The sequence below is a fragment of the Clytia hemisphaerica genome, unplaced genomic scaffold (assembly GCF_902728285.1).
Source record: "Clytia hemisphaerica strain Z4C2 unplaced genomic scaffold, Clytia hemisphaerica genome assembly, whole genome shotgun sequence".
NCBI classification, from domain to species: Eukaryota; Metazoa; Cnidaria; class Hydrozoa; order Leptothecata; family Clytiidae; genus Clytia; species Clytia hemisphaerica.
This window is the reverse complement of record NW_027104321.1, coordinates 189093-261181: the sequence shown is the minus strand read 5'-3', so window position 1 is coordinate 261181 and position 72089 is coordinate 189093. Positions and strand designations below refer to the sequence as shown.

Here is a 72089-nt window from a genome sequence, read left to right as displayed (position 1 = left end):
TTTGCCAAAAAGTGTTCGGTCAAGCGCAAATCTTTGTCATTAGCCCCTCTGGTTCACCCGTGGTCAAGAAACGCCGCCTGGACAAAAGTCAAGTTGCGGAAATCATTTTGGCTGAAGGCCTAAAAGATGAGAGGGCCGTACAAAACTTTTCCAAGCAGCGTAAGTTGGGCGGAGAGCCTGATTTGTACAATTTTGTAGTCAGTTCAAATCCTAAGTCTTTGGCCGACCTTGTGAAAACCACTTGGGACATTGAAAAAGCAGAGGCTGCCGTCAACAGGGCCGCAAAAGACCGCCTCACCATTTTGCGTGACAGACTCCGCTCGCCTGATCCTTGCGAAAGACAGGATGCTTGCACTTGGTATGCTTGTGCCCGTGAAATATTGTCGTCAAATGATATTTGCCACCTTGAATTTGCGCGAATCATGAGAAAGGCATTGAAAGATGGCCGCCGCAAAGGAACGAATGTGATGATTTGTGGCCCTACCCATTGTGGGAAATCCTTCCTCCTTGACCCTCTTGAAATTTCCTTTCATGCCTTTGTAAATCCCGCGAATAATAGATATTGCTGGGTGGGTCTTGAAGAAGCAGAAGTGGTGTACCTAAATGACTTTCGTTGGTCGCCTGAAATGATCTCGTGGAGTGACTTTCTTTTATTGCTTGAGGGTTCGACCGTCCATCTGCCCCGCCCAGAAATGTCTTTACAACCGATCTTAGGATTGACCGCAAGAATAATGTGCCCTTCTTCGCTACAAGCAAAACACCAATTGAATTTAGAAAGTTTAACCTTCTTGACGAAGTGAAACAAAGATGATGGATTCTCGCTGGCATTTGTTTAAAGTAACAAGAAACATTACTAACCCTATCTACATGCCACCCTGTTCGAGATGCTTTGCGCGCCTTGTGCTATCAGGAATTTACGATGAAAATGGACACTTCAACGGGCGCTTCAATTAAACGCTCTCAACATCCTATGCTGTTCTATAGTTGATATTTGTTTTTCTTTAAAGACTTTGTGTTGAAATTTTGTTTTTGAAATGATCACGACACAGTCAAAATACAATCAAACCATTGTAGTCCGCAGACATTTTCAACCCGACACACACGACACGGCAATTTTTTTAATAATAAATATATTATTTATTATTAAAAAGTGCCGTGTCGTGTGTGTCGGGTTGAATGTCACCACTGAACGCAGTAAAATTTTAAAATTTTCACCGTGTCGTGTCTGTCTCTTGTTCAAAATCTCCATTCAGACTCAGCTAAACCTAAGACCTTAACCTAAGTACAAAAGTTTTATAATAAACAATGTTACCACTTTGTTCGATAACCATGCGACTTGATCACTGATGCCATCCGACGTGGCATCGTAGCAATAGTCTTATCAATGATATCTGTTGGGTACGCCTGGAATGTTCTTTTTATATACGTGCCACAAACTCTTCATAAGTCTCGTGCATGATCTGTTGGTTGAAGGATCTTCGCTTAGCTGAGTCCGAATGTTGTGGAAAAGATTTTCTATAGGATTCATGTCTGGTGACCGCGGTGGAATTGAAAACTTTCACATCCAAGCTTCTCCCACTCTTTTCGTGCAGCCTTTGAATTTTGACGCGGGTCTCCGTCTTGTAGCCACAGCTTTCCGGAAGGGCCATCTCCACATGCCCTTTGAAATACTCCTAAAGAAATAAATAATCTTTTGAGTTAAGATTTTCAGAGTTTGATTATACAAGAAGGCTTTTATTCTACATGTGATAAGAATGTGCAAGTTAGAATGTTTTTGTTTATATTTGCATCAGATTTTTTAGTGTTTTCAAGTTTTTGATAGATTTTTTTTTAAAGTTTCAACTTGTGTGGGTACCTGGAAAAGTTTCTTTGATGAATTGTCCAAACTTCTCGCCGGTAACAGTCCAGTCGTGCAGCTCAAGGCAAACCACGCCACGGCCATGGGTAATTGCCACAAAAAAGCGTGCCATCCTTCCTCCCGAACCTTCTTTCCGTCCTTTCGTAGTGATTTGTAAGCCTTCTCCAGGTTTCCTCCAAGCCATTGAGCTTGTCGACATTGCTTCGGCATATGGATTCCCTCTGTGGGCAAAACCAACGCCGTCAAAGTAAAAATGTCTTCAGTCCAAAAACTAAGCGGTTTCTTAACATTCTCTCTTGCGTAGGCGACACGTGTTATCCTGTCTTTCTTGCTAAGGAGTCCCTTCTTTCGGGACTGACGATAGCAATATCCTTTCTTCTTCAAGGTACGACGAATATCATTGACATTAAGGTGTGTTAGGCCTGTCGCCTGATGAACATGCTTAGCCGTAAACGAAGCCGCCATTTGCGCAATCTTAACAAAGTCCGAATGATACTGCGCTCTTCTCTCTGGTTTACTTTACAAGGTCTTCCGCGATTAAATTTCCTTCTGTCAACTGCATCTCCGGTGGCAGTGGCATGTCGATAGATTGTTCGTTCTGCGTGACAGCGAAACCTTTTGATCAGCTCTGGGCACGAGATGCCACACTCCTGGTGAAGCGTCCGCAGCAAAATGGATCGGGCCAGATCAACTTTTTGATACCGCTTCTTCTTTACGGTCATTTTGTTTTTGTTTTTATTTTTATTCTCTAAAGAAACAAAAGTAAATAGATGTTATATCAATTTATCTTAGTACGAAAAACTTATATATTATATATTATATCAAGACAAGACAAACTTTCCTTTTGTTTATATTTAGGTTACATAGAGCTATATCAGCAAAGTGTCGGCTAAATACACCGTAGGCATCTCAAAAGTTATGAGTTTTCAAAAACATTATGATCCGTTTCCACGGTTTGTTTTGATTATATAAACTACCCGCCAATGCTCCGTAGACTTTTTAAACTGAAAAACCATACCTCACGACAAGCCGTGTTTGATTTTTTGTTTGTTTACATGTTTGTTTTTATCAAAGTTGTATATCCTGAAAACCATAATGTGGACCATAGGCTGGCCACCTTTCATAAGAGATAATCTTTTGAGTCTGTATTCAAAAAAGTTTTCTATTTTTTTCCAAAAAATATTCTAAGTCCAAAATCCTCTCAGACAATCTGTCAGTTAATATGTTGGCAGTGGAGTCAAAAGTGAGATCTTTTCATAGTTCTGAATCCCTCCCCCCTTAAATCAATGTTATAGACTGACTCATGCCCCCTCTACCAGCTCAGAACTCCCCAACATTGATATTTGGGGGAAGGGGATCATTAGAAAGAGTTTTCTGCCACTATTTTCCTGACCGATTGTCTGAATTTTTAGAAAAAGAATTGAAAAGGAATTACCCTACCTGCTGAAATCAGACCCACGAAAAAAGGCTTCTGGAAGCCATGTGCGCGCCAAAAAAAACTTTTTTCTAATAGTCATTGCTTAAAACCACTGTACCAACACTTTGCTATAGCTCAAAACAACTGTAAACAAACAGGCTCGCGGGCGCCGGCGCGTCGCGCCAACTTTTTAGCGCCGCTCCTCGGGTCCTATCCTTCTATCGAAAAAAGCGGGAATTTTGAACTTCCAAATATGGTAACTCGAACAGGATTGTGGGACCTGTGAGACTTGGGCAAAAACAAGCAGAGACCAGCTGGCCCGACTATTAGCGAGCCAGTGGAAATGCAGTCAGCCACTAAAAATTTCCAAGTAAAATAAAAATGAAACATAAGATAAATAACTAAACTATTTACATTGTTTACATATTTACAGAGTACAAATAAAAAGCAAAAGATAAACAATGAGTGCTGAAATGGAAGACGACACTACCAGTTCCAGTCGCAGAACTTATTTGCTAACCTATTCACAAGCGGACCGACAAAAATATCCAACTGTTAGAACATTTGTAGATGTTGTTTTGAAAGCGTTCGCTGAAGTTAAGAGCTCGAAGGAGATCAGGGAATGGGCCGCCTGCGAAGATAAGCACCAAGACTCCGGAACCCACTTTCACATGTCGATAAACTTAACGGGTTCCAGGCGATGGAAACCAGTTCACAATTACATCCTTGAAAATGAAGGTATCTCTGTTAATTTTTCTACAAAGTTATGTGGGTATGTTGCCGCTTACCATTATGTCTCCAAGGGTAAACCCATCCATGCAGTAATAAGGAGTCCAGGTCACACCACCCTACATTCGACACCAAAGACCGCAAGGGCAATGAACAGCTTTGCCAAAAAGTGTTCGGTCAAGCGCAAATCTTTGTCATTTAGCCCTCTGGTTCACCCGTGGTCAAGAAACGCCGCCTGGACAAAAGTCAAGTTGCGGAAATCATTTTGGCTGAAGGCCTAAAAGATGAGAGGGCCGTACAAAACTTTTCCAAGCAGCGTAAGTTGGGCGGAGAGCCTGATTTGTACAATTTTGTAGTCAGTTCAAATCCTAAGTCTTTGGCCGACCTTGTGAAAACCACTTGGGACATTGAAAAAGCAGAGGCTGCCGTCAACAGGGCCGCAAAAGACCGCCTCACCATTTTGCGTGACAGACTCCGCTCGCCTGATCCTTGCGAAAGACAGGATGCTTGCACTTGGTATGCTTGTGCCCGTGAAATATTGTCGTCAAATGATATTTGCCACCTTGAATTTGCGCGAATCATGAGAAAGGCATTGAAAGATGGCCGCCGCAAAGGAACGAATGTGATGATTTGTGGCCCTACCCATTGTGGGAAATCCTTCCTCCTTGACCCTCTTGAAATTTCCTTTCATGCCTTTGTAAATCCCGCGAATAATAGATATTGCTGGGTGGGTCTTGAAGAAGCAGAAGTGGTGTACCTAAATGACTTTCGTTGGTCGCCTGAAATGATCTCGTGGAGTGACTTTCTTTTATTGCTTGAGGGTTCGACCGTCCATCTGCCCCGCCCAAGAAATGTCTTTACAACCGATCTTAGGATTGACCGCAAGAATAATGTGCCCTTCTTCGCTACAAGCAAAACACCAATTGAATTTAGAAAGTTTAACCTTCTTGACGAAGTTGAAACAAAGATGATGGATTCTCGCTGGCATTTGTTTAAAGTAACAAGAAACATTACTAACCCTATCTACATGCCACCCTGTTCGAGATGCTTTGCGCGCCTTGTGCTATCAGGAATTTACGATGAAAATGGACACTTCAACGGGCGCTTCAATTAAACGCTCTCAACATCCTATGCTGTTCTATAGTTGATATTTGTTTTTCTTTAAAGACTTTGTGTTGAAATTTTGTTTTTGAAATGATCACGACACAGTCAAAATACAATCAAACCATTGTAGTCCGCAGACATTTTCAACCCGACACACACGACACGGCAATTTTTTTAATAATAAATATATTATTTATTATTAAAAAAGTTGCCGTGTCGTGTGTGTCGGGTTGAATGTCACCACTGAACGCAGTAAAATTTTAAAATTTTCACCGTGTCGTGTCTGTCTCTTGTTCAAAATCTCCATTCAGACTCAGCTAAACCTAAGACCTTAACCTAAGTACAAAAGTTTTATAATAAACAATGTTACCACTTTGTTCGATAACCATGCGACTTGATCACTGATGCCATCCGACGTGGCATCGTAGCAATAGTCTTATCAATGATATCTGTTGGGTACGCCTGGAATGTTCTTTTTATACGTGCCACAAACTCTTCATAAGTCTCGTGCATGATCTGTTGGTTGAAGGATCTTCGCTTAGCTGAGTCCGAATGTTGTGGAAAAGATTTTCTATAGGATTCATGTCTGGTGACCGCGGTGGAATTGAAAACATTTCACATCCAAGCTTCTCCCACTCTTTTCGTGCAGCCTTTGAATTTTGACGCGGGTCTCCGTCTTGTAGCCACAGCTTTCCGGAAGGGCCATCTCCACATGCCCTTTGAAATACTCCTAAAGAAATAAATAATCTTTTGAGTTAAGATTTTCAGAGTTTGATTATACAAGAAGGCTTTTATTCTACATGTGATAAGAATGTGCAAGTTAGAATGTTTTTGTTTATATTTGCATCAGATTTTTTAGTGTTTTCAAGTTTTTGATAGATTTTTTTTAAAGTTTCAACTTGTGTGGGTACCTGGAAAAGTTTCTTTGATGAATTGTCCAAACTTCTCGCCGGTAACAGTCCAGTCGTGCAGCTCAAGGCAAACCACGCCACTGCCATGGGTAATTGCCACAAAAAAGCGTGCCATCCTTCCTCCCGAACCTTCTTTCCGTCCTTTCGTAGTGATTTGTAAGCCTTCTCCAGGTTTCCTCCAAGCCATTGAGCTTGTCGACATTGCTTCGGCATATGGATTCCCTCTGTGGGCAAAACCAACGCCGTCAAAGTAAAAATGTCTTCAGTCCAAAAACTAAGCGGTTTCTTAACATTCTCTCTTGCGTAGGCGACACGTGTTATCCTGTCTTTCTTGCTAAGGAGTCCCTTCTTTCGGGACTGACGATAGCAATATCCTTTCTTCTTCAAGGTACGACGAATATCATTGACATTAAGGTGTGTTAGGCCTGTCGCCTGATGAACATGCTTAGCCGTAAACGAAGCCCGCCATTTGCGCAATCTTAACAAAGTCCGAATGATACTGCGCTCTTCTCTCTGGTTTACTTTACAAGGTCTTCCGCGATTAAATTTCCTTCTGTCAACTGCATCTCCGGTGGCAGTGGCATGTCGATAGATTGTTCGTTCTGCGTGACAGCGAAACCTTTTGATCAGCTCTGGGCACGAGATGCCACACTCCTGGTGAAGCGTCCGCAGCAAAATGGATCGGGCCAGATCAACTTTTTGATACCGCTTCTTCTTTACGGTCATTTTGTTTTTGTTTTTATTTTTTTTCTCTAAAGAAACAAAAGTAAATAGATGTTATATCAATTTATCTTAGTACGAAAAACTTATATATTATATATTATATCAAGACAAGACAAACTTTCCTTTTGTTTATATTTAGGTTTAGAGCTATATCAGCAAAGTGTCGGCTAAATACACCGTAGGCATCTCAAAAGTTATGAGTTTTCAAAAACATTATGATCCGTTTCCACGGTTTGTTTTGATTATATAAACTCCCCGCCAATGCTCCGTAGACTTTTTAAACTGAAAAACCATACCTCACGACAAGCCGTGTTTGATTTTTGTTTGTTTACATGTTTGTTTTTATCAAAGTTGTATATCCTGAAAACCATAATGTGGACCATAGGCTGGCCACCTTTCATAAGAGATAATCTTTTGAGTCTGTATTCAAAAAAGTTTTCTATTTTTTTCCAAAAAATATTCTAAGTCCAAAATCCTCTCAGACAATCTGTCAGTTAATATGTTGGCAGTGGAGTCAAAAGTGAGATCTTTTCATAGTTCTGAATCCCTCCCCCCTTAAATCAATGTTATAGACTGACTCATGCCCCCTCTACCAGCTCAGAACTCCCCAACATTGATATTTGGGGGAAGGGGATCATTAGAAAGAGTTTTCTGCCACTATTTTCCTGACCGATTGTAGTAATCGTCAGTAAATAATCATTAGTAAATCATAGTTTTTTGTTTAAAAAGAAAACATTGCAGTGTAATTTTTCTTTGTTTTCAATTAAAAGAAGCTATTGTAACGTAAAATTTCTTTGTTCTTTTTTATATTGAAGGAAAAAAATGTCTTTGTTTTTTATTATACAGTAAAAAAAAGTCTCTGACACAAATCGTGGGAGAGAAAAGAATAAGGGGACAAAAGTGTCCCCCGCCGAAGAGTGCAAAAAGTGGTAATAGTGCAATTAACGATTAATGGCACTCCTCTAAACCAATCAGATTCGAGTAATTTTGCACGGCTGACGATTACTGATGTAATCAAGATGTAAAAAAAAGCTTTGGGTATACGGCTACGGGCAGCATATTCTATACATGTCATTTCCGATACATTTTAGAATTTTTATTTAAAGCAGATTACATTATAGTCATTTTTCATGTCTCATCATCATTCAATTGCGAATAAAAGAGGTTCAGGGGAGAAAAAAAGAGAAAAACCTGGGTAATCTAGTTAAAAAAACAAAAGTAAATGGTTGACAAAGTAGTGAGCCTAGGCAAAACGAGATTAGCGTACCACTATGAAAAAACCCGCCTCCGGCGGTCGACAAAATCAAATTTAAGTTCATGTTTGCACAAAATTCATAAATCTTTCCAATTTTTGATATTTAAACAACTAAACTTTAGGTTCTAACTTTGACAAACTTAGTCAATTTCTTTAGGCCTTTTTCAGTATTCTTATGAATTTTTAGGCCTTTTTTTCTTTTCAGCCCTTTGCTAGTTCGCTAAACCTCCTTTCAAATTCTTGGTCTATTGTGTAGTTCAGGCTCTTTTAATCTCCCAACTTCAACTAAATTCCTTCTGTATCTTTTATTGTTTCAACCAGGGGCCGTCTCATAACGGGAGAAAAATTTCGTATATTTAAACAGACCATTTACGGTGACAGTTTTTTAAATGTATATACGGTTTTGTAGATATTTTTAGATATACCTCAAAAAAGTTTTTTCTTGACAAAAAGGAATGATATGAATAAAAACTGCCTTATATTTCTTTTTCATAGGAAAAACTTAAACAAAAATAATGGAGTACAGTTCCTCGTCTTCAAGTGAATCCGACACGACCTTGTTCGAAAAACTAAGTAAGGCCAAAGAAAATTTAGAAATGCCACATTAAAGCGAAATCCTCGAGAGGGTATGTGTTTGCTTTCTGATGACGAAAAGTCAAGCAACGAAGATGAGAACATTGTTGCTATTGTTACAGATGATGAGTTAGAAAATATTTCCATTGAAATTTTGTCAAACTCCACGCTTAATTTCTTTGGATGATGGTGAAAACGAGCTTGAAAGATCGATGATGGAAATAGATATGTAAAATTTTGAAAGTACTTGTCTAAAAATCACAAATAATGAGAAAAAAGGAACGATTGCTTTTATTTGAATTTCTGTCCTTTTATAAATAGTGGCACACTTCCTAATCATGTATAACATGTTCGTTATCTCATCACATTTTTTAAATAGCCGTTGTTGCAAAACTTTTGATTTCTTGAAAAAAAGTCTAAGTCCAAATTTGCGTCTTGTTACCCGTTGTCACCCATTGTCACCCGTTGTCATCCGTTGTCACTCGTTGTTACCCTTGTCACACTTTTTACAAAACTTTCGAAAAAGTCAAAAAATATTCTAAGTCCAAATTTGAGTCTTGTTACCCGTTGTCACCCGTTGTCACCCGTCGTTACCCTTGTCACACTTTTTACAAAACTTTTGAAATCTTGAAAAAAGTCTAAGTCTAAATTTGAGTCTTGTTACCTGTTGTCACCCGTTGTCATCCGTTGTCACTCGTTGTTACCCTTGTCACACTTTTTACAAAACTTTCGAAAAAGTCAAAAAATATTCTAAGTCCAAATTTGAGTCTTGTTACCCGTTGTCACCCGTTGTCACCCGTCGTTACCCTTGTCACACTTTTTACAAAACTTTTGAAATCTTGAAAAAAGTCTAAGTCTAAATTGAGTCTTGTTACCCGTTGTCACCCGTTGTCACCCGTTGTTACCCTTGACAAATCAAGATCCTTTAGAAAAAAATTTAAGTGGCTTTTTTATAGTCGTTCAAAATAAGTACGGAGTAAAAGACCAAGGGGTATATGAGATAGATAAATGACGAAATATATTTTTTTTAAACGTGTTCTTCATCAGAGGATGATATAATTAGTGCTTCTTCGTATGGTACACATATGTTTGTTTTGAATAAACTTTTCTGCAATGCAGCCTTATCATCTTCCTCGTCCGTAGAAATTTGTATGGCAGTGGTTGAGTTGAATGTAGGTTGGAAAAGAGTTTCAGGTTTTATATCTCCTGTTTCACGACTATCTAGAGTTTTTGATTTTTTCGGGGCTGAGACCGTTAAAGCTTGCTCTAGTTCATTCTCAGTATCGGTTGAGCTAACGATTCTTGACAATCGCCTTTTAACTGATTTCGAAGTTGAATTTTCTTGATTGTTATTTCTCAGTTTAAGGAATTGAGTTATGTGATTGTCCGAATCACTTTTCGAGCTGCTGTTACCAGTGACTTCTTTTGAAGGGGTGGAGGTGCTCGTTGAAGATCTCTGAACGGGTGGTGTCAATAACTCGTCTAAATCACATTCGCTTTCATTTGCATCACAAATGTTGGAGATACGCTGAGTCAGGGTTGTTGATTGTGATTCCTGTGATTCTTTTCTTTTGAGCCATGCCTCGTAGAAGCTGTCCACACCAGTCCAACTGTTTGCTTTTCTAATATTGTAACTAAAAATAAAGGTTGTAATGGTTACATTTTGACAGGAATAAAAACTTTGATTAATCATTGAGTTCCAGCTTGAGTTCTGAACAGATATTCATTTCTAGAAAGAACGAATTCATAGCTTCTTGATTCTTTAAAGGATATGCGTGCGTGCACAAGTGCAAAACGTTTCTCTTTACAGTTGAGCCTGTTGATCTCAATCACTTGTCAAACAGTTTACTAGATCAAAAATGGATTATAGAGGCACTAACCGTTTCAAATCTTCTTTGTTGATGGGTAGTTTGGACCAATCTTCCTCCGTTAGCATTGTTAGCTTTCTCACAAGGGGGTCGACTTTACATCAGTCTTGAAGTACTCGTGGTCCTTCTTCCATCTCTTTGGGTCACTCTCATCCGCACCGAGAAAATACAAATCCATGTCTTCTGAAGTAAAGTTTAATGTTTCCTCTTCTGATTCAGACGATGTTTCTTCTGCGTCCTCTGAAGAATCTGTTTCGAAATCTGAATCGGCAAGCAGGCTTTCAGCTAAACCATCATAATTATTGTATGCAGCGTCCATCCTTTCTTCATTCCTCTTTAATTTAAAAACTTCTTGGTTCGAGCAACTTTCAAATAAAGGCGTGGTCTGTAACACTTCCGAAAAATAATGAAATACCTCCATGCAGTGGTTACGAAGCCAATCTACAGAGGAAAAAATATATTTTTCTGACTAAAGATGTTGGTACTCAAGGAATAACTTTGTAAAAATGGCTTAATACATTGTTGTTTTGAAAGCGTTCGCTGAAGTTAAGAGCTCGAAGGAGATCAGGGAATGGGCCGCCTGCGAAGATAAGCACCAAGACTCCGGAACCCACTTTCACATGTCGATAAACTTAACGGGTTCCAGGCGATGGAAACCAGTTCACAATTACATCCTTGAAAATGAAGGTATCTCTGTTAATTTTTCTACAAAGTTATGTGGGTATGTTGCCGCTTACCATTATGTCTCCAAGGGTAAACCCATCCATGCAGTAATAAGGAGTCCAGGTCACACCACCCTACATTCGACACCAAAGACCGCAAGGGCAATGAACAGCTTTGCCAAAAAGTGTTCGGTCAAGCGCAAATCTTTGTCATTTAGCCCCTCTGGTTCACCCGTGGTCAAGAAACGCCGCCTGGACAAAAGTCAAGTTGCGGAAATCATTTTGGCTGAAGGCCTAAAAGATGAGAGGGCCGTACAAAACTTTTCCAAGCAGCGTAAGTTGGGCGGAGAGCCTGATTTGTACAATTTTGTAGTCAGTTCAAATCCTAAGTCTTTGGCCGACCTTGTGAAAACCACTTGGGACATTGAAAAAGCAGAGGCTGCCGTCAACAGGGCCGCAAAAGACCGCCTCACCATTTTGCGTGACAGACTCCGCTCGCCTGATCCTTGCGAAAGACAGGATGCTTGCACTTGGTATGCTTGTGCCCGTGAAATATTGTCGTCAAATGATATTTGCCACCTTGAATTTGCGCGAATCATGAGAAAGGCATTGAAAGATGGCCGCCGCAAAGGAACGAATGTGATGATTTGTGGCCCTACCCATTGTGGGAAATCCTTCCTCCTTGACCCTCTTGAAATTTCCTTTCATGCCTTTGTAAATCCCGCGAATAATAGATATTGCTGGGTGGGTCTTGAAGAAGCAGAAGTGGTGTACCTAAATGACTTTCGTTGGTCGCCTGAAATGATCTCGTGGAGTGACTTTCTTTTATTGCTTGAGGGTTCGACCGTCCATCTGCCCCGCCCAAGAAATGTCTTTACAACCGATCTTAGGATTGACCGCAAGAATAATGTGCCCTTCTTCGCTACAAGCAAAACACCAATTGAATTTAGAAAGTTTAACCTTCTTGACGAAGTTGAAACAAAGATGATGGATTCTCGCTGGCATTTGTTTAAAGTAACAAGAAACATTACTAACCCTATCTACATGCCACCCTGTTCGAGATGCTTTGCGCGCCTTGTGCTATCAGGAATTTACGATGAAAATGGACACTTCAACGGGCGCTTCAATTAAACGCTCTCAACATCCTATGCTGTTCTATAGTTGATATTTGTTTTTCTTTAAAGACTTTGTGTTGAAATGATCACGACACAGTCAAAATACAATCAAACCATTGTAGTCCGCAGACATTTTCAACCCGACACACACGACACGGCAATTTTTTTAATAATAAATATATTATTTATTATTAAAAAAGTTGCCGTGTCGTGTGTGTCGGGTTGAATGTCACCACTGAACGCAGTAAAATTTTAAAATTTTCACCGTGTCGTGTCTGTCTCTTGTTCAAAATCTCCATTCAGACTCAGCTAAACCTAAGACCTTAACCTAAGTACAAAAGTTTTATAATAAACAATGTTACCACTTTGTTCGATAACCATGCGACTTGATCACTGATGCCATCCGACGTGGCATCGTAGCAATAGTCTTATCAATGATATCTGTTGGGTACGCCTGGAATGTTCTTTTTATACGTGCCACAAACTCTTCATAAGTCTCGTGCATGATCTGTTGGTTGAAGGATCTTCGCTTAGCTGAGTCCGAATGTTGTGGAAAAGATTTTCTATAGGATTCATGTCTGGTGACCGCGGTGGAATTGAAAACATTTCACATCCAAGCTTCTCCCACTCTTTTCGTGCAGCCTTTGAATTTTGACGCGGGTCTCCGTCTTGTAGCCACAGCTTTCCGGAAGGGCCATCTCCACATGCCCTTTGAAATACTCCTAAAGAAATAAATAATCTTTTGAGTTAAGATTTTCAGAGTTTGATTATACAAGAAGGCTTTTATTCTACATGTGATAAGAATGTGCAAGTTAGAATGTTTTTGTTTATATTTGCATCAGATTTTTTAGTGTTTTCAAGTTTTTGATAGATTTTTTTTAAAGTTTCAACTTGTGTGGGTACCTGGAAAAGTTTCTTTGATGAATTGTCCAAACTTCTCGCCGGTAACAGTCCAGTCGTGCAGCTCAAGGCAAACCACGCCACTGCCATGGGTAATTGCCACAAAAAAGCGTGCCATCCTTCCTCCCGAACCTTCTTTCCGTCCTTTCGTAGTGATTTGTAAGCCTTCTCCAGGTTTCCTCCAAGCCATTGAGCTTGTCGACATTGCTTCGGCATATGGATTCCCTCTGTGGGCAAAACCAACGCCGTCAAAGTAAAAATGTCTTCAGTCCAAAAACTAAGCGGTTTCTTAACATTCTCTCTTGCGTAGGCGACACGTGTTATCCTGTCTTTCTTGCTAAGGAGTCCCTTCTTTCGGGACTGACGATAGCAATATCCTTTCTTCTTCAAGGTACGACGAATATCATTGACATTAAGGTGTGTTAGGCCTGTCGCCTGATGAACATGCTTAGCCGTAAACGAAGCCCGCCATTTGCGCAATCTTAACAAAGTCCGAATGATACTGCGCTCTTCTCTCTGGTTTACTTTACAAGGTCTTCCGCGATTAAATTTCCTTCTGTCAACTGCATCTCCGGTGGCAGTGGCATGTCGATAGATTGTTCGTTCTGCGTGACAGCGAAACCTTTTGATCAGCTCTGGGCACGAGATGCCACACTCCTGGTGAAGCGTCCGCAGCAAAATGGATCGGGCCAGATCAACTTTTTGATACCGCTTCTTCTTTACGGTCATTTTGTTTTTGTTTTTATTTTTATTCTCTAAAGAAACAAAAGTAAATAGATGTTATATCAATTTATCTTAGTACGAAAAACTTATATATTATATATTATATCAAGACAAGACAAACTTTCCTTTTGTTTATATTTAGGTTTAGAGCTATATCAGCAAAGTGTCGGCTAAATACACCGTAGGCATCTCAAAAGTTATGAGTTTTCAAAAACATTATGATCCGTTTCCACGGTTTGTTTTGATTATATAAACTCCCCGCCAATGCTCCGTAGACTTTTTAAACTGAAAAACCATACCTCACGACAAGCCGTGTTTGATTTTTTGTTTGTTTACATGTTTGTTTTTATCAAAGTTGTATATCCTGAAAACCATAATGTGGACCATAGGCTGGCCACCTTTCATAAGAGATAATCTTTTGAGTCTGTATTCAAAAAAGTTTTCTATTTTTTTCCAAAAAATATTCTAAGTCCAAAATCCTCTCAGACAATCTGTCAGTTAATATGTTGGCAGTGGAGTCAAAAGTGAGATCTTTTCATAGTTCTGAATCCCTCCCCCCTTAAATCAATGTTATAGACTGACTCATGCCCCCTCTACCAGCTCAGAACTCCCCAACATTTTTGGGGGAAGGGGATCATTAGAAAGAGTTTTCTGCCACTATTTTCCTGACCGATTGTAGTAATCGTCAGTAAATAATCATTAGTAAATCATAGTTTTTTGTTTAAAAAGAAAACATTGCAGTGTAATTTTTCTTTGTTTTCAATTAAAAGAAGCTATTGTAACGTAAAATTTCTTTGTTCTTTTTTATATTGAAGGAAAAAAATGTCTTTGTTTTTTATTATACAGTAAAAAAAAGTCTCTGACACAAATCGTGGGAGAGAAAAGAATAAGGGGACAAAAGTGTCCCCCGCCGAAGAGTGCAAAAAGTGGTAATAGTGCAATTAACGATTAATGGCACTCCTCTAAACCAATCAGATTCGAGTAATTTTGCACGGCTGACGATTACTGATGTAATCAAGATGTAAAAAAAAGCTTTGGGTATACGGCTACGGGCAGCATATTCTATACATGTCATTTCCGATACATTTTAGAATTTTTATTTAAAGCAGATTACATTATAGTCATTTTTCATGTCTCATCATCATTCAATTGCGAATAAAAGAGGTTCAGGGGAGAAAAAAAGAGAAAAACCTGGGTAATCTAGTTAAAAAAACAAAAGTAAATGGTTGACAAAGTAGTGAGCCTAGGCAAAACGAGATTAGCGTACCACTATGAAAAAACCCGCCTCCGGCGGTCGACAAAATCAAATTTAAGTTCATGTTTGCACAAAATTCATAAATCTTTCCAATTTTTGATATTTAAACAACTAAACTTTAGGTTCTAACTTTGACAAACTTAGTCAATTTCTTTAGGCCTTTTTCAGTATTCTTATGAATTTTTAGGCCTTTTTTTCTTTTCAGCCCTTTGCTAGTTCGCTAAACCTCCTTTCAAATTCTTGGTCTATTGTGTAGTTCAGGCTCTTTTAATCTCCCAACTTCAACTAAATTCCTTCTGTATCTTTTATTGTTTCAACCAGGGGCCGTCTCATAACGGGAGAAAAATTTCGTATATTTAAACAGACCATTTACGGTGACAGTTTTTTAAATGTATATACGGTTTTGTAGATATTTTTAGATATACCTCAAAAAAGTTTTTTCTTGACAAAAAGGAATGATATGAATAAAAACTGCCTTATATTTCTTTTTCATAGGAAAAACTTAAACAAAAATAATGGAGTACAGTTCCTCGTCTTCAAGTGAATCCGACACGACCTTGTTCGAAAAACTAAGTAAGGCCAAAGAAAATTTAGAAATGCCACATTAAAGCGAAATCCTCGAGAGGGTATGTGTTTGCTTTCTGATGACGAAAAGTCAAGCAACGAAGATGAGAACATTGTTGCTATTGTTACAGATGATGAGTTAGAAAATATTTCCATTGAAATTTTGTCAAACTCCACGCTTAATTTCTTTGGATGATGGTGAAAACGAGCTTGAAAGATCGATGATGGAAATAGATATGTAAAATTTTGAAAGTACTTGTCTAAAAATCACAAATAATGAGAAAAAAGGAACGATTGCTTTTATTTGAATTTCTGTCCTTTTATAAATAGTGGCACACTTCCTAATCATGTATAACATGTTCGTTATCTCATCACATTTTTTAAATAGCCGTTGTTGCAAAACTTTTGATTTCTTGAAAAAAAGTCTAAGTCCAAATTTGCGTCTTGTTACCCGTTGTCACCCATTGTCACCCGTTGTCATCCGTTGTCACTCGTTGTTACCCTTGTCACACTTTTTACAAAACTTTCGAAAAAGTCAAAAAATATTCTAAGTCCAAATTTGAGTCTTGTTACCCGTTGTCACCCGTTGTCACCCGTCGTTACCCTTGTCACACTTTTTACAAAACTTTTGAAATCTTGAAAAAAGTCTAAGTCTAAATTTGAGTCTTGTTACCTGTTGTCACCCGTTGTCATCCGTTGTCACTCGTTGTTACCCTTGTCACACTTTTTACAAAACTTTCGAAAAAGTCAAAAAATATTCTAAGTCCAAATTTGAGTCTTGTTACCCGTTGTCACCCGTTGTCACCCGTCGTTACCCTTGTCACACTTTTTACAAAACTTTTGAAATCTTGAAAAAAGTCTAAGTCTAAATTTGAGTCTTGTTACCCGTTGTCACCCGTTGTCACCCGTTGTTACCCTTGACAAATCAAGATCCTTTAGAAAAAAATTTAAGTGGCTTTTTTATAGTCGTTCAAAATAAGTACGGAGTAAAAGACCAAGGGGTATATGAGATAGATAAATGACGAAATATATTTTTTTTAAACGTGTTCTTCATCAGAGGATGATATAATTAGTGCTTCTTCGTATGGTACACATATGTTTGTTTTGAATAAACTTTTCTGCAATGCAGCCTTATCATCTTCCTCGTCCGTAGAAATTTGTATGGCAGTGGTTGAGTTGAATGTAGGTTGGAAAAGAGTTTCAGGTTTTATATCTCCTGTTTCACGACTATCTAGAGTTTTTGATTTTTTCGGGGCTGAGACCGTTAAAGCTTGCTCTAGTTCATTCTCAGTATCGGTTGAGCTAACGATTCTTGACAATCGCCTTTTAACTGATTTCGAAGTTGAATTTTCTTGATTGTTATTTCTCAGTTTAAGGAATTGAGTTATGTGATTGTCCGAATCACTTTTCGAGCTGCTGTTACCAGTGACTTCTTTTGAAGGGGTGGAGGTGCTCGTTGAAGATCTCTGAACGGGTGGTGTCAATAACTCGTCTAAATCACATTCGCTTTCATTTGCATCACAAATGTTGGAGATACGCTGAGTCAGGGTTGTTGATTGTGATTCCTGTGATTCTTTTCTTTTGAGCCATGCCTCGTAGAAGCTGTCCACACCAGTCCAACTGTTTGCTTTTCTAATATTGTAACTAAAAATAAAGGTTGTAATGGTTACATTTTGACAGGAATAAAAACTTTGATTAATCATTGAGTTCCAGCTTGAGTTCTGAACAGATATTCATTTCTAGAAAGAACGAATTCATAGCTTCTTGATTCTTTAAAGGATATGCGTGCGTGCACAAGTGCAAAACGTTTCTCTTTACAGTTGAGCCTGTTGATCTCAATCACTTGTCAAACAGTTTACTAGATCAAAAATGGATTATAGAGGCACTAACCGTTTCAAATCTTCTTTGTTGATGGGTAGTTTGGACCAATCTTCCTCCGTTAGCATTGTTAGCTTTCTCACAAGGGGGTCGACTTTACATCAGTCTTGAAGTACTCGTGGTCCTTCTTCCATCTCTTTGGGTCACTCTCATCCGCACCGAGAAAATACAAATCCATGTCTTCTGAAGTAAAGTTTAATGTTTCCTCTTCTGATTCAGACGATGTTTCTTCTGCGTCCTCTGAAGAATCTGTTTCGAAATCTGAATCGGCAAGCAGGCTTTCAGCTAAACCATCATAATTATTGTATGCAGCGTCCATCCTTTCTTCATTCCTCTTTAATTTAAAAACTTCTTGGTTCGAGCAACTTTCAAATAAAGGCGTGGTCTGTAACACTTCCGAAAAATAATGAAATACCTCCATGCAGTGGTTACGAAGCCAATCTACAGAGGAAAAATATATTTTTCTGACTAAAGATGTTGGTACTCAAGGAATAACTTTGTAAAAATGGCTTAATACATCGTAAAATTTACCCAATAAGATTTAATTTGTTTACCTCCAACACTGGAATTTACATTTGGAAGAGATTTTGACCTGAAACACCTCAGCCGTTTATATACAGCCCTGTTGTCTTTGTCTCCTGGAATATTTTCGTCGTCTTCGCTGTCCATATCATTTGATTCCCATTCGGATTCGATTGACTCTTCCGTCTTTTTACCAAATTTAGGTTTCTTGTTTGTGGTAATGAAAAAAACAGACTTGTACTTGATTTCCTTGGCCGACTTATGTTTTTGTGAGAGCATTATTGAGCCACCTTAAAAAGTGTAGTAATAGTATAAATTTAAGATATACAAAACAATTTCAGTGAACATTTCAAGCCAGCCTCAGACCAGATGTGCAGTGTTTCATAACTATAACGAATTTGAAAAAAACTCCCAGAAAGTTAGACATTAGTGTTTTTATACCTTGAAGGACACGTTTAGCGTCTTCACTGCTCAAGCTATTTGATGACCATTCGTCCATAAAAAACTATTTCTGTGGATTCGTCTATCATGTGACCAGCAAATTGACTCTCCTGTGTCACACCAGTAATGTGGTCTGTTCCAATGATTCCTATAAAAAATATAATGTCAGCTTTAAATCATATTGCACTGTTAATGTTTGATTACCAGCCGAGCCTAATTTTTCATGAGGACAACGAGTAAAGCAGATAAAAATAGTTACCTTGAAAGACGTAAAACCAGCTGGTTTTACCGGAATTTGAATCTCCATAGACAAGAAGTTTTCGTTCTTTTATTGGAAACATTTGATGGAACAGCAGTTGGTGAAACTTTTGTAGAAATTTCAATCTTTTTCGCTTTCCCGGAAAACTGTTGAAAATTCCTATGAATAAAAATAAAAGATAACTCGTTTTAAGAACATCCAACATTTTTGAAGCCTTACCCAGCTGGCACACAACGTTGCTTCAACGTTTATCTAATGTTCAAAACGTCCATATAACGTTTGATGAACGTTAAAACAACGTTATGTGCCGGTTGGGTAGGATGCTGTTAGCATTTTGAGCTTCAAGTCTAACAATGTTCTTTAGGTGTTCTCATTTTCACTATTTTTGAATAGTTCTCTTCATTTTCCTAAAAGAAATTCGGTACTTTAGAGTCCGCAAAGCCTTGAAATGTTCTTAACTTATTTTACATGTTGACAATTACAGCCTCATGTTCTTATATAGTTTGTTCTTATAAAAACGTGTAATAGACTTCCGAAATGTTTTTATTTAGTCCATAACTTTGATGAGCAAAGCTTTATTCATTATTAAATTTTCTAATCCTAGAGAGGGGAGAACAAATTTGATGTAATTCTTACAAAAAATATTCATAAACAAACCTTAAGGGTAAAGGTAAGGGATATGGAACACGGTCTGATTCGTAAACATACTTCACGAAGGCTCTTGGAGAGTGATGCTTGTCAAGGGATTTCATCCTAACGAATCTTTTTTCAGCTATCAGAAAAAGGGTTCCTGGTGGTAAAACTTCCACAGCATTGAAAAGGCGAGTGATTGGCCTGATAAGACCACATGCCGGATCCGACAACAACTCATTTACTTTCTCGAGACAGGTTGTCAATAAATCGGCTATTTTATGTTTCTTCAAGCACTTCATCAGAAATTTCTTCACTGTAGTGCACAAAACATATGTGAACTTTGCCTTTGGAGGTTTTTTGTACACCATTCCATCACATAAAGCATAACCTTTTTTGACCATATGCCTCTCCACTTCGTGAATGGCAAGAAGTGTCTTATTGGTGGGCTTCGGTCTGGACACCACAGCAACTGAAATAAGAAGATTGTTTTAAAATTGCTAAAAATTATATAAGGCATCTAACAATCTACAAAGTATTTTTAAAACCTATAAACTTTATTTACAAGTTCTTTGTGCCACACAATTTCAAAAATAAAACTTTCAATACACACCCTCGTGCCACAGCTGTATTTGAACCAGATAGGACATAAATAAAAACTAGAACAATGAGGGCATAATTTACCTTTATCTGAAGATTCGTCAATTATGTCGATGGATAGTCTTGTGAACTCTATGTCACGGATGCCCTTTAGTAGTTTTGTTTTAACCGAGATTGGTATTGTTGGTCTAATGCACAACGACGCCGGTATCGTTTCGTCACCAACAAGATGAACGTCCACTGGCAGGGAAACCTAAAAGAAAATTTTGAGTGGTTCGCCATGAGTACCCAGCTGACGCACAACGTTGTTTTAACGTTCATCTAACGTTATATGAACGTTGTGAATATAAGAAACGTTAAAACAACGTTGTGTGCCAACTGGGTAAGTTTTATTTTCATTCAAATAAACATAAGCTAAGTAACTTACTATACTACTTAGTACTTTAAAAAAGTGACGTGGCTTCCAAGCAGTGATTCCAAAGATTTAGATACATTTTTTATATAAGAATAAACTATATACAAGAACATAAAGCTTCGATGGCCAAAATGTCAAGCACAATATTTAAGAACATTCCAAGGCTTCCAAATTTTCTGATGTTTTTATAAAAAACCTTTAATTAGAAAAGACTTCGTAAACTAATTATCGTCTTGGTATGCACTCGAGTGATAAAAAATTACCTTGTGATGTTTCATTGCAGCTTTGGCGAGTTCTTGGTTGTAAAAGGTAATGGCATGCTCAATCATCTCTCTCCTGTCGTGATCTTTTAGTGTCTGTACAAGCAGTGCTGTGTATTTTTCTTTTCTATGAAATAGTGAATTAATGTGAAAGTTTTTTCCGGGAGGTGACATAACATACCGTCATAACAAATTCTATTTCGCTATTTTACGATTCCATTATGTAATTCATTTTGGCATATATTACTAAAGACTTTATTCTCTATTTTGATCTAATAAATTTTTGAAGGTTGTGAACCATTAGGTTAAAAAAAGTGAGAATTTGGTTCTTACTTCTTGGTACAATTGGTTTACAAGTCGTCACGTCTAAACCGGCTTTCATTATTGATTTTCGAAGGGAGTTTTCTATTACGTCCAGCTTGCTCACTGAACACACCAACCCAATCCAGAAAGAAATACCTGAAAAATGAAAATTGGGATTATAAAAGTTTCGAAAAAATATTTAAAAATCCTTAATATGCCGTTGAAATGAAGAACAAAAATCTAACAAATACAACGTAAGTTTGAACAAAACTTTTTCCAATGACGTATTTTGATATTCTTTCTCGTAAAATTAAGTTAGAAATAAAAGAGTAACACTCCTTCAACACGGAGCTAAAAGTAGAAATGTTGTAGAAAATGGAAGACAAAAAAGTCAGTAAAATGACTCACGAAAGTTTCATCATCATCTTTGTAATCGTCATCACTGACGTCAGGATTATTCTTAAGAAGCTCTGCTCTTAAAAATGTTAACTTCATAGCACACAAGCAAGAAAAATAAAAAGTAACATTCTCCATCTCTTTGATCTTCCTCTCGATGGATTGCTTTTTAGAGAGGATGTTCAGACTAGCTTTGGGAAGATCATCAGGGTCTACATCCCAAATACAACGAAATGAAATTATGTGGCAATATTCTGGTACTCGTTTTACAATGAATTCTCTGAGCGCATCTTTCATAGTCTTACCACGTATAGTTCTTTGATATCCTTTTGAAGCCATGATCTCTCACTCAACGCGTAAAGAACACTATTTGATGATATGCCTTAATGTAGTTGATTTTATACCATCTCGTCAGACAAAAACCCAAGTTATGTAACAATTAGCAATTGTTATAACAAAGGATTTTTATCACTCTTGAAAGGATTACTAACAAAGGCGCTATTCTTTTTTCGGTTTCTAGGGATTTTTCTATAAAGAAAGATTCTCAAATTGATACATTAAATGTCGCGCTGCGATGTACAGTGAAGGAACATCAATTAAGTCTCTTTTTTGTTCCTTATGGAACATTCTAAGAATTTCTACTCTTGAGAATTCCATTTTGTTCCCTTTTGTTCTCTTTGCAGAGAATAAATTGTTTTGTTTGAACATAGAGGTATAAAGAAAGACAGGAGATGAATTTGTCGGTAATTGGTCGTTAAAGTCTTTTGATTTCTTTTATGTAATAAATCAAAAGAAATTCTAGGCTCGCCCGACGAAATACGACTTTTTAGTAGAACTCAAGTCTGTTCTGAACATTCTTACTATCAGCATCGAAGATTTCTAGCCTTCTAATATACGAGAATAAAGTAAAATTTAGCTCCACGAAATAAGTTTGCGTTCACTTTTGGCATCCATTAAATTTTGTTTTGAAAAGATATTTTCTCTAGCCAGAAAATAAAAAGTTCTTTATAAGCACACACAATTTCAGACCCAATTTGTAGACAAAAAGTCGCTGGAGAATTTTGGAGGAAAGTATTAAGCAATAGGGTTCACCTTGAAGAAAATGTTGATTGAAAAATCTTGTCATTTGATGAAGGATCGCAAAGTTTACAGGCCCTTTTTTAGTCCAAATATTTTCTTACACCAATGTCAGAGACAATGAATCTCGTCTCATCTTATTTCCAACACTTAAGTTAGCCAATAAGACTTCACCTATCAACAAAAGAGCTCATTAAAAATGCACGATATATGAGATTATGAGCATGTATACCTCGTAATTTTTTTAATCGTAGGGCGAGTATGGTTACGACAGCATACTTCTCCTGTTTCTTTATACCTCCATGGTTTGAATAGAACAAATCGGGTCACAACAATGACCCTTTTTTGTTCTTTTCTTGTTGACTCAAAGATGTTCCATTATATGAAAGAACAATTTTAATAAACTGCGGGGAATTATTTGTTCTTTGATATAATGGAACAAATTTAATATACTGCGGGGAATTATTTATTCCTCCATTTAATGGAACAATTTCGATATACCGCGGGGAATTATTTGTTCCTTTATATGAAGGAACAATTTCAATATACCGCCAAGAATAATTTGTTCCATTCATTGGAGGAATATTCTATTCCCTTGTGATATGGGAACAATATAGATGCTCATTTAATTATTCAAATAAACGAAAAAAATGTTCTCTAATCACTAAGAACAGTAAAATCCGTTTTCAAGGGAACAATTAATCTTTGTCATAATAGTGCTGATTATTGTTCACTTTCTCATAATTGATAAGAAGAATCTGTACCTGTCAAATGACCAAAGAAAGTCATCACATTTATGATATATTATAATATGGTAGTATAGTATAGATACCTTATTAACCATATTATGATATATTCATGATAATATGATAGATATAAATATAATATTATAATTATATTATCATATTATTCCAAACTATCATAAATATTATACTATATTTTGATTTTAATAGGTTATGATAAAACAATCATAATATTTTGACCATATTATTATTATAAGTTTATGATAACATATAAAACAATGAATACATTATCATCTTATTCAAATCCTATCATAAATATCATATATAATATAAAATAGTATGATATGATTGTATGTTATAATAAAATAAGTAAATCATTATAATATTTAAATCATATTATTTGTAATAAATGATAGAAGAAGAATGGTCCATCCTAATCACGAGGAACTGGCCTAAAAATATATAATAAATATAATCCTAGGAAATCACTACGCTAAGGACAATAAAAAGTCACTAAATTAAATTCAGATGTGAAAACATTAAGAAGAAAAATCTAGCATTTTGAAATATACTACACATTTATCAATTTTCTCCAATTACCACGATCATTAATCAAATCAAACCAAATAGATTTCTCAATATCAAACCACTTCAAGGCTTTATAAACACTTCTACCATAAGTGAACTCAGGCGAACCAACCAAACGAGCATTACATACCCAACATGATAATAACTTTCTCGGTAATCTATCAAACGACATACGCGATACATGACCCAACCAGGATAATTGACGATTGAAGATATAAAATTCAATTGGTTGGATATTCAACCTTGTCAACAACGATTCCGTACTTATTCGGTACAGAAAGACATGGGAACGATTTATACGACACATTGAACGCATACATGCATGGTGAAAGTTACGCAGAAGACGAAGTAGGTGCTCAGTGAGGGGCCACGACTCAGCGCCATAAAGCAATATCGGTAGAATGAGACATATGTAAACTACACTTTTAGCCTCATCAGAAATGACACGAGAGGAAAATATTGACGTTCGTAGGGCTCCGAAAGCATTGCTAGCCTTTTTGATACGATTGGTAATATCAACATAATCCTTACAGTCCCTTGATATAAAGCAACCAAGGTAGCAAAACTTGTCAACGATGGGGAAGTAAGTGTGCGCACAGAGCTTTATGGGCGAGAGATCGATTCCGTCATAAGATTCAGGATCAGAATACGATTTCGGTGGTTTCGAAACAAAAAGGATTTCCGTCTTTGAGGGTTTATCCGGAGTACGAATATCACCAACATGAATTCCCATCCCAAATTTCAAGAAGTGAGTGATCAACAGGGGAGAGTAAGTTTCTGTATCCGATCTACTTTCAAAAAGCACAGCAGTATCGTCTGCATATTCAGAGTCGTCTACGGAAAAATCAGATCCTTTGGTGTTGTATCTTCGTCCTGTTAGCGTGAAATCTTCCTTGGTGCGGTACATGCATAGCGGTCGATCGTGCATTTTCCGCCATGTTTGCATTATTGCGGCAATGTAGATGACAAATAACACGGGCCCGAGGATGTCACCTTGTTTAACTCCGATTGTGCAGGGCATAGTGTTATCAACCGAATCAACTTGAAAATTTACGTGTAGAACTTTCAAAATAGAAATAAGTTTGTCTGACAAGCCGAACTTTTGTAGGACTTGCCAAAGCAATGATCTGGGCACCCTGTCAAATGCCTTGACAAGGTCAAGAAAGAGTACCCATGTTTCTAAATTGTGTTCTCTGCGTTTTTTAAGAGCAAGTTTGATCGCGAATACAGCATCGATGCAACCTCTACCTTGATGGAAACCACATTGTGCCTCATGATCAAGATTTTCAACGAAAGGTTGGAGTCTGTTGTGTATTATGATAGCCAGAACTTTGTATGCTGTCTCCAGAAGCATGATTCCCCGATAGTTGCCTGGCTTCGATAGGTCACCCTTTTTCGGTAAGATGACAAGTTTTCCGAGATCCCATTGGGAGGGGTAAGTTTCATTTTCCCAGATATCAACAATAATCTTGACAAAATAATCGAAGCAAAGTTCGTCTTCCGTCAACGATTTGAACATGGGAGCAGTTAAGCCAGATGCCCCTGGTGCTTTATTTTTCAGTCTCAATACTGCCTTTCTGATTTCTTCAACGCTTGGAGTATGACTGAAATCGTCATTCAAGATGCGCGGTGTTATGGACGATAGGACGGAAGGGTCATAAACTTCTTCACGATTATAAAGTTTTGAAAAATGGATTCGAAAAACTTCAGCATTTTCCTCTGACGAAACGCACTTACTTCCGTCCTCTTTTTTCATCATGACTTGTTTTGGTGGAGGGGGTTTACTCAAGCCATTTTTTAGGAGTTTCACATTTTCCCAAAACGATTTTGTACCAAGATTCAATGCATTTGGACCTTTATTCAAGCGGTTACATGAGTTCATAATCCAAGTGCTTTTGGCAACATTAATAGCGTTTTTGAGTTCCTTTCGAGCACGTATTGCAGCTGCAGTTGTGCGACGTGTGATGCGTTTTGTTTTGTTATAAACTGCGATATTACGTTTCTCAATTAAATTCAACAGTTCTGATTCATTTGCTGAGAACCAGTCGGGTGGTTGACGAGTGATTTTTGGTAGGACTGAGGATGCAGTATCATGAAGTGATTTCTCCAAGGATTCGTACTCTACGCGATCAAGAGATTGTAATTTTGAAGATAGGGAGTCGATAAATGTATTACGTAATTCACGATCAACAAGCAGTTTATTAGAGTCAATATTGGAAAGTGGACGCTTTGTTGGTGATTTTTTGATGAAACGAGCTGCTATTCGTAATTTCATCCTCACAGAGAGGTGATCTGAATCAAGTAATGGTTTTGAAGCAAACACATCAACAACACGTCGAAAATCAGTTTTTAGTACAAGTAGATGATCAATCTGATGCGGTCGTTTAGATCGAGGGTGTCTCCACGTTGCGTAGTTCTTTTTACGGAAATAGGTACTACAAGCGACGAGACGATTGATTTCAAGGAAGGTAGTAAGTCTTGTACCAGCATAATTACTATGAGGTAGACGAAATTTGCCTACTGAAGATATTCCAATCCCACTTCTCTCATAACTAATTCCGAGGGAGGAATTGGTATCACAACCAACGATTAAAATATCTTTCGGACGTTTCGAGTTTATACAGTTCTCAAGATTCTGAAGAAAAGTGTCCCACAAAAGTGCGTCTGCAACTCCTATAGGGGCGTAAGCTGAGACGAGAAAGATATCGATATTCTTGTCACGATTGTCTTTTAACGAAAGTCTGGTCGCAATTATTCGATTTCCAAATTCGGTGAAAATGGGTGAGCCTGCTTCTTTCCAAGCTTGGGTTGCAGTTTTGTTAAGTACGATACCGACGCCACCTTGTCCTCGTTTGCTTTTGTTTTCGGATGCATTTAACCCATTCAAAATAAAGGTACAGTCATTTACGATCTCGACCGATTTACTGCTTTTCCATGTTTCTTGTAGACAAAGTGCAAATGTATTTTGTCGTTTAATTTGGGTAGAAAGTTCATAAACCCTTTCCGTAGTTTTAATTCCTCTAGCATTTTGTGTAATAAAGTTCAGTTGCTTGAAATTCTTCGCTTTCTTTGGCATGACAAAACTGGGGCTCGCGACACCACCAATATTGGTACTACGATGATAATAAATGATATGATGATATTATCATTACCTTCAGATCGTAAATATTTTCATATTATATATTTGAGTAAATTTGAACGATGAACATCTCAAAAAAGAATAAAAAATTAACAATTCCCATGGGAATATTTAGTCAATTGATAATTAATAAACCAGCTGCGCTGGAAGGTCAGCCCTAAAGGATAAGATAGTTCAAAGGATAAGCTGGATCAAGAGAGAGTAGAAAAAAGGATGTGATCACAAGATAACGATAAACTACTCTTGGAGGTGGCTTAGACAAAATGGGTGCAAAAATCGTCAACATTTTGTCAGGGTCGATTACACATTTTTTTATAAGCAACCGAGTTGCTAAGGGCTCAGGCCTCAATATGGCCCAAAAATAAGGACCTTGCTTAGCAACCCTGAGGCCTCAAATCCAAATTAGTAACTTTTCTCCTCAGCAATAAAAAATAACTTTGACAAAACTTGAAAATCTTCGAAGAATGCAAAAATGTGCTTGAAAAATTTTAAGCAACCTTACAAGCAACTTTGAGCCTGGATTTCGAAAAACCCTTAGCGACTCCAGGCCTGACCCGAAAAATGGAGTTTCTTATAAAAAAAATGAGTAACAAGGTTTGATAAAATTTCATTTTTAACATAAATTTTTAACAATGTTGTTTTAGATAATCATATAATTGTCTATAAATATTAACAATATTACTATTGTACAATTAATTACTTCTTTGCAATACATTTAAAATATGTAATACTCTCTAGTTGAAATAAAGTCTTTAATTATTGTCCAATACCAACGTCATTCCAACAGCAATAATTCCAATAACAAGACATTGAATTAGATACAGGATAGGTATACTGAACCAAAAATTCATTGCAGCATCATAATAGTCCAAAAACGAATAAGCTTTGAAAAAACATTGGTCAATCTAATCGTGAAACGTGATAGTGTTTAGTAGGATACGTGAACGTGTGTAATTTTTTCAATTATACCAGCATAATAGTGGCGTTAAAATTTTGCAAATACATGGTCGCCTATTGAATTTCTGTAAAAAAAAGATATTTTAAAATATTTTCTTCAAATTAAAAACAAGAGTTGACTTTATTGAAAGGGTAGCATGTATAAAGTAATCATTGTAGTAAACATTCACTTTTTGACATTATATTATTCATCAAAATATCAATTGACCACTATACAAACTTTTAATGTAGGTCACATTGAGGCTTCATTGATTTTAAAGCCTGAAGGGCTAGAGCAAAATCTTTAACCTTTCCCGGATAAGGAAAAGTGAAGCCACTAAACTCAATGTTTATAGTACCTTGTTTCGATTTTAGTAGTGTCGATATTCAAACTATTGGATGGGAAGCAATATTTCCGTCGTTGATAAAGAATCGTGATATTTGGTTATTGATTGATCCCTGCATAGCATATCTGCAACAAAACAATGAAGATATTAAAGTCCCATACACTGGTAAATAATCTGAAATAATAACAACATGAACAAAATCACTTCACTCTTTAAAACTTAGATCATTCATGATTAATTGCTTACGGTATAGTCCTATACTTCTTATCAAATATTTTGTACGTTAAAGTAATGAAACAGAACGCTTGCTAACTAGCTAACAAATCCCTTTTATTCTTTCATTGAGACAAAAGACTACAGTATCATAGATTTTTAACGTTCTTTGAGAGATGGCTGGACGAATAATCGAACCTCGTAAAAAGACATTATTCAAATGAAAATAGAAGGACTATAAAAAATTGCTTTCTAAGATATACCTAGAAACACACGTTAAAGTGTCTGCGTTAGCAAATTTTGATGGATCAAAAAGAGACCTTTAGCTTACCTATCACTTTTATGAACTCTTTCAGTATTCAGGTGTGAAGAAACGAACCAATGGTTTAAAAGTACCTATCCATGATGAGTGAAATGATTGAGTACATTGTACCAAACAACAACAAAAACAGGAAGGCGATGGTAATACCAAGCTCGAACGATGCAAAGCCATGGACTTTTTCGATACTATAAACATGTAACACCAGATACTAAAACAACAATAAATAATCAACGAATTACCAACATTTTCATTTCAACACCAAATTCATTCATATATACATTTTGTCCATTATTCTTTTGTCACTATAGAGATTTGAGTGTTCATTTTTAGTAAAGTTTGCAGAATTTTGATTTATAATAGAGATTTATATGCAAAAAGAAAATATAAACTATGAAGATAAAAGTAATTACAAAAAATGATTTTATAGAATGTGAGGAATAAATATAATTCGAAATTCTGTATAGAAATAATTCAAATTTTTGTATAAAAATAATTCAAATTTTTGTATAAAAATAATTCAAATTTTTGTATAAAAATAATTCAAATTTTTGTATAAAAATAATTCAAATTTTTGTATAAAAATAATTCAAATTTTTGTATAAAAATAATTCAATTTTTTTGTAAAAAATAATTCAAATTTTTTGTATGAAAATTATTCAAATTTTTGTATAAAACGCTTTAAATAATTGATTTTTAAAAATGCAAGGTACAAAAAACTATAAAAAGTAATTCAAATTTCTATGTAAAATAAGCAGAAAATGTATGGTTGGTGAGGAAAGTCCTTTTTTAATGATATTAATTTCAATTTTGATCACAGACATTCAGAGTCTTTGGGCTAAGATCAACACTCCTAACACATCACAGGAAGATAAACACAACGATACTTGACTGGTTAGGCTCAGTCAGTTTACATAAAGGAAGAAATTTTAATGGGAATTTAATTTGGCGGATGACAGGAAAATTTTTGAAGGTGAAAATGTTTAAAATACCCCTTTTATGATCTAATAGTGAAACATTGAGAAAATTTAAATTTGAAAGGAATTTAATTTGTAAAAATTAAATTTGGCGGGAACTAATTGTGGGGATTTTGGCCAAATCCGCCAAATTTTCATTCTGCCAAAATTTCTTCCTTTAATGTATTTAATAGAGTGACCTGAAAAGTTATTTCTAAAAATCAACACCAAAAACACGACATAAAGAACAAAATCCTCACACCAGCCATATTGTATTGAATCAGGCCCCCAAGCAATACAACCATGCGCATGTAACATTTCAGCGTTGAAATAAATTTAATTTAAGTCTATGTAAACCAATGCGCTGTCTTGGAGCTTTCTCTACATTTCAACGAATAAAATATTTACATACACATGGTTGTGTAAGAAGGAGTTGCAGATCTCAACAGCAAAGTTTTATTGAATGTTACAGTTTATCAAAAATTATTTTAATTGCTCTAGAGTTTTGCAACTCCTTCAATCCCACCCTCCCCTATACCCCCATGTAAAAAACTTTTTCTCAAGTCGGTCAAGTAGGTCAAATCGGCTAAGTAGGTTAAGTAGGTTAAACAGGTTTGATAACTATGTGTTGTTTGATATGATAAAACAAACTCCATCGTGGTCTGAAAAATACATGTCCTTTACAAAACACTTGACTTCTTTTTTATCTGTAAAGCTATTCTTTAAATAAACATGGTCAAGAAGACCACCTGCTAGATGGGTTGGTTCATCCACAATCATTTTATATGAAGAAAGTACTTCACTCAGGAATGCGTTTTCAGGATCTAATGCATCAATGTTGAAATCTCCAACAACAATGTCTATATCGTCATATGTTATAAGTTCCAACAATTCTTCACGAAAACTGTTTCTTGAATAAGCAGGTGGTTTGTACAACATTAAAAGTTTGATAGGTCGGTTACTGAAGGTTTCTTTTGAAAATTCGATACAAGTGTAACCTGCCGCTCTATTACATTCTAAAATTTGAATTGAAGAATTAAAACAACATGCATTGTTTTGGAATCGATTAACAGAATTGTTGTTGTATTCAATATTGAAATCACCAAGTATTTGATCAACTTCATTTGTATCACTTGAAGGTGACAATTGAGTTTCAGTAAGACATAATAAGTCACTACTCATAAGAGTTTTACACTTTGCAATGTCAATTGCATGTTTCTTCAAAGAGCGAACATTAAGGAGTGAAATTTGAACATGTTTGTCTGGAGTCAAAGCAGAAGAAAAACTTTCAACTTTATGCAAAGGTCTATCTTTTCGTAAACGCTCATATTCAAGTCCTGCCTCGTTGTTCGCACGGATAGCTTTTCTATCGTATTCACCTGTCAAAAACAATCCATTTATGTTTGTTACTCTGGATAGACTAACATACATTTGACCTTCATTGAAATATCTTTGCGATAATAGATCAAAACTTACTACTGCTGATTGAAGTGTTAGTCCTTGAACTTTATGACTTGTGCATGCATAGGATAAGACCAAAGGAAATTGAGTTCTTCGAACCATTAAAGGTTTTCCTTTTTGTTTTTGTTTTTCTTTTCCTTTCTTGTGTTAAAAGTGGCTTCTGCCCTTTCAATCAATATCCAATCATTTTGTCTACACACATGATCTAAATTAGGTCCTTTCTTGCCTGCTAGAACATCATCAAGTTTAACATAGACACCTGATATGGTATTACCAGAGTTGTATTTAAATCTCATTACTGTTCCAACTTGACCGTTAACCAGTCTATCAGTAATGTCAATATTCTTGCAAATTAAAATTCGGGCACCTAATTTCAATTCTAATACACGGGCAAGACCACCTGTTTCTCTTGCTTTTGCAGTTTCAATAAATCTGACATCTTGGTTTGTTAAATGCTTAGGAACTTCATCTTGTGCAAAAATCAAATGCTTTTCAGTTGGTAATTCATTGAGTTTTTCTATGTTATATGCATCAACTGGTTTATTTTCTGCAAAAATATGAGTTACATCAGAGGGATAATCTGGACTGTCTTTTGCAATAAATCTAGATTTTAAAAGTTCTTCCTTTTCTTTGTCTAGCTCGCCTAAACGAATTTGATTCAAGAGGTCAATAAAATCAATATCATCTCTCTGTCTCATGATCTCTGTCAATTCAGCGATTTGGAATTTACGCCATAATTCAAACCCAATTATACCATGTACTGTGGAGCAATCCGGTTTGTAGATAAAATCTTTAAAAATTGGTGGCAGTTGATATAAATCACCACAAAGTAGAACTGACTTTCCAGCAAAAGGTTTATCTACTTCAAATATTTTGCGTAACCTTTCATCAATATTTCTAAACAAGCGGCTAGACACCATGGAAATTTCATCAATCATAATAACTTCCACACATGCAAGTTTCTTTTGCAAATTTTGCTTTGATGATGCATTCAGTGGAAAGAAATCTGTAGTAGGAATAATCAAACCGCTGTGTATGGTGGTTCCATTGACATTAATTGCTGCCACGCCAGTTGGTGCAAGAACTAAAATTCTTTCTTTTGTGGGTTCTCCTCCTCTGTACATAAGAAGTTTTGACAAAGAATGATAGATTGTTGTGAGTAAATGGCTTTTTCCTACGCCTCCGCCACCAGTTAAGAAAATATGAAATGGCTCAATACATTTAGGCACTTTTGAAGAAAGGTTTTTAATGAAATCTCTTCCCCATTTGTGAACTACATCAAAAACTTCTCTTTGTTGGTGATTTAGAGATCTAATACGAGCATGTACTTCATTATCTGGGAGCAAAATTGATTCCATTGGAATTGAAGCTCTGGCATGAGTAGTGTCATTGTTATTTTCATCATCCGATTCTTCATTATTGTTTGCTCTACTTTGAAGCTCTGCATTTGTTTCATCATTCTCCTGCTGTTCAAAATCATTCATATTGAGAATCAAATCATTTCTGTACCTTTCTAATGCATCATCTACTAAACCAGCATAAGGTTGGATCAAAGCTCTGTTTCTCTCAATCCTTTCAATGACACCTGGTTCCAATAGCTTTGCAGTATAATTATTGTGTTCTTGGGACAATAATTCGTTCTCATCAAAGAAAGGTAAGTACAGCATGAGTAGGTGGTGGGCGTAATCTTCTGGGTACTTGTTTCTGTTAGGCTGATGAAGTCGAAGTACAAGTGGAACTTTGCGGCATTTTAGTTTACCTTTCATTGAACAAAGTTTGACAATCTTTGGGTAGTTGCTTGAGAGATGGTTTGATTCTATCAAATCATCTTCCAATTCATTAGGCTGGCAATCATTTTCACTACATTCTTTATAGACAACACTGTAGAATCTCAAGAATTCTGCATAACACATTTCAGCAATAGGTTTATTAGGTCCAGTTCTTTCTCTTGGTCTATCACAATACCGGTCAAGCATATTACTTTTGAAAATTGAAGTACTATCTTCAGGCAACTCATTAATTTCATCTTCACTAAGGCACATTCTAAATCTCTTTTCTGGGACATTAGTATTTGCAAAAGTTACACCTGGATACAGCTTACGAAGCCATAGCTGTGGCATACTAAGATACACTGCTTCTTGCACTGACACTTCTCGCTTTGACACATAGGCATGCGCAACAGATTTCATTTGTTCATATTTGTCACCGCCATTTTCAAAAGCATCTTTAACAGCTTGGGTCATAGCATGAGATATTTCATCTTCAGTTTTAGAAAGATATGCACACATGTAAGTTGCAGCTTTGTAATAATTAAATACTGGTTGAATATCCAGATTTGCTTGCCAAGCTTTAAGACCTTCTGTAAAGTAGTTATTGACAAAGCATGCATTTGTATTGCGTTTTAAGTAAATGTGAAAATCGTCATCTTCAGATACAGAGAGAGCATATTCATAATCTTCCTTTGGAATGTCTAATTCAGCTAGGACTTCATTGATGGTAGGAACTGGATTAAAATTTTCTCCATCAGGGTTGAAAAAGTTTCTTTTATCAGGATTAAGGTTCTCATTGATGTAAGTCCTTACTTTTGTCAAAACTTCTTTTCGCAGAGCAAGTATGGCTTCTCTTTCCTCATGTGGTAGTTCTTGTGGCAAGGGCTCAGAAACTATTGTTTTCTCAGAAAAAAATTTACCAAAATAAAACCTGCAGGGAGTGTTTTTATATTTACGGCAAGTTTTTGAATGGCGGTGTAGTTGGTATGTCTTCACAAGGTTAAATAATTCGGGATCCTCTTCTACGGATGGTAAATAGACCTTGATTATTTTATCAATGAACATAATGTACTCATCTTTTGTTTCCTTGGTCAATACTGGTGCATTTAAAATCCACAGAAAGGAATGAATGTGAGGGCTTCCGCGTACTTGAAATTCTACTCGAATAGCGTAGAAAGTTGTTTTACCGAGTGGGCCGTCCAAAACAATCGTTTTAAAAAATACTTCTACTCTGTATTGAAAATGCCTTGCTACAAGTACAGGGTTACTATTTAATAAATCACACCTTTCGTTATAAGAAAGATTCTTGATAAATTCATCGGTTACGTTTTGACCCTTGAGTTTGTAAATTATGGAGATGAGTTCGTTCCAACGAAGGTCTGCACAACTCAATGTCTGAAAGAATGTTGGTGGTCCTAATTGTTTAACCATTGCTAAAACTTCTTGCTGGAATTTTTTCCAATATGCTGGAGTTCCTTTAACAGTACTCATAAAGGCAAAAGCTTTATCATTTGCTATGAATTGCCTTACTGTTTCTTTGAAATTCTGACTTAACATACCAGCATTTAAATTTGAGCCAGCAACTTTTCTCATTGCGACATTTATCTGATTGGTCAAAGACACTTGCTGAGTTACAAAATTAGCAAAAAATATGTAGTCTGGGTCTGAAGCAAACTTTTGTGTGTAGTTCAACAAACGCTGGTTGAAGTATTTGGATGGACTTAGTTTAACATCACGTTCAACTTTGTAACCAAATTTACCTTTAGGAAATAAATGAGGATGAGCAAGCATTTCACAATTTTCATCATGTAAGACTGAAATTGGTTTTTTACCCTGACCAGGCGCTAATGACAAAATTTCATTATCTACTTCTGCATCAGAAGGAGTGTGAGGCATTAGAGCAGTTTCATTTGCATTTGAGCGATGAGCATCAAGTGGGTTGTCAGTTGTCTCAAGCTCTTCAGAATCTGAAGCATTATTTTGTTGATGATCAGGTTCAGTGCTATCGTCATTGGAAGCAATTTCACTCAATTGGTCACTTTCATTAGAGTTTGTTTCCTCATTATTTGCAGAATTTTGTATAATGGTCTCTTCATTTGAAATATTGCTAACATTAATTTCTATGTCTTGATAAAGAGGGTTGTTCTCTTTGAAATAATTCAGTACGCGCTGAATGAAATCAGGTCTGATTGGTTCAAAAACGACATGTCCTTTATATTCCAATTTCCTTTTGAGTTTAACAATAACTAGTCCATTAGCATTTGCTCTTCTTGGTAAAGTATTAGCAATATCTTCAACATCAATAGGTACATTACAAATAGAACCTTTGAGTTTGGGGAACTGACCTTTTGGCATGATTGCAATTTTTTTGAATAATATTCTGCGAGAAATCAAAATTTTTTCAAGTCTACGAAGAGTACGGAATTCAGCAGGTAATTCATCAAGGCTCAGTTTATTTTTGACAGATTGGCACGGCAACTCATTTTTTTTAAGTTTACTATGGCATGTTCTACAAATGTATAGTTGGCCGTCAAATGAAAAAACTTCAGAATAATAATGTTCTTGTGGGATATCATATTTTTCAGGCGAGTATTTGACAACTGTTTTTTTATAGAGGCATCTGTTACAGCAAACACAGATGTAGAAAGGACCTTCATAAATAAGTTTTAAAAATTTTGATACTAGATCATTTTTTTCATTTTTATGGTTTTTGTTTGCAGCCGCATTATTTTTCTCATAGCGTGATTTTTTCGTTGCACTTACACGATCTTTGTTATTTTGATAATAGATTCTATCTTTTTCATTTATTTTGTCTTTGTTTCGGGAGCGATAATCTTTTTTTTGTTTGTTTAATTTTTCTTTGTTTTGGGAACGATAATCTTTTTTTTGTTCATTTAATTTTTCTTTGTTTTGGGAACGATAAGTTTTTCTGTTTTCAATCACTGTTTCTTTGTTTTTTTTGTAATACTTTTGATTAATTTTTTGACGCTTAGAATTGTTTCCATCACTGGCATCACTTTTACGCTTCTTATTTGAATAACTTTTCATGAATACTGAAATGTCCCTTTGTAGAATTTCTTTAAGCTCTTCTTTTAGTTCATCCACTTCAATAAATTGAATTTCAAAGTAAGTACTCTCTTTTTCCATTTGTCGTAAATAAAAAAATTGGATATATTTCTCAAGTTCAAAAACGTTATCAAACTTTAAAAGACACGATTTTCCATTTGAGGGATCAAGTAATCCAAGTTCATTTCGACTATGCGAGTCAAAGATAAAGTAACCCTGATGCCGACTCATAATTGCGATAGTAAAACCGTTAATGATCATTAAGGCGTTGAATTCTAGACTTTCGGACTCACTCAGAGGGATTTGAAGGAAAGCACTATCATTAATCAGGTTCGCTTCGCCGTTTGCAAAATTCAAAAAATTGAAATTAGTTATGACACCATTTGATTCAATGAAACGCGGCATTTCATCAACCGAAAGATGAGAGTTTGTATCAAGCTGTTTGTATAACTTATCACCTTCGATTAAGATTTTGTCAAGGTCGGTAGTCTTCCAAAGATTAACACGTCGAAAATTAGACCAAAAGATAGCATACAGGCAGTTAACGCTACATTGAGTGCCAGCAGTTTGGCCAAATAATTCCTCGTTGGCTTGATTAAATGAGCCCAAACAGCTTTTGAAATTTGATAAGTTTGCGTATGCAACATATTTTTCAAATTTGACTGGAGAAATAAGAGTTTTGTTTTGCAGGGAGTATAAGTTAATAAGGCTAAGTAGATCTGACGCTGAGACGTATAAGCTGAGAAGCTGAGATTTATAAGCTTAAATGCTGAGATATGTAAGCTGAGATTAGGATGTGTGAAGTAATGGAAGCAAGTGTTTGATGGACTTTGCAAGTTTTGAACAATTAGCAGGTTTCGCACGTTTTGAACGTTTGGTAGGTTTTGCAGGTTATTCAAGTTTGACAAGTGTGACAAGTAGTTCAGTAGGTTAAGTAAGATAAGTAAGAGGATGCAAGGAGCTCGCATGCAACCTCAAGGGTGTAGCTGCTTGTCTGATATATCACAGACAAGCTTAATGCTATCTTTTGGATAACTTGCAAGTGAGGTAGATGTACCAGTGTACACTTGCTGCTATCTTTTTTGAAAATAACTTTGACAAGGAATCAATAATAAACTTTGAAATAAATCAAGTACTCTCACCTCAAGAAGATGATGAAAGAAAGTTGAGACTGATCGAAATCTTCTTGCTTCTTCTCCATAGGCTATTTCAGGGTCGCGGTGCATCTTGGGTAATCAGGATCAATTGGGTCATGAAACCACTTAGCCAGCTACTAGTGCGAAGCTGCTTTAACATTTCATAAAATTGCTCACAGTACGCTTCGGAAGAGGTGGCGCAATATAAGGGAGATAACGACTGATGTAATAATTATAGCGCAGCTCGGCGCATACACATTCTTGTTTCGGATTTTCTAAGTCAAATCGGGAAAATCGGAATTAAACTGAGGAGTCTTAACGACGAGCGGGAAAAAAATCGCGGAACAGATTTGAAGGGTCACCTGGGCTGACCAATAATATGAACAATACACATGAGACATGGGCAATCGATGATAAGATTTGACTCGTTCATCAAAATACGAAACCCCCTTGCAAGTAACAATCCAATCACCTATCGATTTTCCCTAAGAAAACAAAGAACAATATGACATTCATGGCAATAGGACCCCTGTTGAGGATATGTTTACTGTTTTCAAACAGTATAAAGGACACAGTTTGAACACTCACTGATCAAGGAAGGCCAATATGGCCCGCCGGAGGGTCTTCCTCGTCGACTGGCATTCTGTCAATGGATCAGCTAATGGAAAACGAAAGTTATCGTTCAATGAAAATGATAAAGGTAAATTTACATGTCCAGCTAAATTGTGCTTACATTCGGACTTTGAAAGCAAAAGAGGTTTAAGAAAACACATAGTTAACAAGCACCCTTGGTATTACTATTTTGATGACCAGCCAGAAATTAAAAGGGAAGAAGTCGAACTTAACCAACCTATTATCCAAAAGAAAGCCTCTACAAGTTCCAAACCTTACTATTCAATCGATGAAGGGATCGGAAAATCGTTTTATAGGTGGTTGACCACTACCTGCGGTGGAGGTAAAAATGACAGAGAAGCTAAACAAGTCGCTAAACGAGCTTTGAAGTTTTGATGAGCAGTACTGTGGATAACGAATCTCAAACACCCTTAACTTATGAACTGATTGATTGTTGTTTAGGGTCTACAACAATAATATTGACATTTTTGACTGTTTTAGACGAACAATGGAAACCATCTTCTTCAGGGGCACTTAATTATGTTAAAGCTATTTCTGATTTGATGGATTATAGAAAATCATTTGGAATCAATGATAATAAATTGAGGTGTTTTACAATCACAGAAGTTTATTTGAGGAGAGCAAAGGAAAATCTGAGAAAGAAGAAACGCCTTGACGGCACGAGAAACTTTGACCTAGAAACTCTCATTGGTCGAGACAGCTGGGCCACTTTAGAAGAAATGGAGGGAGTCATTCCTTATCATATCTTTAAATTCAAAGAAATCGTTCACAAGTGCAAAGTACAACAACCATTACCCAATAAACAAGAGCTTACATTATGTACTCGTTTCATCACAACCTTTTTATTTTTACGTGTAAAGTGCAGTAGACCAATGATATTTCAATACTTGACTCTAACAATGATCGAGAAAGCAAAGCAGGCTGATGGATTCATCGACCAGAGGGAGTTCAAAACGACAGGTAAATATCTTTTTGATACTCTCATCTTAACTGAAGAAGTATTTACTGTCTTGGACACATACACAGACTTTGTTAGACCTCTTATGAAACCAAGTTGTGACTATCTGTTAGTATCGACAACAGGCAATCAATATCAATCTTTAACAACTGCAATGACTTTAATTGTACATCAAGCCATAGGAAAGTATATCCATCCAACAAGATATCGACAAATAGTTGAAACAACAAGTGCGGATAGATTATCTCGATCCGAACAGGAGATAATATCAGAGGATCAAAAAAATAGCTCTGATGTTGCAAAGGTTCACTACAAAAAGAAACAATCGAGAATAGTAGCCACACAAGGTCGTCAATGCATGGAGAAAATGCTTGGTACTACACTAAAGGATCACCAAGAAGCATGTTCAGGCGTGCTGAGAGATTTAGCTGCCATGTCAAGAAATACAATTGAATCACAACCAATTCAAGACGCAGTTGCTAGTTCAGCTTCTTCAACCTCAACAAATAATCACATTCCAATGATAGTAGATTCAGACGATGACGCATCCGAACCAAGTAATATCGAGGCTCAATGCACTGAAGTGAACAACATCATGCAACGTGTGTAATCAATGTGCTCGACTTCACCTCTCACAAATCTAAATCTAAACGAGTCAAGAGACGTACAAATGGAAGTCGTAAGGTCAACTGTATCATCTACACTAAAACATCCTCAAAACTCTAAGAGTTACGACAAACGAAGAATAACTGAAAGTGTAGAGGTGAAAAAGGAAACTGCTATTAAAGAGATAAGAAAATCTTCTAGAAACATCAAATTTTCACAAGAGGAAGATGAGGAGCTTTTAAAAGGAATACAAAAACATGGTGAGAAGAACTGGGCAGCCATTATAAAAGACAAAACATTTGACTTTCATCCCTCAAGGACAAGAGACTCGTTGAGGGTACGAGCAAATTCAGCAAAATTTAAAAAGCTTTTGAAAATGTAAATTGACTATGAATTTTGAAGTGTTATTTAAATAGTTAATTAAATATTTGATGGAAATTTATAATAGGCCAGTGTCATTTAAGATAATTATTTTGTTCTGAAATGCAATTCTCTACTTCTCTACATTCCCACTCTTCATTTTCAAATCTTGAAATTTTGAATTTATTCCCTGAAAAGAACTACTCTAACTGTAGACCACTGGTAGCAAAAAGAAAGCCTGTCGATTTTAGCCTACAATTTATATGATAGCCAAGTAGCCAAATGATTTTTGGAAGACAAAAGTTATTTCTATGAATGACGTAACTGAAAATGGAAAAGGACATAATAAAATTGTAATTTTTTGACATGCGCACTCAATAAAAAGTGAGACTTTATCATTTTCTATTCTTTTTGATCAAAATGAACTACTTGAATGAAGACCACTGGTAGGACATATATAGCCTTGCGATTTTAATACGAACTTGCTTTGATAGCCGATTAACCGATAAATTTTGTGGCAATACATCGTTCTTGAATAAGAAAAGGGAATGGAAAGGAATTTTTAACTTTGTGACATGTGCACTTGATATAAAGTGAGACTTTGTCAATTTTTGATACTTTTTAATGGAAATGAACTACTTGAATGGAGACCACTGATAGCACATAGACAGCCTTTCGATTTTAGTACGAGCTTGCTTTAATAGCCCAATAGCCAATAAATTTTATGGCAATACATCGTCCTTGAATAAGAAAGGGAATGGGATGGAATTTTTACTTTGTGACATGCGCACTTGATATAAAGTGAGACTTTGTCAATTTTTGATACTTTTTAATGGAAATGAATTACTTGAATGGAGACCACTGGTAGCACATAGATAGCCTTTCGATTTTAGTACGAGCTTGCTTTAATAGCCCAATAGCCAAATAAATTTTATGGCAATACATCGTCCTTGAATAAGAAAGGGAATGGGAGGGAATTTATACTTTGTGAAATGCGCACTTGATATAAAGTGAGACTTTGTCAATTTTTGATACTTTTTAATAGAAATGAACTACTTGAGTGGAGACTACTGCTAGCACATAGATAGCCTTTCAATTTTAGTACGAACTTGCTTTGATAGCCCAATAGCCAATAGATTTATCAGAGTACAACGTTCATCAAGTGACGTCACTGACAACGTAATAGAAAATAGGACGGAGATAGGTCTTTCAAGATGACATCATTGTCAATTAAAGTGGAATACAGAAAGAAGCTTTCAATCCGTGTCATGCACATTAGAAACTTCAAAAGAATGGAATACATTTTTTTGAATATGAAATTTTTTGGGCTACCGGGCTACTAAAGCAATTTCAACCAAAATTTGACTGGCTACCAAGGAGCTGCCCATAGGCTACCATCAACTGTAGCCCATTCTATGAAATATGATAAAAAATGACAAAGTCTTGTGATGTAGCTAATGCGCATGTCACAAATAGAAAGCTTTGTTCTATTCCCTTTAATTATCAAACAATTTAGAAATCCCTTAATAAAAAGTAGAACTCTGCCATTATTTGATTTTTTTAGATCGATGAACTATTCCGAATGTAGACCAAAATAAATAGCCTGTCAATTTTCCTTTTAACTTGCTTTGATAGCCCAGTAGCCAATAAATTTATGGTAGTTCCACACATTTTGAATGATATTGTTGACAATTTAATAGGGTATGGGACAGAGATAGGAGTTTCCAAATGACGTAAAAAAGCTTCAAATTTGTGACATGTGCATATCATACTTCAAATGACTGTTTTTGTCCAATTTCCTATCACATTGTCAGTGACGTCATTAAAAACAGAGTACTACTTTAAATCAACTGGCTATTTGTCTATCAAAGCAAGTTCGTACTAAAATCAACAGGCTATCTATTTGCTACCAGTAGTCTCCATTCAAGTAGTTCATTTCCATTAAAAAGGATTGAAAATTGACAAAGTCTCACTTCTTATTTAGTGCGCATGTCAAAAACTTTAGATTCTGTCTCATTTCATATAACATTATCAGTGAGGTCATTTAAAAAAAACGTTGTATTATTACAAATCAACTGGCTACTTGGCTATCAAAGTAAGTTCAAGCTAAAATTGAAAGGCTATATATGTCCTACCAGTGGTCTCCATTCTATGTAGTTTATTTCGGTTAAAAAAGAATTGAAAAATGACAAAGTTTCACTTTTTATTTAGTGTGCATGTCCCAAAGTAAAAATTCCTTCCCATTCCTTTTTCTCATTGCAAGGAAACATCAATTAAAAACGGTGTATTGACATAAATTTTATTGGCTAATGGGCTACCAAAGCAAGCTCGTACTAAAATCGAAAGGCTATATATGTGCTAGCAGTGGTCTTCATTCAAGTAGTTCATTTCGATTAAAAAGAATCGAAAATTGGCAAAGTCTCACTTTATGTATATCAAGTGCGCATGTCACAAAGTAAAAATTCCTTCCCATTCCCTATTCTCATTCAAGAATGATGTATTGCCATTAGAATTTGTTGGCTAAATGGGCTACCAAAGCAAGCTCGTACTAAAATCGAAAGGCTATATATGTGCTAGCAGTGGTCTTCATTCAAGAAGTTCATTTCGATTAAAAAGAATCGAAAATAGGCAAAGTCTCACTTTATGTATATCAAGTGCACATGTCACAAAGTAAAAATTCCTTCCCATTCCCTTTTCTCATTCAAGAATGATTTATTGCCATAAAATTTATTGGCTATTGGGCTATCAAAGCAAATTTGTACTAAAATATAAAGGCTATATATGTCCTACCAGTGGTCTCCATTCAAATAGATCATTTCGATTAAAAAGAATCGAAAATTGGCAAAGTCTCACTTTATGTATATCAAGTGCGCATGTCACAAAGTAAAAATTCCTTCCCATTCCCTTTTCTCATTCAAGAATGATGTATTGCCATAGAATTTGTTGGCTAGTGGGCTATCAAAGCAAATTTGTACTGAAATATAAAGGCTATCTATGTGCTAGCAGTGGTCTCCATTCAAATAGTTTATTTTGGTCAAAAGAATTGAGAAATGACAAAGTCTCGATTTTCATTATGTAGTATGTGAAAAACTTAAAGCTATGTTCCATTTCATTTTCATTATTGGTGGTGTCATTCAAATAACTCTGTGCTACCGAGAATTAACTGGCTTTTGGGCTACCAAAGCAATTGAAAGCTTAACCTGACAGGCTATTTATTTGCTACCAGTTGTCTACACATTGAAGGTAGTTCATCAAAGAAGTATACTAGTTCTGGCCATTGGTCGGTCTCCTTTTCTAAATGTCATAGGATATTCAAGCAAAACGAAATTTGGATATTTTTATAAGATCATAAATGGATGCTATAGTGCAAACAATCTCCAACCAACTCCCACATTATAAAAGTATGCATATCAGAAATTGAAAACTCTGTCCCATTATCCTTATTTATTGCAATAATTTTATTGAATCATTAAATTGTACAACATCGTAAACCAATCAATCAATATTGATCAATGTCATAAATCAATAAAGCTATCAATATGATTTATACGCTTTTATTATAAGAAAATACTTTATAAGAATTTTTATGATCATATTGGCCAAAATATTAAGAGTATAGTAGAAATATCACCATCATGGAATTTAGCAACTGAACCTAAAAATGCCTTACAGTTGTAAATTACCAATGATACCCCAGTAACGCTCAATAATCTCATGAAAATCCTATTTTATGCTCCAGGCATACATTACATGTTAAATATGGATTAAATTTCGATCTTATCTTAAGATAAATAAGGATATTTCAGGATTTCCACCAAAAAGTTAAAGAAGAGTGTAAATTATAATAAAATGAATCATCAGTCAACGCTCTAAAGAGTTAGATTTTGATATCATCTCAGACATATTATTTTTCGAAAAAAAAATTGATAAAACAAAAAAACTTTAAAATTAGGCTTTCTGTTTTCAAATGATCAAGAGATAAATGATAACAATGAAGATGAGAAAGAAGGCACCTGAAGAAGGTTACATACAATAAATAATCAAGAATTACTATCAGTGTCAGATAAACAAATGATGTCTGTCAGTTCTGCCTTTGGTTTAAACAACTCAACCATAGTCGCCATCTTTGCTGGAAGCACTTCTTCTACAACTTCATCCCCCTCAGCCTCTGTATCAGTCTCTTGTATTATGAAGACTTCTGAATCATACTGGTTGAATCTCGAATGGCTTGAAAACAGCTTTGAAGATCTATCTTTTGAAAATTCCAACGGCCTGTATTTATACTGTACTCCTTCCTTTGTTGATGTTTTGCATTTTTCATTATGGCTTGCTTTCTCTGTCAGAGAATATTTTCTTCCTTGGCGCTTTTGAAATATTCTACTCGCTTCGACATTCTTGAGAGACATTGCGCTCGCGAACAACTTTAATTATATTTGCCACTTCATCATCAGTAGATGTCAAAGTGGAGTCAGCCTCAGACTCAGAATGTACTTGTGCTTCTAAAAAGATAAATGTTAATAACAAACATTTTAAATCGGCAGAGATGAAGTGGGTCATCTAAACATTATCATGATCTAACCACAAGCAAATCATTCTCAAATGGTTAATAACATTTTTAAGTTGAATAAAGAAAATCATTAAAAGTTTTTTCAGTTAAAAAATCAGAGAAAAAATATTTGTATATTTGTAAAAAAGGTCTAATTCATTTAAAAAAACTTGAAACTACTTCAGTCAGTTGTTTCAAAATAGTCCTTTATGTGATCACACTACCATTTTGATTGACATTCACTTTCCAGTTGATCTTTGTTTTGTTTACTTTAGAGGAATTCAGTGGCGTAACTAGGGTGTCGCTCCTGAAGACTAAGCGACACCCTTTTTTGACGAGCAAAAGTTTTTGAAAGACAAGAAATAAAAAGCGCTGGTAAGAGGACGACGCGCGGCGTGCGGCTTTTTTAGAAAATCACGTCGCCTTCAATGGGCGGTTTTCAATTGGCGGCGGTGTTTTAAATTGGCGGAGATATTTAGATTTTAATAAATTTACGGCACCGAATCAAAATTCAGTATTGCGATTCCTTAGCTTAGTAGAGCTCGGTAGAAATGAAGACAGCTCCGGGACCGTAAAATAAGAAATATTTCTTCACTTTGGCCTTCATCGTCTGCACAAAAACAATGACACGGCTACCGACTTTAATATTTATTGTTATCCTCTTTGTTAAATTGTTAGCAGAACAAAAGAAGTCTCGTCGGTGACCGTAAATTATAATTATTTTATCAGAAAACGAGTAGAAGAGGATGGGACTCATTGAATGTAAGATCTTTCTTCGATTATATTATGATGTGAGACTATTACCATGAGAGAGCCGAGAGATATATTTGGAATACTGTATCAGAAAAAATTTTCAAGACCTGATCCCGACCTGATAGTGCTTCTCTTGTTTTTGGGAAGAATTGAACTGATGAAGAAAAAAGAATGCTATTATTCGTCGTAAAGACAGCAAAAGTTGCTTGTTTCCAGAATGGCAAATAATAAAGTAAAGATTTGTGATTGAACATTGACTATCGTATGTGGCAATATATAAGAGAGAGTACTTGTACAGATCCTATGCTGTAGTTCTGTATTCTGATTGGATTGCATGACATGATATTGTATTATACTGTAATGGATAGATGATAGACAGTTCTTGGTTTTTGACTGGTTGTGGTTTCTTGTTGCTTTATGAATTTGAGACTTTATGCTCGATTTTACAGACAATGACATCTTTCGTTTTCGAAGAACATAAAATTGTCGGTGCTTATTTTCAGTGACAGCTATACGAGATCAAGACTCAAGAAAATGTTTTTTTTGGGGGGGATTGATTACATTGTTTTGTATACGGTATTTTATCCTGCTAGTCTAAACTAATTTTTATTTATTTTGTTGAAAGTTATTTTTATGATGAGCTTTGTAAAAATCATACAAAATACTTTTATGTCAAATCACAAAATTATCACTCAAGAAACGAATTTGTCTCTTGTTGACTTTTCCATATAACACGAACATAACTTTTTGAAAAAAATGAACAAATTTTTCCTTCACTCTCCATCGGCACACTTTACAATAGAATTTCATTTTATATTTTACAAAAGGAGCGCATAAACTGTAAGACGGAGAGTTTGTTTATCTAATCTTACAATAAGAGCCAATCAGAAGATAGAAAAAAAGACAAAATAAAAAAGTTATAAATAATGTTTTGATATTATGTTCTGTGTGTGGTGTGATTTCATATTTTTGTCAGTTGATAAGCTACCAATTTACTGTCCCTAAGCAAAAGTTGCTTGTTTCCAGAATGGCAAATAATAAAGTAAAGATTTGTGATTGAACATTGACTATCGTATGTGGCAATATATAAGAGAGAGTACTTGTACAGATCCTATGCTGTAGTTCTGTATTCTGATTGGATTGCATGACATGATATTGTATTATACTGTAATGGATAGATGATAGACAGTTCTTGGTTTTTGACTGGTTGTGGTTTCTTGTTGTTTTATGAATTTGAGACTTTATGCTCGATTTTACAGACAATGACATCTTTCGTTTTCGAAGAACATAAAATTGTCGGTGCTTATTTTCAGTGACAGCTATACGAGATCAAGACTCAAGAAAATGTTTTTTTTGGGGGGGATTGATTACATTGTTTTGTATACGGTATTTTAGCCTGCTAGTCTAAAGTAAGTTTTATTTATTTTGTTGAAGGTTATTTTTATGATGAGCTTTGTAAAAATCATACAAAATACTTTTATGTCAAATCACAAAATTATCACTCAAAAAACGAATTTGTCTCTTGTTGACTTTTCCATATAACACGAGCATAACTTTTTGAAAAAAATGAACAAATTTTTCCTTCACTCTCCATCGGCACACTTTACAATAGAATTTCATTTTATATTTTACAAACGGAGCGCATAAACTGTAAGACGGAGAGTTTGTTTATCTAATCTTACAATAAGAGCCAATCAGAAGATAGAAAAAAAGACAAAATAAAAAGTTCTAAATAATGTTTTGATATTATGTTCTGTGTGTGGTGTGATTTCATATTTTTGTCAGTTGATAAGCTACCAATTTACTGTCCCTAAGCTAGTTATTCAGTCACAACTTAACCATCAGATTTATCCAAGTGACTGAATCAAACTAGCTTAGATTTCTAGGCTAATAGTACATATGAGAAAGAGTAATATATAGCGGTACCATTTTAGTTTCGTCCGGGAATTTCCCTAGGACAAAAAGAATTTCCCAAAGGGCAATATCATTCTTTTAGAAACCACAAGCTATTATTACGAACGAGACACTCACTCTTTGAATATTTTCGATCAAATTTGTGGCTCTGCCACCCATTCAACAAATGGTAAACTCGTCTAATGGTGAGTTGCCGGTTAACCACGTGCAACGTGGCCTGTGTTTGGGGTTCACAGGTATTGGGATCTGCAGCCCATATTGTCCCCCGGTTGTTTGGAAGTATTTGGGCGTTATATATTAACAACCGCCCTCTAACCGCCCATTTGAAAATTGAAATTTGCGACACCCCTTGAAAATCCTGGCTACGCCACTGGAATTCATAATTATAGAAATTGAGTTGAGAGGAAAAAGATTACGGTAAACGTCAAACATTATTCGTAGCCGATCTACATATAGATAGAATTCATTATCCTCATTTTGTGACATCTTCGCTTTCAAAGAGCTCGACTTGAATAATAATAATTCTCAGTAGACCTGTGTGGCAAGAAAGATTCATCACTCAAGTAACAAGGAAAAATTTTAATTTATTCGAGTCTGAAGGATATTCATTAATTGTACTCCTCAAAATACTTCTCGACGAATCAGATTCCTGTAATTCTGAGAGGTTAGAATAAGAGGGTGTGATGAAAATTTGTATTTTTCCTCTATGTCATAAGCATATTGCCCTATCAATGGACTAAATATTAATTGATTTCGATAATTGATAAGTAATTGACACTCGGCATATTTAGGACTGGGCTCTCACGAGCTCGATTACCAATTTAATGATGACTCTTAAATGATCAATCGATTGGCATGTCCATTAACAAACAAAAGCCAATTAATGATAAAAATGATCTATAATGATCAATCAATCTACTGTTGATCAATAATCAATAGGTAATCAATCGATATATTCATTGGTTAGTCCATTATGGGAGACAACTTGGTATTGATTGTGTAATGTTTGTGCTTATAAAATGGACAAAATCATTTTACCTTCGTGTTAATGAACTTTGATCTTATAAAAAGATCGCATATGTTCTTATAATTAGCATAAAGCAATTATCTTTTTATGCATTTTTAATTGTTTCAATTTTGATCAGAGAGATTTCACGTTTTCTGATTTTCACATTTCTGACAGAACACCTTTGTAGAAGGATGTATGTGAGGGAAGTCAGAGAAAAGTCACTATTTTTAATTTACAAATTTGGAATTTAAGTCAATGAATTTCAAGTTATAATTCATCAATTTTCACTGAATTATTGGCATGGCATTTCACAGCACACACTCATAGGCCAGCCGGTGAGTTTTGGTTCTTTTGTTTTTCTGTGGTTTTGTCTAGGACTTTGATTCTCATTGCCTCTCTATAAGTTAGGATAACCATAGGATTTTCAGTACAATTTTCAATTATAGAATTTACCTAAAAATTTCCTTTGGAATTAGCTCATTTCAGTCATATTTTCTTGTCATTTTGTCTCTATGATTTGTTCACATTTTGATAGATTTTAGAGGTTTATCACGAGCATTTTGAGGATATTTAGGATATTTTGTCATATTTAGTCAAGTATTTGTCATTTTAGTTCAAAATATTTATCATTTCATTTTGTACTTTTTAGTTTGAACTCTGTCAACACAATACATCAATCAACTTCAATACATTATTGTGTGCGTGTTCCAAACCAACCCTTAATCTGTGTCCAGCTTGCCTGCCTCTACATTCAAACGGGCACCTTTACCATCCTAATCGCATGTCAGAACGACCCCGACGGAACATTTCTCGCTTCGACTATCGGACGTATAATTTGACCGGAAGGAAAGTTCCACCTCAACAGGATCAATCATCCTCACCCTCAACTCGGATCAACTCAGACCAGTTTTCAAAGCCGTCTGAACCAAATCAATCAATCAAGCAACATCACTCAACGATGGAAGCTCAATCTCAAATCGAATTGACAATTGAACATGTCAATGACATCATAGACGAAACACCAGTCCATTCCTGTGCGACCAAAGATGTTGACATCGCCGTCAACGAATTGGTTGAACATCGCAACACTCTTCGACAACACCGTAAACATCTGATGGATAGTGAAATTCATGATGAGAAATTTGTCGCACTATTAACAATCACCCTAAACTCAATTAAAGCCTATTTCAAGGAAGCGAAAGAGTGGAATTTCAAACTCGAACAACTTCGTATCAAACGTGCTAACCAAGATGATGACGCCAAAATAACCGCCATGAAATTCACCGTGGCCGATCTCAAACACAAAATCGAGGAGATCAATTGCAAGCTTACTGTTGAACTCGATACGAAAACCGACGTTCAGCTTGTTCAAATGGAAAAGGATTCCTCTAATATGAACACTGAGATAAAAGAGGTTTCTAACAAATACGAACAATTATTACAAACTCATGTTACTGACAAAATTTTAGTCACTGATATTACTAAAGTTGGAAAAAGCTACACAGAACTGACCAAGAGTTTCTCTGATTACCTGAAACTTTTGAAAACTGAAGTCGATGAGAGAGACATCTACAAACAACGCTCGTTTGATGAATCAAAATTGAACATCAAATTTGCTGGTTATGCTTCAGAGACCGACATTTACACCTTTCAATCGACATTCAACAAAATCCATCTGCAGACAACACCAACAAAGCTGCTACCAGACCTTCAATTTCCTTCGAGGACCAGCTCTGTCATTAGTCAAAAACATCCCAGGCATAGACGAGATATGGACAGCCCTCAAAGCAGCCTATGGAGATACCAGATGTCTTCTCACAAAGAAACTCTAAATGCTGAGTGATAAAGACCCACTGTACCGTATCAAGGACCCCGAAAAACTCATCCAAGCTACAACATCAATTATCAACATCATCAAAGAACTGATGCGACTAGCAGAGGAGTCTTTATTTTATGGAGATGGCCTGAATCGTATCTACAACCTGATTGGAGATAGTCGTTTAACCCGTTGGTTATCATCGATCTCTGACGAAGTCCTTTCACCCAAAACCACCTGGCTTCGCTTCATCAAATTCTTGGAGAAAGAACAACGACTTCAACAACAGAAACTAGTGATTCACACCAACAACCCTCAGAAGAAGAGACAAGAAGGACAGAAGGACAAGAACGGTCCCAGACATGGGGGATATTTAGCCGACTCAAAAGAATTGTTGTGTTCAATCTACAACACCCCTGATGGATCAGATGATCACGTCTCCACAAATGGACCAGGACATTCTCGATTACTTCAGTACTTTACATGCAAAGTATTCGCCGAGCTGACACCAGCAAACAGGCTTGCACTACTCAAGAAGAAAGGATATTGCTATCAATGTTTATATCCCGGAGCAGATGCCTCATCAGGACGTCACAAGAATGGTCAGTGTCAACGCCACTTCACTTGCTCACACCCATCACATCAGGGGAAACAAGTTCGAAAGCATGTGCTAGTATGCGAGGAACACAAATCCACTCAAGACAACCAAGATCTGTTGGAGAAATTCAAGCAGCGTTGTATGAAGAATAACTAACTTCCAACCCATGCCAAGGAGATTGGCATCGCCTTCCATGCATCATTCCTATCGAACCACGAGACATCAACCAAGGAAGATTCTGTCAATGAGAGAGGAATCTACCTACTTCAAACAATCGTCGTCAATGACCAACGAATCAACGTGTTCTACGACAATGGTTGCAGTGATCTAATCATCAAGGAGTCAGCAATCGCCAAACTTGGTAACCATGCAACCCAGATATCATCCACACCGATCAAAATTGGTGGTGTTGGTGAATCAACAACCTTATCAACACTTGGTACCTACAGTTTACAACTACCATTGTGTGACGGAGATCAAGCCTTGGTTTCCGGCATCTGTATCAAGTCGATCACAGCAACATTTCCTCATTACCCATTGGATAAAGTCATGGAGGATATTCAGCAATCATTCAGCTCAAGTGGCATATCAGATGTCACACTTCCTAAACCAGCTCACGTCGTTGGAGGAGACACTCACCTGATGTTGGGTGTCAAGTATTTACGATATCATCCCAAGCTCATTTACCAGCTACCATCAGGACTTGGTATCTATCAATCCGCATTCAAAAACGCCGATGGAGGACGTGGAGTGATCGGAGGCCCACATCACATCTTCACAAAGATACACCAATCATTTTTCAGTCATAACCAGATGTTGAGTTTCTTCAATCACCAATACCTCATCGCAAGAGGAGGAGTCCAAGTCAAGATGCTATCCTTACTCAGCAAAGACAAGCGTTTCGAGCTCTCAGAATCAACAGGATCAGAGATTACATATAGATGCATCAAGTGCAGATCCTGCTCGACCTGCAAAAGTTCCGACCATCAACAAGATATCAGCATCAGGGAGGAAGCAGAGCAGGAGCTGATCAATGAATCAGTCAAACTCGACCTCAATACCAACACTGTGACAGTAACCTTACCCTTGCTTCAGGATCCAAGCATCAGACTCAGCCCAAACAAGGACATTGCTATGAAAGTGTACCAGCAGCAAATTAAGAAGTTAAACAAAATCGAGAATCAACAAGACAAGCATGACATCATTGCGTCAGAGAAGAAACTTCAAGATCTTGGTTTTGTTGATTATGTTCCAGCGGTAACCAGGCTGAACGTGGATTGCGTCAAGTTTCCGAAACCTTCAAAGATCAATATCCAGCTGCCAATCGAATTCTTCAGGAGGATGTGTACGTCGACGACTGTATTTCTGGCGACATCAACACAGAGGAAGCATGCAAACGAGCAGACGAGCTAGAAGTTATCACATCCAAAGTAGGCTTCAAGCTCAAAGGAATCACCTTATCCGGCGCAGATCCACCATCACACCTCACTGACGATGGAGTATCAGTGGCAGTCGGTGGTATGAAATGGTACTCAAAGTCTGATGAAGTTTCGATCTCAATCTCAGAACTGAACTTCTCACCAAAGAGAAGAGGAAAGAAATGTTCAGCTGCAACCAATATCATCCCAGAAGTACTCACACGTCGCCACTGTGCATCAAAGGTGGCTGAAGTTTTCGACATTACTGGTAAGCTATCACCACTTATCGCTGCTATGAAACTTGATCTACGAGAGTTATCCAATCTTCAATTGACTTGGGAAGATACCATACCAGATAGCCTACGACCAATTTGGATATCACATTTCGAGATGATGCAAGAACTTGGAAACATCAAATTCAAACGTGCCATCGTGCCTATCGATGCTGTATCGCTTGACATCGAAACGTTGGAATTCGGAGATGCAAGTAAAACATTGATCTGTGTATGCATATACGTTCGATTTCTCCGCAAGAATGGTCATTATTCCTGCCAGTTATCATTTTCAAGAACCAAACTCGTACCAAAAGACATGACATTACCACGTGCTGAACTTTATGCATCTCTAATGGCTACTCACACTGGAGAAGTTGTTCAACGATCGCTCAAACGATACTTCAAATCAGCAACAAAGTTTACAGACAGCCAAGTATCCCTCTATTGGATAACTAACGATCAAAAAGTGCTCAGACAATGGGTCAGAAGTCGTGTCATTGAGATCAATCGATTCACAAGTAAAGATGACTGGTTGCACGTAAAATCCAGTGACATGATTGCAGATATAGGAACCAGGAAAAGAGCAACTTTGAATGATGTCAGTCAAGAATCATTCTGGATCAATGGCTTCGATTGGATGAAACAAGAAAAGAGTCAATTCCCAGCAAAGCGTGTTGAAGAAATCACATTGTCCAACAAAGAGTTATCCGACGTCAATAAGGAAACACAAATCTGCAGGAACATTGAAGTGCACGTCAGCCTCAACAGTGACGAAATAAAGAAGAGATACGAGTTCTCTTCCTACATCTTGGATCCAAATCACCATTAATTCCATCAAGTCATCCGAATCATGGCATACATCTTACGCTACTGCAACAATCTTCGCAAAGCAAAACCAAAGCTTAATGGGGAATTATCTGAAGAGGAGTTATCATCAGCAGAGCAGTACTATTTTCAGAAAGGAACATCTGAAATCAAGAAGTTCACCAACAGATCAAAGTACGAAAATATCGCAAGAGAACAAAATGGAACACTCAAGTATTCTGGTCGTATACTTCCTGATCAAAGCATCTCAATCGTGGGAAGATTCACCAAAGTCATGAAAGACTTGAGCTCATCAACCTGCTGTGTGCCTGTTTTAGATAGGTACTCTCCTGTATCATACAGTATTGTCATGGACATTCACTGGAACAACCCTACTGCACGTCATTCTGGTGTTGAAACAACTCATCGATTTGTTCTACAGAAAGTGTACATCATTGATGGCAGAAGTCTCGATTCATGTCAACGGTGCAGATACCTGATGAAACGTACAGTCGAAATTGCAATGGGACCAGTTCCACCATATAATCTCACCATAGCACCAGCTTTCTTTTACTCACAAATCGACCTATCAGGACCTTACCTGGCTTATCAACCACAAAACAAAAGGAAGACTATCAAAATCTGGCTTGTAGTTTTGTGTTGTTGCTCAACTTCGGCAGTCAGCATCAAAACAATGGATGACTATTCAGCAACATCATTCATCATGGCATTCACAAGATTTGCATGTGACAGAGGGTTTCCAAAAAAGCTCCTTTGTGATGAAGGGAGTCAGTTGGTTAAAGCATGCAAACAGATGAACCTCAACATTCGAGATGTCCAATCAAACCTGATGAAGCTTCACAAAGTCGAATTTCAAGTGTGTCCTGTACAGGGACACTATATGCATGGGAAAGTGGAAAGAAAGATACGTGAAATCAATGCATCTATTGAGAAGATCGCTCACAAGGAAAAATTGTCCCTCCTACAGTGGGAAACGTTATCTGCGACAATGGCAAATACAATCAATAACCTACCACTTGCCCTTGGTAACATCGTTGGTGATTTCGAATGCATGGACTTGATAACTCCAAATAGATTGTTACTAGGAAGAAACAATGATAGAAGTCCTGAAGGAAACGTGATATACACCGACAATCCATCAAAAATCTTACAAGCAAATGAGCAGATCTATCAGTCTTGGTTCGAGATTTGGCTTATTACCCACGTTCCAAAATTGATGAAGCAACAAAAATGGTACCAGACAGATAGCATCAACGTTGGAGATTGTGTCATCTTTACGAAAACTGATTCAGCAATATCAAAGGATTATACGTATGGTCAAGTTACTAATCTTGAATACAGTACCGACGGTGTTGCACGTAAAGCCATACGATACAAAAACGTGACAGAGAACGTATTTCGTGAAACCAAACGAGCAGTTCGTGGTTTGGTTATTATCCATCATGTTGACGAGTCTGACATAATGACTCAACTTGGTCAAATGGCATTGTATAGGCCATTTCACGGTCGAAATGGATCATGGGTAATCAGGACTGATTGCGCCTCCATTACGGCTTCCCGTTGGCTAGACGCAAAAATCTTCAATTTTTTTCAAAACTTTGGACCAATAGTAAGTCGTTATTAGCGCGCAGTGGTCCTGATTACCCATTACGCTTTGCGACTGTGAAATGGCCTATGTTGATTTGGCTTGTTCAAAATGATTTTCCCATTGGGGGAGTGTAATGTTTGTGCTTATAAAATGGACAAAATCATTTTACCTTCGTGTTAATGAACTTTGATCTAATAAAAAGATCGCATATTTCTTAGAGAAAACATATTTTCTTATAATTAGCATAAAGCAATTATCTTTTTACGCATTTTTAATTGTTTCAATTTTGATCAGAGAGTTTTCACGTTTTCTGATTTTCACATTTCTGACAGAACACCTTTGTAGAAGGATGTATGTGAGGGAAGTCAGAGAAAAGTCACTATTTTTAATTTACAAATTTGGAATTTAAGTCAATGAATTTCAAGTTATAATTCATCAATTTTCACTGAATTATTGGCATGGCATTTCACAGCACACACTCATAGGCCAGCCGGTGAGTTTTGGTTCTTTTGTTTTTCTGTGGTTTTGTCTAGGACTTTGATTCTCATTGCCTCTCTATAAGTTAGGATAACCATAGGATTTTCAGTACAATTTTCAATTATAGAATTTACCTAAAAATTTCCTTTGGAATTAGCTCATTTCAGTCATATTTTCTTGTCATTTTGTCTCTATGATTTGTTCACATTTTGATAGATTTTAGAGGTTTATCACGAGCATTTTGAGGATATTTAGGATATTTTGTCATATTTAGTCAAGGATTTGTCATTTTAGTTCAAAATATTTATCATTTCATTTTGTACTTTTTAGTTTGAACTCTGTCAACACAATACATCAATCAACTTCAATACATTATTGTGTGCGTGTTCCAAACCAACCCTTAATCTGTGTCCAGCCTGCCTGCCTCTACAGATTGTATCTATCTATCATCGTGATGTGTGTGTGGTGGAGAGGATCCTAAAATACCACCTAGATGAGTGTGTTTTATAACCATTATAACATCAAACCAAACAAAAATAGTCAAAAGGATTCATTCAGGTTTTGAAATGAACAACTCTCTATGGAAAAGTCAAAATATTTAACCAGAAAAAACGTGTACCTTAACTTGTGTGTTTTCGTACAGTAAGAAAAAGAATGCACAGCTTGGCTACTATCTTTGGAAATTTTATTTGCTGATGATGCAGTTTCGAATGGCGCCCTTTGAAATTTTTAGAATGCGGCTATATTTTTCTAAGTTTTTTATGTTTCAACCATCAAACGATATTGCCGATCGTCAAATGATATTTCCGACCATCGCGCTAAGATATTGCCGACCATTAAAAGATATTTCCAACCGTATACAGAAAAGAATTCGCGGCGTCGCACGCCGGTTAAGCTGTAGCTGAACGCACTAAAAGTTCTTTGGATGTTGAAGGTGGCTTAAAAGCACGATAGAATATAAGAAAATGAATCTCAAAGTCTGAATACAAAACCTTCAAAGTTTGACTCTAGTCCTCCCCTAGGTGGCTTATCTTTTAACCATATTTGGATTGTGTACTGTCCCCGTGACTTAATTCTTTGTTTTTAAATCTGCAAGTAGATTTTTGTCTCGCTTCGCTCGCGTTAAATATGCCGTCCAGGAAAAAGCGGGAAAAAAAGCATTTTCGAAAGCATTTAACACAAAACAAAAGACAAAAACCTTTGATGGGCAAACCCGGGCAGGAATTAAAATCACTAAATGTAGATGGGCCTGAAATGTCAAAACAAAGGCTGAATAAAGTCTAAGCCGGGCTATATCAGTTTTTATTTGACGTCAGTTAGTCAACACTCATTTTGTGTAATTCTTCAAAAATGGTTGGAATTTAGCAAAATCAAAAACATGAACGAAAAAAACCGACAAAAAGCAAGAAAAACAACCATTTGAAGAAGCTAAACAAAACCAAACATGCACTCTCACCTCTTGCTCAGATGACGATGACCAAAACCGTCTAAAATGTCGAAAATACCACCGCATGGTACACTACGAGTGCACACAATTACCGCTTTATCAGCTGCAAATTTTTGCCAACACTTATAACGAACAATATCTATTTCAGAATTGCGTGCGGATAACACGATCTCTAATGAGTAAAATAAGTGAGAACTCGTATCATATGATGCAGAGGGAGATTGAGAAGAAGGACGACGTCATTAAAAAGCTCAAAAACCAGCTAGCCGAGAACCGCAGCCTTAAGAACGATATCGAAAACATCTTAACCAATAAGATGGCTGACTTTGAAATAAAAACCAAGCAGATTATAAAAGAAGAAATAAAGCAAACGACGAATTACATAGAAAAAACATCAGAAGAAACGTACGCTGAAATAACTAAGAAACACAAGGATAATTTCAAATCAGCAGTGAGAGAACATCAACAAGAAAACAAGAATGAAGAAAGAGACATCGAATCAAGAAAATGAAATATTATTATACATGGAATGGTGGAATTAGAGGTAGATAACAAAGAGGAACAACAGGAACAAGACAAAATAGATATTGAAGGTATACTAGGTAACATTGGCGTCCAAGATATCAAACCGTCCCACCATCATCGCATTGGAGAAAACAGAAAAGGGCTACATTGGCGTCCAATCAAATTGATCTTAAAAAGTATAGAGGAAAAGGAACGGATAATGCAAAATCTGCATAAGCTGAAACGATTCAATGAAATTGGTGGCTTTAGCATTACAGACGACTTCACCATCAACGAAAGAAAAATTATTAAAGATATGTGCCAAAAGGCGAAAAAAATGAATTTAAAAAATGATGATTTCGTTTGGCATGTAAGAGGAAGCCCTAGACAGGAATCCCGTATATCACTTCACCGGATTTCTCGAACTCCTTGCTCAGTAGATAGACGGGTCCAATTGAGTGTTCATGAAATTGAACACAAATTCCGTGACCTTATCTTCCATATTTAAAATCCCGACTTTGGTATAAAATTATATTTAGGTAGGCTAACCACGGCGGCGCAAAAATTTATGTCAAGTTTTTTGCTTCCATGATGGCGCACTTTTTGTAAACAAACACTGGCGCTGAATCGACTGAAGGCAGTTTGCTTCTTTCAAGTATAATTTTTCAGTCTTATATCGAATATAAAGCGAAATAGTGGTGATTATCTTTATTAAAAACTGTTATTTTTATAACAACAATTCAAACCAAATACTGGTTGGTCGCTGATGCTGCTGGGTGCTCCACTCTTGACGAAACGTACAATCAATCATAAAACTATCAACTGTTATTTTTATAACAACATTTCCTTTGATTGACTCCATTTGATATATTGTGATTATATACATCATACCCATATACCTGAGATATGGCTGCTGCCCAAGTTGATGCCTTCAAAGCTCAAATGGCTCCAAAATCGAATCTGGAAATAATTGCTGACAGCATTATCAAGAAAGTGAACTCTAATTACCTTCTGAAGAGTAAGCAAATGGCATGCATTGAAAACATTGTGAAAGGTAAAGATACCCTTGCTATTTTGCCAACCGCTTATGGAAAAAGTATGATCTACCAAATGTTGCCCGCAATTTACAAATGTCTTCAAATTGGACAAAAAAGCCAACCAATTGTCCTTGTTATTTCACCGCTGCAATCCCTCATTCGAAACCAGATAGCTGAAGCTGAGGAACTTGGTTCGTACCTTGGGATTAAAGCCTGCAGTCTAGATATGTGCTATGATCTCGAGTCACTGAAGTCAAATGGATACAATATCATTCTGGGTATTCCTGAAAAATGGCTTTCATCATCTGTCAAGGATTTCTTGTCATCATCCTATTTGCGAAAGAATGTTGTTTGTGTTGTTGTTGATGAAGCTCATAAAATTTCATGGTAAGAGCATAGAATTTTTTTAATTTTTTGGCACTTTTTCTGGACTACTTACTGTATGCATACACATACACATATATGCAAACCATTTCTACTAACCACCTGTTTTTTTTTTCAATTTCTGAGAGGTTACGGTAGGCCAGGTAGGGAATAAAGTAAATTGTCCTCATTTTCTTTTGTTCAGGGGTGTTTCTTCTTCATCAACTTCATCACAAAATGTTTTCAGAGAAGCATTTTCAAGAATTGGAGAGATTCGATCATTTTGTTGTGAGAAAGTTCCTGTTCTAGCACTCAGTGCAACTATAGAAATGGACTTCACTGATATTGTAAGAGGAGCATGCAGCCTTTCAAAATCGGTTAAGTATATTTATTCATGTCCTGATCGAAAGAATATAAGACTTTCCATTGTGGATATCAAAACAAAGTCAATTTCTTGTTTTAATTGGTTATTAAATTTGCTTGTAAATGAAATGGAGGACTGCCCAAAAGTATTGATATATTGCCACTCACAGCAGTTGGTATCCTGGTTATTTGGGCAATTCAAAGCCAAGCTTGGTGCAAACTTGTACAAGAATAAGATTGAACACTTTGAAAATTTTTTTATTGGTATGTACCATGCAGATACATCCCCCTTTAATAAAGAGAAATATCTGAAAACATTAACTTCAGAAAATCAATTACCACGTGTAATCATTGCCACAAGTGCCATTGGTTGTGGAATAAATGCTAAGAATTTGCAATTTGTATGTCATTTTGGCCCTGCTTATTCATTAGTTAACTATTGTCAACAGGTTGGACGAGCTGGACGTAATGGTGAATCAAACTGTCATGGCATTTTATATACTTTTTCTGGTTGCTTTAATAAAGAAACTAATATTAAAATGAAAGATTATTGTGGATTGGAAACCTGTCTCAGAACTGGTCTGTTTTCATCATTTAGTGAAAATCAGGCGAACATTTTGCCTCTTTTTCCTGGACACTCTTGCTGTTCTGTCTGCACGCGTTCTTGCTCATGTGGTGATGAACATGGTTATTTTTTTGAGAAAGAATGTGAATTCAAATTGGATGAATGAAATTCAAACCGCCATTCGAACTTCTTCTCCTGAAGATAAAGCTGCAATCGAATCTCTTCTTATCGACCACCATCATAATTTTTTCAACCAGAATCTAATTTAAATCTTCCTTCTTCTTCGATAACTGGCTTGACTGGTTCACTTATTACTGATATTATAGAGAAACTTGATTACATACAATCAGCAGACTATTTAATGGATCATCTCGACATTGTTGATTATGGAGTTGCAACAAAAGTTTTTTCAATAATCTTGCAATATTTTGATTGCGAACAAGTTGTTACTGCCACTGAAAATAACGCTGGTGAAGAGGATGAGAAGTATGTTTTTTCAGACTATGAAAATTTGTCTGATATTGATATCGACTTGGAGATTGAGACTGTTTAAAAATTTATATTTTATTGTTTTTATTATTAAAAGGTTTTTTTTAATAGATTAAAAAAACTCACAAAGTAACCAAATATTAAAAACTTGAGTACAATATGTCGTGAAAAAGATGACCTTAAACTTCAAGATATCATGTATACTGTTAAGTCAACAACTTATTTTTTAAATTAGCCTTATTCGTATTAATTAATGCGGGATAATTTTTGCAAATAAAGACCAAAAAAATTGTCTTGCGAATACTTATTTCTGCGAAGCTTAAAAAATTATGAGCATTTATAATGTGAATCACCATTTTTTTTTAATCTAGCATTCACAAGAATTGCTTTCGAATTTGTTACAGAAACTTTCATTTGAAAAGAAAATGCAATATATACTTTTATTTTTGCTAATGATAATATTGAGATAATGTGTGCAAATTTTTACAAATGACAGTTTCTGAAAAAAAAATTGCAAAATTAATTCCTGCAAATGCTAGATTAAAAAAAAAATTGTGAAATACCTTTCTCTGAATTGTTGTTTTTGAAAAATTTTGTGAACAATATATATATATATCCCACATTAATTAATAATACAAATAGAAATTTCGAGATTTTTTGAATATTTGAAAATTCGAAGGTCATGTTTTTCCAATGGAATACTCTAAGAATACAACAGCTTAAATTCTTCCTTCTTTCTTTTCCCCCATTGAAGGAGCCTGTCAATATCTAGTTTTGCTAGTGTATCTGAATTGAAAGCTGGAAATGATTCATAACTTTGACATTGTTCCTGGTCTTCAGCAAATATGTTTTGTTCCATAAATTGGGTCACAAGATGTCTGACATCATTCAAAGTTTTTGCCTTATTTTTGGACGATTTTTGTTCTTTAATTTTTTGTTCCTTTTCAAAGTTTTCTACGATTGATTTTAAATTTTTTACAGCCTTTGATACTCTTTCTGCATTTTCTTTGTTGACATTTCCGCGGAGGTCTCGAAGCAGCTCTTTTAAAAAGTTGTTCAAATGCTCCATGTGTAGATCCATGCTGATGTTATATCCTTTCATTCCATGTTTGTTGATGAAACGCTCCCAAATAAGACTTAGAGCAGCAGCTGGCTCCATTTGAATGCGAAAAAAAGACTTCAAAACAGTATAAGCATATTTATTTCTACCATAGCATTTGAAGTAGAGGACTGCAACTCTATACAGTTCGAATAAACGTTCACCATCTCCCTCTCTGATTGCGTCGTTGATCGAACGTAACAACAAATTATAGCTGAAAAGAGCCTTTTGATAGCTCAATTTGTGGTTCATTTTCTCATCCTCTACTGTATCTTCCTCGTTAGGTTCAGAGGTTGATTCCGTTGCGTTTCTAAATAGATATGGATTGAAAATTTAATACATTATTTTACTTATAAGATATTTTAGAATTAATATTTCTCATTGTGAACTCTGAACAGTTTTGGAGAACTACCTTAAGGGGATTAATTTTCGCGAGGACTTACTACCTTTTAGTTTTATTTTACTTTTCTAGACTAATTTACCTATCATAATTATGTTTAGCGACTTCATGTTTGTCTCGTCCATTTTTTGTTTTGTAAATCATCTTTTTTCTGTTCTCGCACTTGCCACAAAGGTAAAACTTCAACATTTTTATCCCCTCCGCCTCTTGATCGTTCTTTTGCGTGATTTCAACATTGTACATGACTGTGAATCTAAAAAAACGTGTAACATATTTTTTTTAATAAGTCACCAAGGTAAAGTAAGGAATAGAAAACTGTATTATATTAGATAAAGAATTTATAGATTTTTAAACTATACATTATATCATTAACTTACTTTTTGAAAATTTCTTCTACGTTATTTTGTAGCCATTGGTGTTTTTCTTTATCAGATCCATTTTTGACGTGGTTAGGAATGTTGTCGTCTAAAAAAGGATTGCGAATTAATTTTAATAGCCTTTTCAAAGATTGTTTGCAAATTTTGTTAATGCAAGTTAAACGTGACATTCGTAAATTCTATAACTTTAATTTTTTTGTTTGAAGCATGAGTATAATATACCGTCTATTTTGTTCATGTTAAAATGAGTCATAGCAGCAGCAACAATAAGTGAATCTGTTTCGATATCGCAGAATTCTTTGACAGCATTGAAATCCTCCTTGGCTCCTTTTTTTGCGTTCGTCGAGTGAGTGACATTCATCGACCATTCTGTTGTTCCATGTTGTGCTCCTGAATCCCTTCGACGAAATATTTTTTCCTTCACCTGTTGGAAAAATATCAATTTAGTATTTTCAATAATTATTTTTTTCATTTCAAGTATTTTCAGATTTATGTGATTATAACCTTTTTAAACTAATTTGTATTCGGACTCACCTCGTATAGTGTGCGTTTCAAATGCCAGTCTTCGTACGCTGGTTTTAAACCTTGGAGCATCTCGTAAGCATTTCTACAATCTACAAAGCCTTGCTGTGCATTAATAACTCTCTCTTCCGTTAACTGATCACCTCCGAATAAGAGTGGTTCAATGATTTGTTTTGTTGTTTCTCCGTTTTCAGTTTCAACCTCCATCATTGGTACATAGCTTTCTTGTATTTCCCGAATTATTTGAATTATTTCAGTGGTTGAGTTTTCAGCATGAAATGAGAGACCAAGAGGTACCTGAATCAAAATAGAATACACTGTCTAGAAATACTATTTCAAAAATCAATATTTCACTTTTATTATAAATAATAACTTTCAGAAAACTAAGGAAAATAATTATTCAGATAAAATGGACAAATATTTCTTTTGTCAAATACTTACCACTTGGGATTTTTCTGACATCTCTTTTGTAAATGGATGAGGGATATGCCAACATACGTTCTTTCGAAGGAACTTAAATGACGGCATAAATGTGACAATGCTTCTTGCAATGAGAACCTTGTAGGTTTTAGATAAGACGTCTTGTGTGTTCAATCCAGGGAAAATGGGCATATTTTGATACTCTTCCAAAGTTCTGTTAGCTAAATAAGTAATAAATAGACCCCTTTTAAAGTCATGGAAGTTGGTTAAGTTATCCGCTTTACAGGAAATCTAGATAAGTTATTTGAGTTCCTGTCAAATTAAAAACATTCGATAAACAACGGAGCATACTTTATACCTTTTGAAGGGTGAACTCTGTGCAAAATAGCCATATAGTGGAACCAGTGAATGCTTTCATTGTGTTTGTTTTTTCCTTGGTGTCGAGTCCTCTTCTCGAAGTCGAGGTTGTCTCCAACAATCTAGAAGAAATTTGCAGGGTATACTAAATCTGTCTGCTAAAAATAGTGTCCGCTTACTTATTAGAAGAGTTACTATGATTACTGCCGATTTATAAAAACTTAAATATTTCAAAGGGACAGCTATACCTTGAATAAAGCTGCAGCCGGGTTAGTGAGTCTTCTTAATTGTTTCGCTTCGTTAAATGTTACACCATTGTCTTCCTTCAATTTCAATATCACTTTATAATCATCTTCGATATCTTTTTTCCATGCTTGAACCTCCGTATCGAATTTCGCACCAAAGTCCCCATTGCGTTGCAAAGCTGTGTTGTAACCATTCGATAAACCCATTTTACTAAACCACCCAAAAGAACGTTTGCTAGCACCTGCCGAAATCAGTAACTGGTCGTTTCTTGAAGCGACGACGTTAGAACTTTTGGGGTACCTTTCAAAATAAAATCAATTATGTAATGAAAGTCGCATAATCATTGGCTTTTACGTAGGCTAAAGTTCCGACCTATGCGTATATTAATATAAGGAATAGTTTTTTTCGAAACCCATTAGTTCCGCTTATTATAGTTACAAAGATATCGAATAAATATGCTGTCCCGCTCATTACATTTAATACCAACCTTGCTTTAAAAATGGCGCCGTAACATAAAGTTCGTGTCGCATGGTCACTTGCCGATTCTCCGCCTGACTTCCGATCTTTCCCTCCCATCGCACCCTTTAACGCACTCGATAGCACCGGACATAAAGCACCAACTTTTTTACAGGATTCCACATCACTAAAGTTTACCACACTTTCCATATCAGCTGCTTCAAGCTCCTTGGTCGCGTTCGGTATTTCGGTGTAGCAAGACTTTGCGATATCATCAATGTCAGCAAGATCAATTACTTCTTTCTAAAATTAAAGTCAGTTCAGTTATTAAACTCACTTTTATGAGCAATAAAAACAAGGGTGTTTGTCCGAACTGAGATTTTTGTGATCTGCTCATATATGCTTTTACTGGGAACTGCACCGAAGGCCGCCGTGTACGGGAAATAATTATATATTGTATTGATTTATAATGATAGTCACCTTTTCGTTTTCAATCTTTGCTTTTTTTCCTCCAATAACCTGCTGTTTATCTTCATCTTCTTCATTATCTGGTGCTTTCCTCTTAACCCCGACCCAACTCTCCTTAATTCTTTGTGCCTCTTCTAACTTTTTTATCTTTGATTCACATGGTCTGCAAATCGATTCTGACAGGCCGGAGTCCTCTTCGACGATCAAGCCAATCGCATGCAGTCTTTTACTGAGGGTAGCGCTGCCGTCTTTTTTTAATTTAAATAAGTTAAACCTGCATTCTTTTGAGTTCTGATTTACTTTGTAGTCTGTGAAACACAAACGGCAATAGTTCTTTGAATGATTAGGACGTTCAATGTAATTATTGTAATTTGAAGCCATCATTAATCATAATCTCTTAATCTCCTCACGCGTGGTTTTTGTTGTGGTTTTGAGATCGAAAGTGAAATAGAAAATTCACGCGCTTAAATGACGTAATCTTATAACATTTCTGACTTTTTTAGTTACAGTATATATATTTATTTATTACAAATTATCGAACGCTTATTTTCATTATTTTGACTTATTAAAACTAAATGCTTTTAAATCTGTTTTTTTTTGCCATTTATTATGGTTAAATTGACTGAAAGAGCCCAGCTTCTCATCCTCTATAGTATATTTGCTTTCGTTTGTTTATTGGCCATTACTTGTATCAACTAAACCTTGGTCAAACTTTCTACTTTGTTGTTGTCTAAAGTTTTCAACAAATTTATCTATAGTAAAGCAGGCCATGTATATAAATATTTGTAAACATTGAAATCGAAAAAATGAAAGCTGAAGGAAAGGAAAATGGCTGGCGAAACCAGACATTGTGGTGTTTGTGTTTAAATGATGGCTGGTTTTTTATACTTTGTTGCTTGTTTTTATATAAATACTTCGGAAAAAGCTTATGTTTTTACTAGTTATATCCTTCTGCAGAAGCATTTTCATAAATCTTTTCTATAATAAGTGTCTAAAGCAAGCACACAGTGTGATTGAAAAATACTTTTTTTTAGTTTTCTCAGCTTGTTTTTAAAGTTTCAAGACAATGTTTTTTTTCATTTCTGCCATTTTGACTTATTTCTACCATTTTGATTATGTAAATTAATGCAAATTATCTCCTAATTATATTTTCGAAATCAGTGAAGTGTAAAATGAAAGTGACAGTTGAAAAATTTGAAATGCTCAATTGGACCTGGCTATTCATTTTCTCTTTTGGATGTTACAGGAAATAAGAAAATGGTTAGACAGTGTTTCCTGGCTAAGGAAGCCCTAGAACAAACCTTCGCCTAGTTCAAAAACCTAGGACAAAGACCAAAACAACGTCTTCCCTGTCCATATCTTCTGACGACTGGACGACAGATGAAGAATTAGACAATATTTTATAAATCTTGAATTATTTCGTAGAGGTCGATAGACCTGTGAAATATAACTCTATGAATAAAATAAAAAAATAAATCCGATCTGTCAATCAAAACAAACTTATCGAGAGAACAAAAGAAATTGCTTGCGAAAATGAAAGTGACACACAAAAAACAAACAAACAGACTACGGTTATTAATATAAAGATATATATATTTTCGTAAAAGGCCGAAATCTTGTGTAGGTCAAGAACTGAGGAACAGATTATGTGTTTTCTTGAAATATTTTTTGACTCATATTGAGTTACTTCTTTCCATCTTAACTCATATTGAGTTGCTTTGTTCCTTATAGTCATATTTCCGATCACTAGTTTTGCATTGATGGGTTTCTATGTCATCATATTTTTCTTTTCAACTCCAACCTGATTGATTTTCTGTGAATGTTCATTGTAGATTTTTGTTGTAATTTGTATTGTCTTTTTGTTTTGTGGGTTTTGTCTTTAGTGTTTCCATTTTGAGTAATTGAAGGTTTTATACTTCTAGACTATATCTATATATTAATAGCCGTACTGTGTGTGTCATTTTGTCTATGTGTTATACTTTCGTTTTTGCAAGCAATGTTTTTGTCTTCGACAAGTTTGTTTTGATTGACAGATCAAACGGATAGAGCTTGGTTTAGACTAACTTATTTATTAATGACATTCGAATTCTTCTCAAAACAAAACAATTTCATTTCATAGAAAAGAACATTTCAAATGTAAGTCAAAACATAAAAATCACAAAGTTTTTCGGACAACAACAGCATTCAAAGGGCGATATAAAGCATAAGAAAAAATTAGTTCACCTCTTTCTTCCTATAGAACATTCAAGTCGTCGTTACTGTTAGAAAGTGTGTACGTCATTTTTATGTTTAAATTCGAAAAGCTATGACAAGGGTTTAAAAAAGGGCAGGTCTAAAACGCCTAATAACCTACTACTTAATACTTACTACCTAATACTTAATACTGACTATCTAATCCGTTTGGATACTTTACAGACCAGAACTTCCAGGCCCTGGCTCTCCTTCGCCTGTTCAAAATTATATTCTAAGAAAATTGGTTTCGTGGAATTTGAATGTGTTATCTAAAAGAATATTTAAATATTAAGTAAATATCTTCTTCGCCTCATATAAGTACAAAGCAAAAGGTCATTATCCCTAGTTTTTCTTCCTTTTACTTCTCTCTCGTATAACTTTGATTTAATTATAAGAACACATGTGTAAAATATCTAAAAGAGTTATTCTTATACACCCTGTCTCCTTTATAAAGATCCAAATGGTTAAAACGTTATTTAAACGTTTTTTGATTTAAATATAGGTCATTTAATTGTACCATTCTGTATTTATATCTGCATCATATCGAGTAAAGTTCATACTACTTCTTGAGATTTGTTTGCAGGGCTTTATCATCTCAACTAATTCTTATAAATAAAACCAATATGAATGAGCAAGCGAAATATTTTTCTCCTACGAAAAAGTGTGTCTCGATAAAATGTGTGTAGTCTGTAAACTTTATGAAAAAAGCGCGGGAAAATGAGGTGACGTAAAAAAAAAAAGAGAAAATCTTTTCATGTCTTCAAAACGCTATAAGACAAAAACTTCAAATTTTTTTAACACCAGATTTTCAGATTTGGTCATATTCGGCATGCTGATTATTTTAAAGGTGTTTTCGAGCAATTTTGAGGTATATATAGTAAATATTAAGTATTAAGTAGTAAGTATTAGGTAGTAGGTATTAGACGTTTTAGACCTGCCCGTTTAAAAAAGCAACTTAGAATTGTCTTATTTTTTTCGATCTGCTAAAAACAAAGAGTAGCACTATTCTTTGTGACCTTCCCACTTTTTCCTGAAGAATTGTCAATTCAACTGGACGGCATATTTAACGCAAGCAAAGCGAGAAAAATAACTACCTATGTAGTCACTGGGGGACAGTACACGTTCCAAATATGGTTAAAAGATAAGACACCCGAGGAGGGTTAGAGTCAAACGTTGTAGAGATTTTTTTTTTATTTGATCGTTTTTAAGCCAGCTTCAACATCCAAAGGAGTCGCGTTGGTGTAATTTAAGATGCACGATCTAACGATTTACGTTGCACGATTCGCGATCCGTGCATGAAATATGTTAATTCATACGTAATTATGCTAATCATGATAAAATATTTACAATTACAATTTACAAACTTTCATTCGCTAAAACTCAATTATTTTCAATAACATCATTTATGTAAGATTATACAGATTATTCTCTTTTTAATTTAAATTCAGTTATAGATCAAAAGAAAGTAAAGGCCACGTGCATTCACCTTCTGTACTCTCTCTTTTTCATAGCTTGAATCAATATAAGGGAATTGTTTACCGAAAAAAAATTCTTTCTCATAATAGAGCACCCGTTTTTTCCTTCGTACATTATGGTCCGCAAAAGATATTGTCAATTAGCCAATACTAGACGGTTCCCGTCGTCGCAAACGCTGGTTAACGGTTTTGCTTGCACATCAAAAGCCTTTAACATACCATAATGTGGGTTGATTCCTGACATCGTTTTGGCTCAAAATGCCGAATACAATAATAAAACTTATACTTCTAAACTTTCAACATTCGTCAAAATTGTGTGTCTGTAAGCCTCGATGATATAGTTTAGAACAGAAGTTTGTGTTGAATGAAATGCCATTGTTTTAGAATTATGTTATATAATTTAAGTTTTATGATAATTATTAGGAATAATCAGCATACTTTATGCATGGATCGCGCATCGTGAATCATAAATCGTTAAATCGTGCATCTTAAATTACACCAACCCCTTTTAGTGCGTTCAGCTACAGCTTAGGGTTCACTCACAAAAGCTGAACCACCCACCCACGCCCTAAAACGTCAAACACTTGAAATCCCCGAAAATCGATGAAAAACTGCCTTCATTACTGTTTCGTCAGTATCTTGATTTTCACTACGGCTCACATAGTTTATATTTGAAAAAAGAAACAGAGATAATTTCTAAACTTGTTCACCAAATTCCCGTAATTAATTACCGTGAAGTCTGGTAACTTGCATCAGTGGAGGCTAACATGCATAGCCCTCAAATGAATGACCTGTCCGGTCCTTAAGAAACGAAATTAAATGAAAATAAAAATGGTAGAGTAGAGCTGCGAGCGAAGCTGCGTAGTTCATTTTTTTTGAAATTTTGCTGTTTTGATTGGTCAGTCATCTGAGGGCTATGCATGTTAGCCTCTACTGATGCAAGTTACCCGACTTCAAGGTATCTCTGTAATATATAGCGACAGAAAGAACAGCCATCTACAATAATTCAAGCCGTCAAAGAAAGAAAAGACATAGACATCAGGCCGTTTGTTTTGGTTTTCAAAACAGATGAAGCAATCAAACAGTTAAACATGCGAGAAGTAAAATCGATGTTTCTCGATTTGAAAAAAAAAAACCTCAACAACCTTTAACCCATCCACCGACTAACGTCAATTGACGTTTTTCTAACCTAAAATCGATTTGAGAGTGACCCCTTAACCGGCGTTCGACTCCGGGTACTGGCAAGATGGGGCCCCGTCTACTCACGATTTTTTCTGAACTCGATAGTAGACGGGTAGTTTTGTACAAAATTTTCTACATTTCTTTGTAGAAACGCTTCTGATTGGCCGATTATGTCTATTGTTCTACCGAAAAATTTATGCAACAAAACTCTGATTGGCCAGTTTTCAAACGGTTTTTTTCTGGTGGCAAACTCAAAATCTCCAATTCTACCATACTAATTTTTATCGCATGTGAGCTTTGTGAAATGGAGAAAAAATTTGTATGGGTCCAGACTAGGTACAGGCTAGTATATATGTTTATATATAGTATGAAAAGTATGAAAATATGAAATGTTTTCTCCTGTCAGACCTACAAACAACAAAGAGTGGCCGAATTATTTTTCCTCTTAGAGAAACGATGTTACAATGAAAGGGTAATTAGTCCTCTCTGGGTCCCTCTGTCTTTATCCTGGCTTGGGATAGGCCGACTATGTCATTTAAGACAGTTAGACGACATTACCCCAGCGGCCTGTACAAGATGACAAACTCCAGGTAACCTGAGATCAGATTGTGGTTGTTTTCTGCCCACCACGCTGAAGCTCTTAAGGGATGGGTGAAAACATACAATCTGACGAATATGCTATCTCAAGATCGTAAAGACTGCGTTCGTCTAAAAGGACTGGGGACGACAACAAAGTTGCGTGATTGTGTTTACGAATAGGGTGCCGTATCAGTTTTTGACTTTCTGGCGCACAACAAGATTCTAGTTGTAAAATTTTCCGTGGGAGGACTATTTTCCTCAGATGTATAAAAATAAAATGAAATATAATGATGTATAAGTGCCTTCAGAGGTTTACCTAGCCTGGATATCCAGCCCATAAACTTTTTTATTGATTTTGATATTTCTTATGTTTACGGTCTGGTTTACGAGGCCCCCCCAGCGGTTTGCGTGATGGCGTGATTGGGACTTTTTTCTTGCGTGATGGCGTGATTAGACATTTTTTTTGGCGTGATGGCGTGATCAAGAATTTGGCGTGATGCGTGATAGGGCAAAAATTTGAGGCGTGATGCGTGATTTGCGCTATTTTTCGCTATTTTTTGCGTGATGACAAATTTTAGCGATTTTCGTGATGCGTGATGGAGAATTTTTTTTTGCGTGATGGCGTGATTAGGGGTGCCGCTGGGGGGGCCTCGTTTACCTAGATCGTCTGCATTCACATCTGAGGATGATTATGCAGATATTCTAATTGTTTGGTCCAAGCGAATCAGAGATATGAATGGTGGCGCATATAAGAAATTATGCGAGTCGACTTGAAGTGCTCGCCTAAGTATTTGGATGGACTGTGCAGGCGATCAGCATGGCGCGTACGCTGCTTTGCAAATCTCCCTGATTTTTCTTTTTCAAAGCAAATAACAATAGAATACCTAATTATCTCCCTTGAGTGTTTGCCCACGCATCCAAATAAAAATAACAATAATAGTAGGGAAGAAGTGGGAAGATCAAAACATGGGAATTTTAAGATGTTCTGGTTGTTTTCTTTTCAATTACTTGCCTAGATATTCTTATTTTAATCTTCTTAATGACTTGGTTGCATCGTGTAAAGAACTAAAGGTATATCTTTATTTTGCTTCAAATAATTCTTCTTTTCTGTTTTGGGTTGGATTTTGACACCCCTGTCTCAGTGACCCGGTGGCTTTAAAAATTTCACCGGGGATAAAAAATTTTCTTTGGAAATCCAGTGGGGATTTTTCAAAGACAGAAAATACCAGTGGGGACACAGAATTAGAATAAAAATTTCAGTGGGGATTTCGAAATTTTCTTTTTTTCCAAGTTTGTTGAAACAGTACAGTAAGTGTGATCAACGACCTAATAAAATAGATAGACCAGTATCCTATTGAAATGATCCGCGTAAGAATGATAAAAAATTTAATGATTTTTTGCATCATTAAAATGTCATTCCACTTGCAAAAGCATTTTTTAAGATTAGCTATTGGTTGATATTGATCACATGACCTAAATTTTGTGAATATGTTCTTAATTTCAAGTCAAACTTTTAGGCTTAAAAATTAGTAAACATTGTTAAAAAATTATAACATTTATATTTGGATAGTGTTTGTGTTTTCTATCTTAAGAACGCACCATGAACGCACGTTTATTTCCTTAGTTTTTCAAAAATGTTTATGTTCTTAAAGAAAATGTGCTGAAAAGCGCAACAGTGTTGTCGAAAAATATTGAAAAATATCTTGTGAGAAAGATGATTAAAAATGCGATCTGACGTAAGCAAAAAAATCGAAAATTATGTTTATGGTCAGTAGAAATTGGATATAATTGATTTTACACCATTTAGAGATGCTTGTAAAAAGTCTGATTTCTTTGTAATGACTTACGCGGACGGCAGAAAGACGGCAAGATGAAAGAATACAAAATGAATAGAAAACAAAATATTTCTAAGAGCCATTGCATGAAGTTCTTGGTCCATCTATTTTATTAAGTCGTTGGTGTGATAAGCAAGCATTTTTATTTCAATCTTTATGTAATTATATGGATATGCATAATGCATCATAACATTTTTCTTTCCTCCCACCCAGTCTTGATTGGGTCAATGAGGCTCATCAAGTTGAATTACTTATATATCATTTCCTCCCTAAGTTCATTTGGCCAAAATTTCCAAACATAGACCTTTCATCTTGAACGGGCAGAATAGCAACTATTTGCTAACATGACAGCTATAACAAGAAATAGAAAAGCTGTATTGGAGTGGCTACTTTCCTAGGACAGTTGCCATATATATTTGATGAGATCAACGTCCTCATGATCTCGGACATAAATTTTGTATACCATGATCCTAATGAGCAGCCTAGCTCAATGGTACAAGATCGAGCAATCGACTGTCAATTTAATATTACCCCAGTTTTTTCGGATTCGATTGTATTTGATTACGTTTACAGGGGGGTTTAGGATTTAAAAAGAGTGGTGTATCTCTGGTATTATGACGTAACGGCTACATAAGTGTCTAAGGAGGCGCCACCATGGTTGAGGCCGACGGGTTAGAAAATTTTTGAAAATAGGACCCTCTAGATTGGCTAAATATGGCCTCAAATTTCAAATTTTTGACAGTAAAAAAGCAGTTTTTTAGTCGTAATATAGCAAGATTTCAGGGT

At 35.9% G+C, this 72089-nt stretch overlaps 2 protein-coding genes and 1 long non-coding RNA gene across 3 annotated transcripts; 1 reads left to right on the top strand and 2 right to left on the bottom strand.

Moving 5' to 3' along the window:
- Positions 1-27776: 27776 nt before the first annotated feature.
- Positions 27777-37467, bottom strand: LOC136817613 (uncharacterized). Its single transcript, XR_010848120.1, has 4 exons — positions 37118-37467; positions 28736-28934; positions 28204-28316; positions 27777-27930 (listed from the first exon to the last, which is right to left on the bottom strand). It is a non-coding gene; the product is annotated as an uncharacterized lncRNA (long non-coding RNA).
- Positions 37468-52847: 15380 nt separating this feature from the next.
- LOC136817607 (uncharacterized) lies at positions 52848-54769 on the top strand. The gene is made up of 2 exons (XM_067073933.1): positions 52848-54344; positions 54743-54769. The coding sequence occupies exons 1-2, from the start codon at positions 52848-52850 to the stop codon at positions 54767-54769; spliced, it is 1524 nt and encodes a 507-aa protein (XP_066930034.1).
- Positions 54770-60277: 5508 nt separating this feature from the next.
- On the bottom strand, positions 60278-64381 carry LOC136817606 (uncharacterized). The gene is made up of 10 exons (XM_067073932.1): positions 64013-64381; positions 63564-63835; positions 63079-63376; positions 62832-62952; positions 62495-62694; positions 62066-62350; positions 61754-61955; positions 61532-61619; positions 61237-61407; positions 60278-61064 (listed from the first exon to the last, which is right to left on the bottom strand). Exons 1-10 carry the CDS (start codon positions 64379-64381, stop codon positions 60359-60361), a joined length of 2712 nt encoding a protein of 903 aa, XP_066930033.1. The 3' UTR covers positions 60278-60358.
- Between the last annotated feature and the right edge of the window lie 7708 nt (positions 64382-72089).

Bases quoted from the DNA above. Each gene is read 5' to 3' on its own strand.
- LOC136817607 (XM_067073933.1), top strand. From the start codon at position 52,848: ATGGCATACATCTTACGCTACTGCAACAATCTTCGCAAAGCAAAACCA. The intron at 54,345-54,742 runs GTAATCAGGACT...CATTTCTGACAG, and splicing joins ACGGTCGAAATGGATCATGG to AACACCTTTGTAGAAGGATG.
- LOC136817606 (XM_067073932.1), bottom strand. From the start codon at position 64,381: ATGGCTTCAAATTACAATAATTACATTGAACGTCCTAATCATTCAAAG. The intron at 62,695-62,831 runs GTATAAAGTATG...TTACTTATTTAG, and splicing joins CAGAGTTCACCCTTCAAAAG to CTAACAGAACTTTGGAAGAG. The intron at 61,620-61,753 runs GTATATTATACT...ATCCTTTTTTAG, and splicing joins TAACATGAACAAAATAGACG to ACGACAACATTCCTAACCAC.